Raw genomic sequence first — 72,089 nt, 5'->3', positions numbered from 1 at the left:
TTAATAGCCCTTAAAGTCGCAATAATACTCAGTTCTTTCCATCACAAAATTATTGTTCATTTTGTCAGAGAAGACCATTTTTTAAGCTCTTTCACATTATCTTCTCATATTTCTTGAAATCTATTGGCCCATTTTCTGATCGCAGTTAATTCCGGGCAAATATACAACTTTGATTCACAGCCGGGATAGATTCAAATGTGCATCTGCAGTGGTGAAAATGCCAAGTGATGGACATAAATATGAATTCTTTGTGACCTTAGAGATTGTTCTTATTGCTATTTGCTATCACTGTTGCCTCTAAGGTGTGTGCATGTGTGTGTGTTCACAAGTTTTTTGATGTCCGCTCAGTTAGTTTTAGATCCTGCTCAGGTCGAATCAGGAACGCCCCATTGTGAATGGACACGTGCACATGCTGCCTTGATACTGCCGCTCAGAATAAAACTCATTCCGCACAAAGATGAGAAACAATAGAGGGGACACTGCTACCTACCTGCCTACCTACCTACCTACCAACCAACCCTAGAGGGGGTGCAGTGCATGTCTGGATACTTTGGCCATAGACACACAGTGCACCCCCAGGGAATCCATGACAATAGTGGCTAGGCCACCCATTGACAAGATGGAAGCCAAGATGTCCTAAGTGGGCTCTGTCTCCCACTAGTGATGCCTCTGTTTGTGAGTGTCTTACTTTCCCCGATAAGAATGAATAACAATCCGGAGAACTGATTGAGACATGGGAGAAAGTAAGAGGGTGCACTTGAGGGTCAACACTGGTTGGGTTCTCAGCTCCTTCCCTGTCCCAGTAACCTTCGTCCTGAGAGATCAAGTTGACTCCAACCTGCCTCATCCCATAATTTCATCTGCACAGCCCTATGTGAGTTATTTGGAGCTACAATCCCATGCACATTTATTCGGTAGGAAGCCCCACTGAGCGCAGTGGAACTGATTTCGGACTAAGTATTCACAGGGGCATGTCATACTAGAGGAGCTGGCTGACATCCTGCCCAGCATTATGGACATGTAACATTGCACTGCAAAGCTGCTGCTCCCGTCAGGGGCAAAGTCAGGGCTGTGCCAAACGAGGGGTGTTTTTCACACAACCAGCACTTCTGCACGTTTCCTCACTGGGGACAAAGAGGAAACCTGCAAATGTGCTAGTTGCCCGGCTGAATCTTTTGCACAGCCCTGACGGGGGCAACAGACCCACAGTGCAGTGTTACGTGTCTGTAGTGCTGTGCTAGATGTCAGCCACTATCTTTTTATAGATGAAGAAAGTTTTATTATTAATATTATGCTGTTTACACACAGTCTACCCAATGTTATTGACTGGATTGGATACTTTAATTATCGGGCCCTTTCCCAGGGTCTAGGATAACGAAAGAAAGATTAAAGATAGTGTCATAGTATCCGTGCTATCCTGAGTAGTGTGGCCTTCTGTAGTTGATGTGTTGTAATTTTATTGATGCCTTATTATTATTATTATTATTATTATTATTATTATTATTATTATTATTAACAACCAACATTCTGCCTAAAGCTGTGCTTGCATAATATTGTATCAGAGCAAGTTTGTTCCAGACTAGTGTTGCCTCATATATTTTGTGGGGAACTTTTGAGCAACTGAGCCATTCTGAAAATCCAAGTGATTTGGCTGAGCTAGCCATTCTTCTTGCACTAACACAACCTTGTTCGCTCCACAAGCACTGTCAGCAAATTCTGCTACTGCTGCTGCTGTTGACAGAGTGTTCCATAGTATGCCGCACTCTTCGTCTAAAGTGAGGTAGGTTGTGTATACCACTTTCGAGAATACCATTCCCAGTGAAGTTCACCTGGCACCAGATCTAATGGTTTCTTTGGTGCCTCATGAAGACCTTTTAATTTGCCATTTAAGATACATTAGAGTTTTTAGTCAGTTCTTTGTTTAGGTGGGCTTTGCTGCTGCTGCTACGTTACTTATTGTAGTGATTTTGAGGTCTGTTTACGATAGTTTTTTTTTTTTTTTTTTGCTGTTTAAATTGTTGTAAGCCTCTCTAGGAACATCCAAGATGAACAGTGGCCTAATGTATTTGTGTAATCGTAGTGAGATTAACAACATACACAAGGAATTGGAAGAGAGGGAAGATTGTTCCTCACCGGGTGCTGAATTTCCTTTGAAGTGTGGGGTGAACTAAGTGGAGGTAAGCTATTTATTACAAGGGAAGTTTCCCAAGCTTTCTATATTGGAATGGGGAGACATTTCAAACATTGATAGAGAATTTCAAGGTTCCTCTAAAGAGAAGCATCTGAAGACATAGAGGCGGTTCTCACGATCGCCAAAAAGTGGGCTAAGGGAGCCTAACCCGCTTTTGGGCGATCGTGTGCTGCCACTGGAGATGCATGGCTCCTGGCAGCAAAACGCCAAAACTACCCCTCCCCTTAACTGAGGCTGACGGAGCAAGCATGGTGACATACAAGTAGTCACCCGACTGGGAGGCAGCAAACAGCCTTCCAGGCTCAGGTGTCTCTCCAGCATGCCCCACACACTTGTGCAGGGCATCCTGGAACTTCTGGGGGCCGCACAGCCCCTGATCCCCACAGCCCCTGCCGGCTCCGTGATGGAGCCGGCAGTTGTGTGGGCGGCCAATCTGGCAGTCATGTGGGTGGGTGGTCCGGCCGCCCAGGGCTGCAGGCTTGCTCGTCTGCAGGGAGACTGGGTTAAGCCCGCTCTCTCTGCCTAACCCCATCTGTTGAGTCTCACTGATCGTGAGACTCACCTCATGTTCTCAGGTGGTTTCAGCAGTTTCCCCACATCCCGACTTACATGTAGAATGTCCCAGCTTCAATCCCTGGCATCTTCAGTTAAAAGGATGAGGTAGAAGGTGGTGAGAAAATCCCCTCCCTGCCTGGGACCTTGTTGAGACACTCAGAGTAAATAACACTAGACGTGCGACAGGAAGGAGAGCTGGACCTGTTCTTGTGGTAGCAAGCATGAATTGTACCCTTTGCTAAGCAGGGCCTGCCCTGGTTTGCATTTGAATGGGAGACTATTTGCATGAGCACCCTTAGGGGATGGGACCACTCTGGGAAGGGCAATTGCATGCTTGCATGCAGAAGGTTCTAAGTTCCCTCCCTGGCAGCTCCAGATAGGGCTGAGAGAGACTCCTGACTGTAACCATGGAGATGCCACTGCCAGTCTGGGAAGACAATATTGAGCTAGATGGACCCATGTTCTAACTCGGTAGAAGGCAGTTGCCTAAGTTCCTACAGAGCAGTTTTGTATGCACTCCTGCGATAATTGCTGTTTCCCAGCACCATCCATGTACATGGCACTCATCATCTTTGTTTTTCGCAGCTACTGAAATGATCATTGCTTCCCTCCCAAGTTGTTTCATTTGCTCCATTTTAAAAAGGAGGATCCCTGCCCCCGCCCGCTGCCAGTTGCTTTTGATGGGCAGCGGCAGCTTCTGAAATGCTTTATGAAGACTTCTCTCGTGATAATAATGGTGCGGTTTCATATTAATAGAAACCTCTCAACAGCTATGCTGGGATGCATCTTGAACAAACAAAGATTGTTTTGCAGTGTTTATTTTTCAATGTACATGAGCACATCAATAAGGCAGGATGAGGGAAACACAAATCTGTTCAAGGAAATAGAAGCTGCAGCAGCAAACTCTAGCCCTGATTATACACTCTACCAAGTTAAACAGGAAGCCAAGAGGTGTGGAACACAGGGCAGAATTAATCCACTGAAGAACAAAGGAAATGAAGGGGGGGAAATCCATTCCTCCCTAGTTTTACTTCAAGAGAAACCTCCCAATTGGTGTTGACTTTCACTACATTTTCTCTACATGCCTACTGTACATCAAGATCTTTTTTTAAAAGACCTTCATGAACGTCAGTCGGTCAGAGGAACAAGAGTCACTGGATTGCTACACTTTTCTCTCCAAGCAAGAGCACCAGAAAGAGGAGATCAGCTTTGCCAGACTGTTTAACTGTCACAGCTTGGTTCTGGCATCATTGGACAGATCCTCTACTCTTTCCTTCCACTCTGTGTCCTTGTGTGTCATGTGTTTAAAATTTCTAAGCCTGGGAGTAACTCCTCCCCCCTGCTCTATTTCTTTCTCTCTCTTTAAGGATATCAGACTCTTTAGGAGACAGTGGCAACCCAATGTGGACGTGCCAGAGAGACAGGTGTGCACTTTTGGACACTTTCCTAGCTGCACAGCCCTGAGTGTGCAGCAGGGGGTGCAAAATCCAATGCTTTGCACTGCCTCTTGAAGTGCTCTGTGTCACCCTCTGGGACATATTTTTGGCTGACACAGGGCCCTTCTGGAGGCAGCGCAAAGTAAGAGCATAAGGGCATAGGTAGCCGCCTTATGCTGAGTCAGACCATTGGTCCATCTATTTCAATACTGTCCACGCCAACCGGCAGCACCTCTCCAAGGTGCCGCCACTCCTGCCACTCTCTGGCAGGAGTCTTTCCTAGCCCTACTTGGAGATGGGGATGGGCACGGAACCGGTTTGGAGGCCCTTTATGGGCCTCTGAACAGGTGCAAAAGGTGGCCATCGCACACATGTGCCTGCCGTGTGCATGCACCAGTAAATACTTCCAGTTTTTATCTGGGCAATGGGGCATCAGGGAGGTATGCTGCCACACTGATTGAAAAAACAGAGTGCTGGCAGGGGAAGAATGGGAGGAGGGGTAAGTGCACCCTCCCCGCTCTTAAAGCAGCAGTACCCCCACCATTGTACGGCCTCTGCCTGGTTCCGTGCACATCCCGATCTGGAGATACTAGAGACTGAACCCAGGACCTTCTGCACATATAGCAGATGCTCTACCACTGAGCTATGGCGCCACCCCCAAAGTGCACAATCAATTGCCACTGAACAATTCCCACGGAGATAAACAGGACTGACACCAAAGTGACATCAGAAGCTGCCTTGTAATGAGTCAGACCATTGGTCCATCTAGCTCAGCGTTGTCTACCCTGGATGGCAGCTGCTCAGATGGGTCTTTCCCAGCCCTACCTGGAGATGCCAGGGATGGAACCTGGGACCTTCTGCATGTGGGAAAGCTTCCTGCAGCACTGACACATCTTCCTGGCACACCTGCACCGGCTTGCTCCAGATGTCAGCTACGGTTCTTCTGAAAAACAGGATAAAAATATAATAAATACCAATCGGCCCTTCGAAGTTGGACTGGGGTATGCAAGAGAAAGAAAGCGGCATGCTGAAGGCCACCCGGTCTGCATTGTGTCCCTGCCGAAAGCATAACTGATGCATCTTCTCTCCACTCTGCCACCGTAGGTTATGCCCAAGAATGGACTACAGTCCCTTCAGTGGCTTTTCCTTCCCGTCTCCTTGGCTCCCTTTCCCATCTTCGCAGCAGCGGTAAGTGCATTAAAGAAGTATATTTAGGTCACTTCAGAGCAGAACATTAAAACAAATGCTGATAGTTCAAGGTTAATAGATGCATAAAACAAAAGTAATTCCGTGTCAAAGCTGGGCTGACAGGCGATTTGACTTGAGGCTGGCGCGCCATCACTCTTTTACATGTGCTCTCTGCAGAGCCCGGTGGAAGGTGTTATGTTTCTGACATTTACTTGTCAGAAAGCTATGACAATAGAAATTGTTTCTATCTCTGCCAGTCCCAGATGTTAACCTTCGAGCTTTATTTTGTAATTGGGGTTCCGCCGAGCTTTAACATTTCCTATTGATTCAATAGAGGCGATAACATTTCCAATCATAAGAAGGCATTATAGAAATATCAGGCAATTCACATATCAAAATGTTTGATAGCTGGGCTCACCGCATTAATTTCTGTCACCTTTGCAGGGAACCCTTTATCCGCTTTTTTAATACTGAAGGACACCAGGGAGTACTTCCTGTCACTTTTATTGTTCAATAAAGTAGACAAAAGTTTCAATTAACAGGCAGGGATCCTCTAGGGAATTAGGAATGAGAGTATATTTTATTGTGATTGTGATTTAGCCCAATTTCAGCTGTTTTTCCCCCCTTCATCCTCCTACCCTCTTTCCCCAAAGTGGATACAGAATTGGGGCTAAAGATCAGACACTAGGCCTCACCAACCTCAGGGGAGGATTCGACTCTTTGTGTCCAGAGCTTGTTTTCAGCAGCTGCACTTGTAATTTCCATCTTTTTAAACCCACAATACAATGCTTAAAACCCAACACTACATGCCTGGTATGGTGCATTGGAGCTGGTACATTGCATTATGGGTTTAAAAAGATGGCAGTTCCCACCTCAGTGCTTTCTCATGTGCCCATAACCACATAGGAGATTAGGAGATGGCCCATCAGGCACTTTGCTGAAGGCCCAATGAAGCTGAAACTGGCCCTGGAAGGACATGGTCCCTCCATCATGCCTGTACAAACCTGTACAACATGCCTTCCCCAAGCTGAATGTAGCCTACGAACCACAGATGGTTCCCTTTCAAGAAGCTCATTAAACCTCTTGCTACTGACATGTGTCTAGGAATGCAAACCGTTGGGGCTGTCAGGCACCTTGCAGACTCCAGTCTATGACTGGAGGGCTGGGTTCAGGTTAGTGGGTTATAACATATCTAGGACTGGAGTAGGGCCTTCTCCATGGTAGCACTTCTTCTATGGAATGCCCTGTCCTGGGAAAATCTGCCAAGAGATCCTGTGGTTTCCTTGTACTACCAAGTGAAACCCCTTTTTTTCTAAAATGACTGCCACTAGCTACCTAATTTGTTTCTTGCTGTAACACAGTGTGAAATGCTATTGTTTTAATTGCTCTAATTACTTTATTGTGTTGGATTTGTTAGTATCATGGTCAATTAACTTTGCACTTGGTGATACATTTTTTCTTATGAGTTGCACTTTATATAGAAAAAATGATTAATAATGTTTAATAAATAATATTGATATAGTTAAAATATCTGTTGCAAATATTCAATCAAAATCCAACTGTGTACCATTTAATTCTCCTATAATGACTTCAAGTCCCTCCAGTGGATCCCTTAAAACTTTGTGAACCCATCCCAGTTCAGACATTATGTTGTACGAGTGCACAGATGTCTGTACACTTGTACATGTGTTTGTGTGAATGACTGCACCTGTGTATTTTTAAAAAGTGAACTTGAATACAGGCCCTTCAAATGCATGGTACAGATAGGAAGTGTGTTTCTGTGCCTGCATCCAATATAGCATGTGAATGACTGTACCAGTGTACAGATCTGTACTTGTGTACACTGTACACTTGTTGTACAAGTTTTGAACATAATGTGTGAATGGGTCTCCCATTTTTAATTGATCTAATAGGAATTCATCCATTTCTTGTCCCCATTTTCATTTTGACACACCTGCTCTTATGTTATCTCTTCATGAAAATAAATGCCACTGAATTTCACCTAACTTGAGAAATATTACATATTCTGGTTTTTGCTCAGGTGAAATACCTGAGGAATTTCAAGGGAAGATAAAAGAGTTTAGATACGACTAGCAAACTTGGGATTGGCTTCCATAAGAACATAGGAAGCTGCCTTATACCGAGTCAGACCATGGGCCATCTAATTCCATGCCCGCATCCATGCATAACATGAAACCGGAGGTCCCTTCACCTCCAGTTTCTCAAACTGCACGTCCAAATGCAGGCAAACACATTTAAAGCAAAAAATGGACCCATGGTTTCCTTCCCTAAAAAGAGAATTGCACCTTTGCTTTTCACAAGGTTCCGCTGCCTCTACCTCCGGCTTAGCAGCTAGCCTTTTCCCAAACCAGAGCTGAGGGAAGAAGCTCCTCCCTCGCTCCACCTGCTATTGACTGTACGGGCTGTCCGTCATGAAAGAAGGAAGCCTGCACAGCCAGCTCCACCGCCTCTCTGCAGTCCTAATGCAGACGGGGGAGTGGGGAGAGGGGGGCACGGAACTGTGGGTCCATTAGACCCACGGTTTCGTGTTACATCCGAGGCAGCAAGTATTGTCTGCATTGATTGGCAGCAGCTTCTCCAAGATTTCAGGAAGGAATCTTTCCCAGCCCTATCTGGAGTTGCTGCCAGGGATCGAACCTTGCTCCTTCTGCATGCAAATCAGATGCTCTACCACTGAGCTATACCACTGAGCCCCATATGCCCCTAGGTTGCCGCTGAGTTGCACCTTGAGAGTGAAATTCAAGAGAAATCCAGCCCTCTTTCAAACAGCTGATTTCAAGGGAAGGCATAGTGTTTCAATAAGACTCATGAAATTTCCCTAGGGTTTTTATACATCCCTACTTTAATTTAAAATCACCCAATTCTTTTCTGCCTTTTCACCCAAGATTTACCATCTGTGCATGACACATTTCTCTACCAAATTCCTCCAAGCTGACCCTGTTAAAAATCAGTTCTAAGCAATTGTGTCAGATTGGTATGTTTAGAAATCAAGATCTTTTTTAGAAGGAAGGGTTATAGACCGCAAAATGGACCCAATTTCTTCTCAGGGTTCTGATCCTTCACGCACTTGTTTGACATTAAATTGATGGGATTGTACATAAACGTAGAAAGAATCAGGACCCATATATATTAGCTTGGTTACACATCTGTTCTTAATTGCATATACAGTACAGCATCATTTATCTGAATGGTTTTGGAAGACGGCCAACACTTTGGGATAATCAGGCATTTGGGAAACATAAGGGTAATTTTCATAGGGCTACATTTACATAGGGCTAACACAGGCAACATGCTGTGGATTTAGATTACTGGGATGTTCAGATTTGTAGAGTATTGAGAATGGAGGTTTTAAAAGAACATCCAGAATGGGGGTCACTCATTGGTGTATGTAGGGTTTTCACTTCCTGGGCTGCTTTAGTAATGTCAGAAGGTCTGATCTGCATGGATATCATGGCCTTTTTTCATGCCACTATCACAGTAGAAAGAAAGATGCAGTTATGGAAAAGAGTCATCTTGTGGGCTCCTCCCACATGATTTAGATCTTCTGAGGTTCTTTGAGTGGCATGGGAGAAATACACAATACAGCAGAAATGGAACAGACATAACTGGACCTCTGGTTCTTGTATTCATTCATTCATTCAGTTTTACTTTCCCAGCACATTTTTTAAGCCATCAAGTGAGATTGTGGAAGAGGTAAGGTTTAGATTTTATGACTAAATATGGCAAACAAACAAACAAACAAACAAACAAACAAACAAACGTTCAGTCCTTAGTGCTAGTTTGGATTCTGTGTCCAAGTTTACCCCTCCCATGCGCAATTAGGGGTGTGCACAATAATGCCCCCCTCCCACTCCCAGCATACCATTCCCATTTCCCCCAATTGCATGGGGAGTTGTCAAACTGAATTGACTCCTTAAAATGATCTAAATAGACTTTAATGTCCATGTAATGGGGAATGGAGCACCAGAAGGGGGACTGGTGCAGATTGTGCACAGCCCTGTTCGTGTGTGGTTTGGGCTGGCCCAGAGATATTATCTGAAGATAATTTTGGAAGAGAATGTCATTGTTGAGAGACTGACGAGTGAACTGCAAGGCTCCCACTCTACTGAACCCACCCCCACCAATTGCCATTTCTGGCCTAGTGGCCAGTGATGGGCATGTCCCAACTGAGTAACTAGATTTTGTGTTCTTCCCAATATTTTGATACGATTTTTGTTTGTTACTTGAGAGAACATCCTCTGTACCTTTGTAAAGATATCCATGATCAGCTGAGAATAATTTGACTGTTATACTGGCCACATTGGGATGTAACATGAAACCAGAGTTGAAAAGGCTTCCCGTTTCAATTTGTGTACATCCGAATGTGTGCAACTGCAGTTTCACCTGGAAATGGACCCATGGTTTCCCTCCCCAGACTCTGATTTGTTCATTCAGTTTGCAGTGACTTTCACCACCTGTACCTCTGGTTCTGAGGTGCCAGTGGTATGTCTGAACGCAGCACCACAGTATCGCTGTCTGGCAACCAGAGGTGAGAGAGGAAACCCCTCCCTTGCTCCTGCTGCTATTGACTGCCAGGGCTGTCATTTAATCAAAAAGGAAGACAGTTCCCCCTCCTCTCTGCAGTTTTTCTGACTGCAATGAAGGAGCTCATCATTATATCCAATTTTGGACGGGGGAATGGTGGAGTGGGACTGTGGGTCCATTGGACCCACAGTTCCACATTATGTGTGGATGTAGCCACTGAATTATTACCGCATTGAACCTTGAATGGGATTCATATCTCTAGACTGAGGATCAAATATCTAGTGGCACACACCACACAGTAGTGAGTGATTTTATCCATTCTGAAGCTTTCTTTGTGTGTATAATGATGTGTGAGATACACGGTTTGTTAAAATACAACTTGATGAAGAGACTCGAAATGTGGAAAATAGCACTACACATCTTGTCCTTTGAAGTTTGGTCATTGTCATGATAATGCAATGTGTACACTTTGAATTTTTCATTAGCTCTCTGTTAAATAAAGCATCTACATTGTTTCATACTCTTGTTTCTGTTTCAGGTTATTTTGTTTGGTTTTTCATTCTGGTTTAGAGTACTCTCCTCAAGTGCATTTTTATGTTCCAGTATGTGTCAACATCCTAACTTGCCACATATTAGAACATCATTTAGCTATAGGTTTGTGAAGATGTCGGATTAGATTGTAGACAGGAAGGAATCTTTGTACTTTTAATGTATGTACAACTCCTGGCTAATATATTTTAGGTGTAACAAGCCAAGTGGCTAAAAGGAGAAAAGGAGAGAAATCTTGTCTGGCTTTTACCACTCAAATGAAACTGCAAGCATAAGGGAATGTTTATGAGTCCCCTTGTGGACAAGGCTCCTGCCACAGACAGCAGCTGGTTAGGGGTCAAACCTTGGTGGGATCAGGTCCCTGAAATTATGTATTAATATCTGTTGGCCCACCAAGAATCAATCAATCAATCATTCAATCATTCAATCAATCGTGGACTTACATACTTTATTACAGTCACTTTGTCACTTTATCACAGTCACCCATCAAGAAAAGAAATGGAATAATACCAATCTGCAGTGGCTGACATAATGTGCAATGGTTCGTCAGCCTAGTAATGGTGCATGTAAGTTGTGCAAATGATGCTACATAAGAGTAAGCCGATCGGAAATAATCCCAAAATAATAGTAGGGCCATTGTAACATCATTTGCACAAATGTTGTCTTTGCGCAACTTGCATGCATGAGTGCTACTAGGCTGATGTACTGTTGTGCAGTAAGTAAGTCCACAATTACAGTAAACAGTGTATACTGCTTTTCAACAAAAGTTCTCAAAGTGGTTTACAAAAATAACTAAATAAATTTATTTAAATAAATAAATAAGTAAAACAAATAACTATTTAGTACACATTACACAGAAACATACATTTACTGTGCATAAAATTCAATTTCATGCACTGAACTGAAGTATCATCAATTTCATGTACTGTATTGAAGTAACACCCCCCGCTCCCCCTGCTGCTCTTAAATACTACTAGTGGTGCCCACACCGGCAAATCTTGATAGAGTAGTTTGATGCATATCCATATTACCTTCCAACATATTAGCATTTCTTATGGTACCAAGGTCAATGTCTCTTTCTCAAATAACATTTCAGACCTATAATTGTTCATCTACAAGCCAGCAATTATGGGGGAATTGATCAGCCAGTAATTAATGCTACGCTATTACACTTTTTAATTTGGAGATTATGCAGCAGCGAGCGTTCACACATTTTTAATTTGTATATTATACAGCCACAAATGTTTACAATGCCCTTTTTAATCTCCTTACACTACCCGAGCTATTATTCACTATAGATTAATGATACGCTGGATGCTGTGGTTTATTTCATTTACCACTCTTACCAAGAGAGCTGTTAACATTAGTGTGTTCTATTACTTAATGTCTTACTGCAGCTGCTAGTGAGCATTGGTTACCTTTTAAAATATTACCAGTCAATTATTTCCTTCCCCTCTCCCTCACTCTTTCTATCCCTTCCTCTCTACGATGATAAGCAAGGCCTTGGCACTCTGTGTTACACACACATTCAAATTGGGTGACAAGCTTCTCTAAATTCTTTGCCAAGATAAGCTGAATCCTGTAACCCTTCTATATTATGCAGATTAAGAGAAGTTATGCAAATCTTCTTGTTTGCGGAATTTATTCTGCCATGTCTCCTACTTCTCATAAGAGATTTGGCTTTGGGAGGTATGGGGGCACTGCAGAATCCCCCGCGGCTTGTGGCCACCCGCAGCTCCCTGAACAACATTGAATCCTGCTCCCAAGCCCCCTTCCCATACTGACTGGATGTCGAGGAGAGGGGCAGGAAAATCCTTTTCTGTGAGATTCTTTCTCTGAATATTCTGAAGGATTAAAATAAACAAAGTCCACAGCCATGACAATAAGATCCAGTTGCAATGAAGGAGGACTCAGGAGGATTGTGGGTCTTCAAGAAACCTCCATCATCCTTGCACTGGAGTCTTCTTTGTTCAGCAGACCGGGCATAGAGAGGAAGCTGGGAGCAATTTTCCTGTCTCTCATCTCCCTCCAAAAGCCCTTTCCCTTTGTATAAATCTGCTCCTGAGGGCTGCATGATCACCCGGATAATAGTTGTACAACTGGACAGGGCTTTTTGACAGAGATGGAAATCATTCCTCCCTCTGCATCCAACCCACTGAACAAAGAAGTTTTCAGTGCAGAGATGCTGAAGGTTTCTTGTGAATCCCAAATCCTCCACAACTCACCTTCCATCACAGTGGCTGACATGATCTGTAGCCCTCTCCAGAGGGCTGCAGATCATGTCAGCCACTGTTAATATTAGGCTCCCCTTTCATTACAGACAGGTAAGAGAGAAGGTTGATTGACCACTCTACTGCTGGGTCATACATAATGCACTTTGGGTCATACATAATGCACCAGTTCACAATGAGACAGTGCTTTTAAAGTGAAAGCACATGCAGTCATTCACACAAAAACATATACGTGTGTATAAACATCTGTGTCCACATACAACATAATGGGGCCATTCACATGACTGGGCAGGCAGGCGGGCAGGTGGGGTGATCAGACAAGTGAACGAGTGTTGCTGGGAGCATGGACCATGCTCCCAGATGATCTGCTCTGCACCACACACTGTGGAGCTCTGCAGGCTGGGACGATGCATCCTGGCCTCTGGATATCCCACATTGCACCACATGGTGTGTGATACATTGGGGAATTCCCCCAGGAGACGGGCACTCTAGGCACCCATCTCTGTGTCTGCAGTGGCTGAATGCAGCCCCAGTGAACACATGATCCCAGAGCTTGCTCCCTTAACCTTGGCTAAGAGCCGGGCTCAGGAGTGGGTTTAGGTGCAGATGCTGGCATGCCACATGAATAAGGACTAGGCTGCTTGTGAGAATAGCCCCAATGTCCAGATAGGGCTATTGTCACAGTTGCCTTCCCCCAGTTTGGTAGTCCCTTTACACACACACACACACACACACACACACACACACACACACACACACACACACCACAGCTGTGCCATCCTGTGGGCAGGAATGATCATACGGATCTTTCAGATGGGTTAACCCTTTCCTTGAATGCTATTCACACATTTCACGGAGTGTACATACAAAGGTCTGTACATGTCTATGTGTTTTCATATGAATAACTGTACACCCATTCATTTGAAACACCCTCCGTGACCTGCCTTCCTCATCTCTCCATGCTCATATGTTGACACTTCCTTGCCTGTCACCTTTGCCCATCCAGCTCCATTCATTGTCACCCATCTGAGGTGCCCTGCTCCCTCAAGTGAGTCCACCCCATCTGCCTAGAACCACCAAGGCTTCTGTGATGCCATCTCACATCTCTTTAAATCCCTGCTAAAATGCCACCTCTCCATGAAGCTTTTGCTCCAACTCCATAATTCCTATACTAAAATGTAACAAAGCCTAAATAAAATAATGACACAAGCTTCCCCAGTTTATCCCTCCCAACATTTGTCACACTTTCTCAGTTACCTCCCCAGCCTCTCTTTTTAGATTGTGGACCCCTTGGGCAGGGACCTGTATTCTCATTCTTTGTCAAGCCGCATGCACACAAAGGGCACAACAATGACAGTAACTAAGACTGCGTCTACAGATATTTATGTATTTCATTTACAGCAATAATGATGCCGTCATATAATAGGCACTCAGCTGACAATATCTGAATAGTCTATTGATTTGTGTGCCAATCCTAGATATAGAATGCTCCCTCGCAAAATAAAAATCATAATCTGCACATAGGAAATTAGCTTGTCAAGGAAATCTTAGGTTGCAATCCTGATGCCTGAGTAATTGTGTTCTATACATTTCTTATGAACAGGTTCAAGCGTCACAGCCAGGAATGACGCCCATCAGTAAAAAGAGTAGTGGGTGCATCCTTCAAAATATTTCCTATTTCCCCTTTAGCTCCCCCACCCACCAGACTGGAAGTTTACAGCATAGTGTCAGACAATATAACCGTACTATATTATGGTCCTATAGCTTGAATTAATTATTTTAAAAGGCCCCTGTTATTTAACCCTCATCCCGAGTCATGATTTTTTACAAAGAAGTAGGACTTCATACTCCTGAGTAGTTCCGCTGGATCTACTCAGGTCAAAGAACCCATAGAAATTGCACTCCAGGGGAGTGCAGTGGTGACCCCCACATCACAAGCATGGTGCCACTGGAGGCATCTGGTGGGTAGAGTTGTGTGTGTGTGTGTGTGTGTTTTCTGGGTTTTTTTTTTTTTTTGGCCTGAATCCAAAACACCCCCATTTTGTTCTTTGTTCAAAATTGCAAAATCTGAATCTGAAACATTTTGGATTTTAAAAAATGGCCCTGGGGCAAAACTCATGGGTGGGGGTGGTAGTGCCCAATGGATGGAAGCTACCACCCAAGTTTCAGAGGAATTGGGCAAAGGGCTGATTTTTGGTGAATTTTTGAAGTTTAAGATTTTTCCCATAGAGAATAATGGAGGTTTCAGCAAAAGTATAGCTTCACATCAGGGGGAAAGGGGTGGCCCAGAGCAGAATAGTGTGTGTGTTAGTGCCCAGTGGGGGCAAGGAAGCTGCCAGAATTATTTCAAAGGAATTGGGCAGAGGGCTGATTTTTTAAAGACTTAATGGAGTTTATGCTTCTTTAAAATTCTTCCCCATTGGGAATGATGGGGGTTTCAGCAGCCCCATAACTGCACTTGGGGGGCACTGGGGTGGCCCAGAGCTAGTGGTAGTGTAGAGCACATAGGTTGCCAACCACCCACATGGGTTGCTAACCCATGGGATACAGGGTTCTGTTGTTTCTGAGATGTTTTGCATGTAGATTCTCTGGTAGCATATGAGAGTGGATTCATGGTTTGTCATTGAAAATATCATATGCTGCCAGGGAATCAGAACACTTCAGAAACAACAGAACCCAGCACCCCATGGGTCAGCAATTGTTGGGATAGTAATCACCCCACCATAGAAAGCAAATTCATTTTGGGGAACTTTTCTACCCTGTGCCATATTTTTATTAATAACATAAACCTCATAAGTGATGAGGAGCCATACTTGTTGACTTACTGTCTGCATTCATACATAATGTAGAACTGTGGGTCCAATTGACCCATGGTTCCACACTCCCCCTTCCCCTCTCTCCTATCCAAATTTGGACATACTGGAGAGCTCCCTGTCTGCAGTCAGTGAGATGGCAGAGAGGAGGGGGAACTGGCTATGCAGGCTTCCTTCTTGACTGGCCTGCACAGCCAGTCATAACCTTCTTGATTGGTTTGCACAGCCAATCATGCCAGAGTCCAGGGAGAAGCTTCGTCCCTCAACTCCAGTCACAGGGGATGCAGCCTGCAGTTCCACATTTGGACGTACCTCAGGCTGCATGGAACTTCAGGTTCTAGCGACAAAACTCACTACAACCGGAGGATTCTGATTGGAGTTCCAAATCTGAACCCTTCGTTACATTGCCATGCCAAACCCCATTTCCCTTATTCAGGATGTAACATCCACGGAACCGCTGGCCCATTCAACTATGGTTCCATGTTATGTGCAAATGCAGCCACTGTGTGCCAGAATCCAGATAAGAGTTTGACAGGAGCATAGCTGGGTTTGCTTGTTTATTCACCTTTATGCAGCTGGGGTGGAAATCCACCCCCTGGATGAGGGTTAAAGAAGTCTTATTCACTCATTCCTCTACTTCAGAACAAGCAGCAGAAGCCAGTGCAACCAGGTAGTTAGGAGACTCCTCTGGCCTCCCATGAGCCAGACCAACCCCTGAGCTTTCTTCCTGGACTGAAAATGGGCTGGGTAAGACCATGAAGCGATTATCACGAACAGCAGGAACTGGACGAAGGGAGCCCAGCCTGGTTCCTGCTGCTCATGTGCAACAACGGGAGCGCGGCGGCAAGCTCGCTAATGGAGCCCGCTGCTTAAACCGGATTTCAGGCACAAGATTGCCCCAAAAGCAGGTTAAATGATTGTGTGTCATCATGGTGCAGCTCCATGCTTCATTGACTCATGAGTAGCCTCCTCATCAGAAGGCTATGACAAACCTCCTGGCATTGGGAGGTTCCCCAAAAGGCACTACACACTCATGTGGTGGCTTCTGGGATTCCCAGGGGGCTCCTTCCACCTCTGTCCACTGTCTGCTCAGCTGACCCATGTGGTGGTGACCAGCAGAGCTGCAGGAGGAGGAGGTTCTCTGATATCCCACAATGCACTGCATGAAAAGCGTAGAGCACAAAGGGAATTGCTGGGTGCTCTTTCCACCCAGCTCTGTGGAAGCTCAGGCTTAGACAAGAGCTGGGAGTGAGGGAGGAGGCATGCACATGCCCCCCTTTCTCACTTTAGCCTAAGTTTAGAACTCGGTCAAGGAGCTCCAGGATCAGGAGCCTGAGGGCTGTGCTAGCTGGGTAGAACTGGTCATGAGAATGACCTCAGTATTTTCTAAGGGGAATCTGGCTAGTTTTTGAATAAGCTTGGATATGCCAGGCAAGCTTTATTAATACGTTAATAAATTAGCAACATTAAGTAACTTACCTCTATAAGTATTTAAGGCACAGCAAAATCCTCACTCCCCTAAGTAGGTTCTTTGCCACCCCTTTGTGGAAATAAACATAACCCTGTAAACTGCTCTGGTCTCCTTGGAGGAAGAGCACAATATAAATGCAAATAAGTAAGTAAATATATAAATAAAAAATAAACTATTTGGTCTAGAGAAGGCCTGCATAACATAAGGCCCAGGGACCAGATCTGGCCCATGGGGACTTTTTTGCTGGGCCACAGGTAGGAATATCCTGCAGCAACAGCACCCTAGAAAGGCAGACAGTGACCCTTTGGGTCAGTTATAGTGACCACATTTACATGTAATGGGGGACTGGAGTAGGAGGGACCCACAAATTCCTTACGTAACAACTGAACCCAGCCAACTCCAATCTCATCAGCAATGTGACCTGAGGTTGTGCTGACGAGACTCCAGTTTGAACTCTCAGTTTGTAGTGAGGTTTAGCGGCTCCAAACCAATGGTCCGGTGGCCTCCATTCCATCCGAATGCAGCAGTGGAGGCTGCATTTGGCCAGACTAGAGGAAGCTCCTCCCTCCGTCCTTCCCTGCCTGATAGGCTATGTGGGCTGTCTCTCTGTAAAGAAGGAAGCCCCCACAGCCACTCCTCTGCCTCTCTGCCATCTCACTGACTGCAGAGAGGATGCTCTCCTGATGGTCCAAATGCAGACGGAAGAGTGGCGAGACGGGTGCAGAACTGCAGGTGCATTGGACCTGCAGTTCCTCATTATATGTCAATGTGGTCAGTGACTGAACAGGAACAGGGCTTTTTTTTTTTTTTTTTTGAAACTATCTTTAGTTAAATTTGTAGGTCCCTTGAGAAAGGGAAAAGATCCTTAAGGAACTAATAACTGCTTTGTTCATATATGTAATAATTAATTTCAATGTGTTAATATGCATAAAACTGACCTTGATCCTTGAGTACAATGTCGTGGTTGGTTCCAGCCCACCAGGGCATTTGAGTTGTGCAGAATTACCCCTGGACACTTCAACAAGTAAAGTGGTGCAAGCCACCAGTTCCTGGTAAACGCAGGCTCCTGGCATGAGCCGGGAAGCTCAGGCTTAGACAAGAGCTGGGAGTGAGGGAGGAGGCATGCACATGTTCTCCGCCTTCCATGTTGTCCAATCCGGCCAATCTCAGGTTGCTGAGCAGTGCTTTCATCTGCTACTTGAGGTCCACCACCCAACTTCAAATCTTGGCTATAGATGCTGGATGGTGGAGTGAACTGCTGTTAAGCAAGCTGACTTGGGTTAGTTCAGATGACACAGAAGGTAGGATACTTCCAGCTCGTACTGGGAGTGCATGCTAACCAAGAATCAGTGATTTGTGCCACATTTATTTATTTACTGCCATGACATCCGAGTGTCATGGTTTATATGGTGTAGTGTATCTATGGTGTAGCATTCACCACTTTCATCCTGCAGTGTTAAAGAACAGGCACAAGTTTACCTTCTCAGCTACTGCTTGCAAGAACTTGGTCCGTGTCTGTCCTGAATCTTTTATTGCATTTTTTAAAATCCAAGTTTCAAGATCGAAAGCTTTAGAAGTTCTCAGAGCTTTGCAAATGAGTTTCTCCTCTTCTCCAATATTCCACACCTCTTTCGCCATGGAGATTAAGGAGTTTATAAAATACAACTTGTTACAGCCATGAGGGATTACTACTATATATTATCACTCACAGCTCATTAACCCTGAAGCCCTGCTAACTAAGAAAATCCTCTCTAATGAGGTTTCCTTCACTGCACTGAAGAACAAAAAGGTCTCCAAGTTTTGCCTATTACCAATCTTCCTCAAATTATTTCCCCGTAATTAAAACAAAACTCTAAGGCCATTAAATTACAAATCTAAATTTTCTCAACTCATGAAAAATCCAGGGTCAGTAATTCCTCCCTTCTAGCAAAGAGGCCACTAGAAGTTGCAGCCATGGGACTACATTTTTTGCTAGTTAGCTGAGAGTAGAGGCAGACCTGTGCATTTGGTACTATAGAACACTTCACTCAACTCTTTTCCACATCATATCAAAGGAGAAAATAAAGAAATACTTGTATGCCAAAAATGGATTTTGCCTCCTAAAGACCTGCAAGGAAGAGCTCAGGGAGATTTGGCTAGCCCTCAATATATGTCATGAAATGAAAACTATTGTTGCTATCATGGGTTGTTTATGCATCCCTTGCCATTCACATTGGCCAAATTCAGATGTAATATGAAACCAGATGTCCCTTCACCTCCAGTTTCTGTAGCTGCACATCTGAATGAATGAATAATAAACCTTATTTGTTAACAAGTTGTTCTCTGGGCAGCTTATAACACAAATGCTGGAAATGGGAATTAAGGGCAAAAAGGGACCCGCAGTTTCCCTCCCTGAACTCCACTCTGAACTAGGGATGTGCGGTTCGGTTCGGATCCGGACCGGTTCGTCCGAACCGGTCCGGATCCGGCGGCTCGATCCCGGACCGAATCGGGCCCTTCCGGGGACCGAGCCGGACCGAATTCGAGCCGGTTCGGGAACGAAATTGAGTCTCTGGAGTGTCTCTTTAAAGTTCCAAGTGTGTCCTCCATTTTGTGTCTCCTTCCCGAAACTTTTGCTCCTCCTTGCATCCATTTTGTGATGCTATTTCCAGGCATTGTATTGGCTGCGCTATTGATCCTTGATTGGCCAGAATGAGTCCTTTGGTCTGGTAGGCTGCTTGGCTGTTGCACTGTTGAGAGCTGGCACCCTGTTGGCCGTGGGGGGAGTGCAAAGGTGGGGGCTCCCAAAGGAGGGAATTTCAAACCTATATAAACCCAAGCCTCTTCTCTGGAAACTTCTCTTGGCTGCAGTTGTGGGATCATCTCTGAGACCTGCTTGCCCTTTGCTGGCTGCTCTGGTGTCTCTGTGAGTCCTGACTGTGTCCTGTGTCTCTCTGTGTGTGCTCTGTCTAATCCTTTGTCCACCTGCCCTTTGTGACTCTCTGTGTGTCTCCTCTCTCTGTCTGTCTCTTGTCTGTATACTGTGTGTTACTTCACTTTACTTTCTTCTTAATTTCCCCCAATTTTCCCTGTTCCTTGTCTGTCTGCTTTTCTCCCCCCCCTCCCCCCCTTTCCCTTCTCATCCTTTGGGCCTACCCTCCCCCTCCCCCACTCCCACCCACTGCATCCTCATTGCTTTAAATCTTCTTCCATTAATTATTGCTCTTTGTCCTGCCTTGTTTTTGTCCAACTTTTTGATTTTCACATTGCATTCCATTGGTTTCATTTATATATTGCTTGCTGGTTTTGCTTAAATTGTACCATTTTGTTTGTTTCTGCTGACTGCTGCTGCCCTGCGAGTTGGTTCCCTGAATCCCTCCCCCCCACCCCCAGAGGATTCTGTTGTTGTTTCTTGTTGTCCCATATAATCAGTTTTGGTTCCCTGCTCCAAACTTGCCCCTCCAAGTCCAACCACACCCCACCCCAACCCCACCCCATCCAGCCTTCTCCCAAGTTTGCTGCTGCCAAACAGAGTCCAGTTTTCTTTGCTTGCAGTTCCACTTATTCATTTGCTATTATTAATTTGCAGCAATTGTGGTTTCATTGTCTCTGTTCACTTAGTGGCCCCCCTCAGAGTCTGTGTTTGGTTCCCCCTCCCCACACCCCCACACCCAAGTTTTTTCTGCTGGTTATAGTCTTTCTTTTCATTTTTTTTTTTAAACTTCTGGCTTGTGTTCTCTTGATATATATTGCTTTATATATTTTGCTACCTTCCTCCTCCTCCTCCCCCCCCTGCCTGCCCCCCCACCCTCCCTCCTCCCAGACCCTAGCCCAGGCCCAGCTCCTCCCCCAACCACCCCATCCAGCCTAATCGCTGCTGCTGCCCGAGTTGTTCCAGTTTCTCCTTTGCTGTTTGTTGTTGCCCCCTCCCCATCCCCCCAACACCCCTCTGCCACACACTAGCCCCCAACCACACACACCCTCTCTGCTCCCCCCACCCCACCTCTTTTCCTCCTTGCCCCTGACTCTCTCCACTTACCCCAGGCCCCCTGCCACACACTAGCCCCAACCACACACACCCTCTCTGCTCCCCCCACCCCACCTCTTTTTCTCCTTGCCCCCGACTCTCTCCACTTACCCCAGGCCCCCTGCCACACACTAGCCCCAACCACACACACCCTCTCTGCTCCCCCCACCCCACCTCTTTTCCTCCTTGCCCCTGACTCTCTCCACTTACCCCAGGCCCCCTACCACACACTAGCCCCAACCACACACACCCTCTCTGCTCCCCCCACCCCACCTCTTTTCCTCCTTGCCCCCGACTCTCTCCACTTACCCCAGGCCCCCTGCCACACACTAGCCCCCAACCACACACACCCTCTCTGCTCCCCCCACCTCTTTGGACCGCTGCTACTGCTGTGTCCTCCCCCCACACCTGAATCCCCCCTCCCTGCTGCGCTGCGCTTCTCCTCTCTCCTCTTTCTCTCTATCATCTCTCTTTCTCCTCTCTCTCTCTTTCTTTTCTCTCTCTCTCCTCTCTTTCTCTTTGTCCCTGCCCCCCCCTCTTTTCTCTCTCTCTTAGTCTTTTCTCTCTCTGCTCCCCTTCACTTTCCACCTCCTCTCCCACAGCTGCAGCCGCACACAGTAGCCTACCCACCTGGCGGCTGCCATCGGTTTTTTTTTCTTTTTATAGTTTTTGGTTGATTTTGTCTCTGCTTGGGGGTGAGTTGAGCGACACAAATAGTGTTGTCTCCTCACTTCTGCCCCTCCATCGTTGTTGAACTACCCCGGTTGCCTGTGTGCCTCGTGCGGCCGCCCTGCTGTGTCTCAGCCCAGGGTGGCTGGCTGGCGGCGGCGAATCCGTGACCAGCAGTGAGCGGCAGGAGAAGGACCGGAAGAAGAGGGGTTAGTGCGTGTGCGATTGTGCACCTTTTGTTGCCCCTTTCTCTCCCTAGCTGGCGGTTTTAAATAGGGACACCCCTATTCTGAAATGCATTTGGGTGTGGGGAGGAGGGAGGGAACCTTGGAGAGGAGATGTACTGTTGTAAAACTTGTGTCTTCATGCCCATGCCCAGTAAAGAAATTGCTGCTGTGTGTTGCGTTGCATTGCATGCGTCTTGCAGGTGGTTTTTGAACAGGTGCCTTCCAGAGTGCTTCCTTGCCTCTGGGGCAGTCTGAGTGGGGTCCAGGGTTCTGATGCGATGCTGCCACTACATGCTGGGCCCATGCCATGCCAGAGTGCTTCCTTGCCTCTGGGGCAGTCTGAGTGGGGTCCTGGCTGGGCTCTGATGCTGCCACTACATGCTGGGCCCATGCCATGCCAGAGTGCTTCCTTGCCTCTGGGGCAGTCTGGTTGGGGTCCTGGCTGGGCTCTGATGCTGCCACTACATGCTGGGCCCATGCCATGCCAGAGTGCTTCCTTGCCTCTGGGGCAGTCTGAGTGGGGTCCTGGCTGGGCTCTGATGCTGCCACTACATGCTGGGCCAATACACACGTATGATGATGATCATGATGTTCAATCCATGAGGCTGCCATCAAGTGTTTGCTGCTGCTTGCTTGCCATGGCATTGGGCGGGCAGAGTCACAGAGTGGGTGGGTTCAACCTCTGTGTTGGTGTGACTGGGTTCTGGTTTTGGTTGTGTGCAATTCAGAGTCACTAAATAGGCTGCATTGAGTTTGATGCTCCCCCCACAGGAGCATTACTTGAGAACCACCCCCCAGAACCCACACTTTGTGTTCCAGTTCACTAAATAAGGGTTTCCTCCTTTGATCTGCAGGTTCCCAAGCGTTGACTGCATCCCTCCCCCACCCCTGGTAGGTGCTGTGCCCTCCCCCCATCCACTCTCCCCCCCCAAAAAGCTAAAAACTTGCCACCCACACCACAACTACTCCACCCAACTGCCCGTGCCACCCTCCCACACCGGGGTTCCACCCTTTAACCCCCTATTTTTCTAAAAAAAAACCCTCCCAGACCCATCTCCCCAATTGGCTTGGTGGTTGACTCCCAAATTCAAAAAGGACACCCTCCCCCTCACTTTGATTGGCTTCCCCCCCATATCAAAAAGTCTTCCTTTCCCCCCAATTGGCTTCCTTTTTTGAAAACAAACTTCCCCCCCGCCGCCTCCAAATCAGCTGCCTTTTTTTTGGCCCCTAAGCCCCTCCAAATTATTTTTCTGACCCTGTCTGGCCTTCCTCCTAAAGTCTCCCTCCTTCTGACCTAGCAGCATGTCTGAGCGCCATGTGGCGGGCAGGGCTCGCTCAAGGCTGGCAGGCAGAGGTGGGAGAGGCCAGGTGCGGGGTGCGCCTGCGGCACGGGGAGGGAGAGGACGCGGGGAGCCTGAGGACACCCCAGTTCTCCCCATTGGAGAATTCTTTGCTCCGGCCCCATCTTTGGTGCGCAGGATTCAGTTCCCCACGCCTGCTGCCGCCAATCGCGGCAGAGGCAGAGGCACCGTTAGGGCTGTGGCGGGTCCCTCCTCGCCGGCGGCACCAGGTGCTGCTGAGCTACTGCCAGTTGTTGAGGTGGAGGAGACTGTGGAGTTGGAAGAGCAGGTAGAGGGCGGTGAGGACCGTGCGGCTGGCAGCGATGCAGCCAGGTTCTCCCTCCCTCTGGGGCCCCTTCCCCCTATCCTTTCGCTGCTCAGTGGGGCCCCCCCTCGTGAAGCCCGACACTCTGGTGGGGAGCGGTCTGGTGAGGTGGTGGAGGAGAGGCCTGCCTCTCCGATGCCAGTTGAGCCGGGCCCTTCCTCCGCTGTGGAGGGCGGAAGGGGCGGGTTGGGTGGCAGCAGTGGGCAGGCAGCGGCGGCCGCCCCCCCTAGGACTGCAGCCACCCTGCAAGAAACGGCCTAGGACGGCGCCCAGGGCGCAGGAGGCCAAGGGCAGTGGTGTATGGGTGCATTTTGAGGTCCCTCAAGATGACCCATTCCACGCCCGCTGTGTCCACTGCAGGATGCTTGTCAGCCGTGGAAGGGACCCTGCGCACCTGGGTACGACGCCTATGTGGAGACACCTAGAGCGTCACCACCCAGGTCTCAGGGGACAGGCTGGCAGCGCTAGTGCGCCTTGTGCATCTGCCACTAGGGCGGGCAGCGGCAGTGTGCCAGCCAGCAGGCAGGCTACACTGCCCGTCCAGCGGTGGACGCAGTCCTCGGGCAGCCAGCGTATTGTTCGCGTGGACCATCATCACCTCACCCGCCTCATAGGGGAGATGATTTCCACCGATGACCAGCCGTTTCAGGTGGTCGAGAACAACGGCTTCCGCCGTATTCTCCAATACCTGGCTCCCGAATACGTCATCCCCTCAAGGACGACGTTCAGCCGGAACGTGGTCCCCTCCCTGTACCGCCGGTGCAGGGAGCTCGTGTCGGCCGAGCTGCGTGCAGCTCAGGCCGGGACAAGCGTGCATTTCACGACTGACCTCTGGACCAGTGTCAGTGGGATGCACGCTTCTTTCCTGGCCCTCACTGCCCACTGGTGGGGACCGGAGAGTGAGGGGACCTCCGCGGGCGATGCTTCCGGGTCCGGCGCGGCTCCCGCTGCACTACGGCACAGGTGGGCCGTCCTGCACGTGGAGACGATGGACACGAGGCACACCGCGGAGGAGGTGGCGGCCGTACTCGACCGCCAGATAGAGGAGTGGATTGGCGGGTGTCCACACCTCTCCCGCAGCTTCATTGTCACCGACAATGGAGCCAACGTTACCGCCGCTGTCGAGACAGTCATGGACTGTGTGAACATACGGTGTATGGCACACACGCTCCATCTGACCGTCAGGGATGCCCTTGGCCTTAAGGAGCTGAAGGCGTCCCAGGAGAAGGGGGCCCGCCCCATCGCAGCTGCTGTTGCTGCCACGGCCACGCTTGTGGATAAGTCCCGCAAGCTGGCCGCCCACACCGCAGCGAGAAGTCCAGGAGACTGCTTCGCCAGAAGCAGGATGACCTTGGCCTTCCTCGCCATCTCATCCCTACGGATGTGGAGACGCGGTGGAACTCCACCTTCCTCCTGTTCCAGTGCCTGTTGGAGCAGGAGAGAGCCCTTGTCGCCCTGGCGAGGGACGAGTCCTTGGATGTCTGCGACTTCTCGAACGCAGAGTGGAAGCAGATGTCCGAGGCGGTGTCGGCACTCGAGCCCTTCCAGCTTGCCACGAAGGGCTTGTGTGGCGACACCACTCCCTTGAGCCAGGCGCTGCCCACAGCTGTTGGTCTCGAGAAGCTGATGGGTGGACTCCATATCTCTCTGACCACGCCAGAGGGTCGTGCTCTGGCTGGGAGGCTGAGGTCTGGGGTTGACAAGCGGCTCGTTGATGTGCTGGGAGACAGGGAGGAGTATGTCCTCGCTTGTCTCTGTCACCCAGCCCTCAAGGGCAATGCCGTGAGTGCCGACGACTTGCCCAGGTGGAAGGGCATCCTGGTCGAGAAGGTTAGGGAGGAGGAGGCCGCTAGGGCCCGCAGAGACCAGGGTGTTGGTAGTGGTGCGGGGGCAGCCCTCGCGGCCCAACCCGCACCCAGCAGCAGCATGGGCGGCCAGCCGGCGTCAGCTTCCCCTTCCCCTCCCTCTTCCCAGTCCAGCAGCGCGGCATCCCAGGCGGTGCCATCGCAGCAGCCATTTGCTACCGACTCGAGATCCGCCCAGTGGTTTCAGCGGTTCTGCTATGGCGCCATGCCTGGTATGCGGGAGGCTCGACCTGCCAGGCCCCCCTCCAGTGCTGAGCAATGCGTTGCGCAGTACTTGGAGGAGCCTGTGGAGGGAGACGGCGTGGACTGCGCACAGTTCTGGGCGAGCCGCCGCCAAGTCTGGCCGGACCTGGCGGTGGTGGCTGTGCGCCTCCTCTCCTGCCCCCCAACCAGTGTCCAGAGCGAGCGGGTGTTTTCACGTGCCGGGGACGTGGTGACACCCTCTCGCTCCCGCTTGGACCCTGGTCTGGTGGAGCAGCTGGTCTTCCTTAAGGTGAACCTCCCCCTGTTGGGCTACCCCAAGCTGCAGTTTGAGACGGGCGAGTGATTACCGTGGGTTGCCCCATGGTTGGTCACCTGCCTGGCTCGACCTCTGCTTATCCCTACCCTCCCCCCTTCCACCTCTAGCTGAGCTGACGTGACAGATGCTGAGCCGTGCCAGCCAGTCGCAGCGTGTAGTGTGCCCACACAGAGATGCAGTTGTAGTAGTAGTTGTAGTGCTGCGACTGGCCAGATGTTTACAATGCCCACGCCCACCTAAAAAGAAACCCAATGCTGACCAGCACAGGCCCTTTATCTATCCACCTGTCAGCATTTGGGGACCTGGCGTGGGCACGGCACACCCCCCCCAAAGTAGCACAGCCCACGGAGTACTAGACTTAGCGGCAGCGGCGGGTATACGTTCAAAAATGCAGTGTAGATATGTAAATACTAGTAAATAAACATGTAAATAATTTTTTCTTTAAAAACCCCATGTCAAAATCAAGCCTCAAAATTATGCAAAAGAAAGAAAAAAAGGTGACAAAGGGAGAACAAAATGATGAATGCCAAATGAATTGATTTTATTGAAAATGTCACCAGAAATCATGTGTGGGGGGCTTGGTTTACATGGAGAAAATGATTGGGTGATTTTTTGAAATGAAACGAATGAATTATTATCATCTTATGTTCATCTTGATTGTGGTCACTGTTGATGTTGGCTGATGGCAAAAAACCCAAAACCATCAGAATAGCAATGAACTGGCTGCCAACACAACATATTGATTGATAACTGTGCAGGGGGGGAATCGGGTCTGTGTGTGTGTGTGTGGTGCAGGCTCAGTCTGTCTCTTCCTGTTGTGTGTCTGTCTGTCTGTCTGTCTGTCTGTGTGAATGGATGCCTAGCACTGTCTCTGTGTGTGGATGCTTTCTGGTGTGTGTCTGTCTACATGTTTTTTTTCCTCCCCCCCCATGCCTCCCTCCATCCTTCCCCTCTCATCCTCTCCCCTTCCTCTTCACCACCTTCCATCCTCCCTCCCTTCCAGCCCACCACCGCCTCACCTGCCCCCAACCCCGGTCTGGCAGATGATGAGAGTCTGGTCTCTCCCACCGAAGCACACACGTGAGCACGTGTGTGCACAAATATGTGGCTGACCAACTCTGAGCCGGACCCTCCCCCCTTCAATCCCCTCTACATCCCTCTCCCCCTCCCCTTTCCTCCCCCCTGCCTCCCTGCCTCCCTCCCTGCCTCCCTCCCCCCTCCTAGCTAGCAGCGCACACATACACACACAAAACACCTGTGGTGGCAAACACCACCAGCACACATGCACTCACACTGGTGCCACCACCACCTCTGCCTTGGGCCTCTGTGTCCTTGAGCAGATATGTGGTGGTGGACCAGAGAAGCATTTCTTTCCAGCAAGGCAAAAGGCATGCACTCACTGCACACACACACACACACACACGAAGAGGTGAAGACGAGAAGAGGCAACTTCTAGGACCAGCAGCAGCAGGTGAGTGTCGTGTAATTGTGTTGCTTCCCAAGGCCACTGCCCATGCTCAATGCTCAGTCTGCTGAAACTGAAGAACTAGCTACAATCACCCTTCTTCACACGCAGCTCAGCTCAGCTCAGCTCAGCTGCACAGCACACTGACTAACTAGACACTACAGCTGGTGGTAGAAAAAACAGAAGTCTAGATTCTAGAAGATGTCCTGGTGGATTTTAAACTTTCAAATCTGTGCTAGGATTGCCTTGCCTCCTGCCTGTAATTGTGCCCTCTCCCCTTGCAGTTGCGCCGTCGTGATGGGTTGGTGATGTGCGTGCGCCGTCTACTTGTTAGCTCTCTCCTCCTCATGTTGGCTGGGCTTGCCAGGCACTGGCTGGCAGCAGCTGTTGGCTGTGTGCTAGGCTCAGGCTGTGGCGCGTGTGACTGGACTGGGAATGTTATTGTAGCGGCAACACTGGTTGTGGTGGTAGCAGTAGTAGCTGTTGTTGTTTCTGGGCTGGTGGCTGCTGGCCTGTGCTGACTCTGCGCACTTGGTCTGGTCTGGTCTGGTCATTGGGATGCAGATGTAGGGTGTGTGTGCATCATCCATGGGGAGCATCAGAGCAGAGCAGAGCAGGTTGGCTGGCTTCTGTCTGTCGGGCCTAGTCAGTGGCAGGCACTGAGTGAGGTGGTGGTTTCTTTGGGCATCACGTCACCCATCATGCAGAGCGGCAGGTCTGCTGCTCTGCTGCTCCGCCTCCTGCTTCTTCTCTGTGTGTGCTGCTCTTGTGCTTAGTGTGCTGCTCCGCTGCTGCTGCTGTGCTGGCAGGCAGCACAGCAGTGGCCTTTTTGTTAGATCAGAGAGTGGGTGTTGTCTCTCTGAGTGTCCTCCTCTTACTTGCTTGGATAGGAGTGGTGGTAGTAGGTAGGCATTAAGATGGACTGACTAGGTGTTACGTGTTAGGGCGCCCAGAGAGAGGGGCCAAAAAGATGGGGTGGCAATTGTTGGGTTGCTCCTAGTATTATTGGTGAATTTTTGAAGAAATTTTTTTTTCCATTGGCTAGAATGGGGGTTTGGGGCTGCCCCAGACCCGCCTCTGTGGGGTGGCAGCACCGCCAAAGTGGGTCCGGGGCCATGGCAAAAATGCCCTCAGTCCCTCCCAGCAATCCCCGTAGAGATAGGAGTGATGGTTCTGTTGTTTTTCTGAGGTGTTCTGAGTGAGTGTGGATTCTGTGATAGCAAATGAGAGTGGATTCATGGTGTCTCATTGGAAATCTCATAAGCTATCATAGAATCTACACTCAGAACACCTCAGAAAAACAACAGAACCATCACTCCTATCTCTACGGGGATTGCAGGGAGGGACTGAGGGCATTTTTGCCATGGCCCCGGACCCACTTTGGGGGTGCTGCCACCCCACAGAGGTGGGTCTGGGGCAGCCCCAAACCCCCATTCTAGCCAATGGAAAAAAATTTCTTCAAAAATTCACCAATAATACTAGGAGCAACCAATTGCCTTGGGATTTTTGGGGTGGAGGACACCCATGGGTGGCTACCACCCACCCCAGCTTTTTTGCCCCTAAGGGCTCCACATTGCGAGTTATGGGCAAGAATTAATTTTTTAAAAAAAAAATTGTAAAAAATCAGAGGAAGGTCCAATCGACTTGAAATTTGGGTGGCAGGTAGAACACAATGTCCCCTTCAAAACCAGCCACTTTTTGTGATCCGGACCGGGGGGTGGTCCGGCAAAACCAGAACCGAACCGAACCGGGAGAACCGGTTTTATGCACATCCCTACTCTGAACCTGCGGTCAGAGTGGAGTTTCACAACCTTTAATTCTCATCTTGCAGCACCAGCATTACATCCGAACTATAGCACCACAATTTCTGTCCCATGGAATCAGAGTTGAGGGAGGAAGATCCTCCCTCACTCCAGCCCAATTGGCTAAGAGGATTGGCCTTCTGTACATTATTTTCATCCCCACAAGAGCCCTTTGAGGTAGGTTAGTCTGGAAGCTGCAGTACATGACCCAGTGAGTTTCAAACTGCCCCATCATCACAGATAGGGGGCTGTGTTCATGTCAATTGGCTCAAAGTGATTTACATACCAAAAGGAATTAGAATATGGGTTCCCTGTCCCAAAAGGACTTACAGTCTAGAAAGAAACACAAGGCAAACAGTGGTTAAGACATTTTGCCAGGGAAGCAACAGGAGGAGAGAGGGCATGCACATACCTCTTGCCTATGGGCTCCCCAGAGGCATCTGGTGGGTCACTGTGTGAACCAGGATGCTGGACTAGATGTGCCTTGGGTCTGACCCAGCAGGTCTGTTCTTATGTTCTTGTGTTGGATAGGGACCGTTGCTACAGTATCTCCTGCTTAATGCAAGAGAGCCGTTATTATTATTATTTATTTATTTATTTACACAGTCAGACAGGTGTTATTGACTGGTTTGTTTTATCCAGATGTCGAGTCCTTCCCAAGGAGCTGGGACAGCTGAATTTTATGATCAATGTTGTTGCTTTTGTTATTGCAGAATACAGGCTGGTCCGGGTAAAGTTGCTTTTTGTAATTGGCTGATGGTGATTTCTGTGGCCCCTATGGTGTTGAGGTGCTCTTCAAGGTCTTTTGGAATTGCACCTAGGGCGCCAATTACCACTGGGATTATTTTGGTCTTTTTCTGCCACAACCTTTCAATTTCAATTTGTAGATCTTTGTATTTCGTTATTTTTTTCTATTTCTTTTTCTTCTATTCTGCTATCCCCTGGTATTGCTACTATCCCCTGGTATTGTTATGTCAATTATTTTAACTTGTTTTTCTTTCTTCTCGACTACAGTTATATCTGGTGTATTGTGTGGCAGATGTTTGTAGTCAGAAGTCCCATAATATTTTTGCATCTTCGTTTTCTACAACTTTTTCAATTGTATGGCCCCACCAATTTTTGGCTACAGGTAGCTTGTATTTTTTGCAGATGTTCCAGTGTATCATCCCTGCTACCTTATCATGCCTTTGTTTGTAGTCAGTCTGTGCAATCTTCTTACAACAGCTGATTAGGTGGTCCACTGTTTCATCTGCTTCTTTACAAAGGCAGCACTTGCTGTTTGTTGTTGATTTGTCTACTTTTGCTCTTATTGCATTTGTTTTTAGTGCCTGGTCTTGTGCAGCCAGTAATAAACCCTCTGTTTCTTTCTTCAAGTTGCCATTCTTAAGCCATTGCCAGGTCTTTGTGATGTTTGATTTTCCAGTTATATTGTTGAAATACTGACCATGCAGGGGTTTATTTTTTCATTTTTCTGCTCAGTTCTTGACTTGTTCTTTCTTGTAGGCCTGCTTTGTTTCATTTGTGTTTAATAGTTTCTCTTTATTCACCATTTTAAGTGCATCTTCTTCACTGTCCATTAGATATTCTTCAAGGCCTCTTTTCTCTTCCTTGAAGATTATTTATTTGTTTATTTATTTATTTATTTATTTATTTATGTGATTTGTATACCGCCCTTCCAAAATGGCTCAGGGTGGTTTACAATTAAAACAAACCACTAAAACAGTAAAAAGCTAAAACAAATTAAAAAACGATATAACAATTAACAATTTTAAATCATTTTAAAACAACAATTAAACAATTACAGTGATTAAAATCCTGAAGTCAGGTTTTTAATTTTCAAATAAGCCAGATATTAAAACCCACAAAATTTATGAAGCTGAGAAAGCTTGGGCGAAAAGATGGGTTTTCAGGTGTTTTTTGAAAATTGCCAGAGATGGGGAGGATTGTATCCCAGCAGGGAGCGCATTCCAAAATCTCGGGGCAGCGACTGAGAAAGCCCGTCTCTGTGTAGCCACAAAATGAGTTGGTGGTAACTGGAGACAGACCTCCTCAGATGACCTCAGTGGGTGGTGGGGCTCGTAGTGAAGAAAATGCTCTCTTAGATACCCAGGGCCTAAGCCATTTAGGGCTTATAACTAGCACTTTGTTTTGTGTCTGGGAACCTATTGGCAGCCAGTGTATCTCCATCAGTAAAGGAGTAACATGGTCTCTCCTAGATGACCCAGAGACCAACCTGGCTGCCGCGTTCTGAACCAACTGAAGTTTCCGGACTACGTACAAAAGCAGCCCCACGTAGATCGCATTACAAAAGTCAAGTCTGGAGGTCACCAACAGATGTACCACTGTTTTGAGGTCATTGATCTCGAGAAAAGGGCGCAGATGGAGTATCAGCCGAAGCTGATAGAAAGCACCCCTGGCCACCACCTCAACCTGAGAAACCAGGGAGAGGTGTGAATCCAGAAATACTCCCAGACTGTGAACCTGTTCCTTTTGGAACAGGCAGATCAAAATCGTCTCTAGATTTCTGACCCCACACAATAAGTATCTCCATCTTATCTGGATTCAGCTTCAGTTTATTCTCCCTCATCCAGCCCATTACTGCTTCCAGGCATGCATTTAGGGAGGATATTCCAGTTCCTGAAGAAGCTGACATGGAGAAGTAGATCTGGGTGTCATCAGCGTACTGGTAACACCCACCTCCAAATCCCCTGATGATCTCTCCTAGTGGTTTCATGTAGATGTTAGAAAGCATTGGAGAAAGTACAGAGCCTTGAGGGACACCATACTTAAGCTCAGATTTTGAAGAGCAACAGTCTCCAATTGACACCATCTGGAATCCATCCGAGAGGTAGGAGCAGAACCACTGTAAAACAGTGCCTCCCACCCCCTCAGACATTCCAGACATTCCAGAAGGATACTATGGTCGATAGTATCGAAAGCCACCGAGAGATCCAAAAGGACCAACCGAGTCACACTTCCTCTGTCAATTGCCAATTGGAGATCATCCATCAGGCCGATCAAAGCAGTCTCCACCCCATAGCCTGCCCAAAAACCAGTTTGAAATGGGTCTAGATAACCAGTTTCCTCCAAGACCGCCCGGAGCTGAGAGGCCACCACCCTCTCAGTTACCTTGCCCAACCATGGGAGGTTGGAAACAGGCCTATAATTGCTCAACTCTGAGGGATCTAATGCAGGCTTCTTTAGACGAGGTCTAATAATTGCCTCCTTAAGACAAGGAGGCATCCTGGCCTCCCTCAGAGAAGCATTTATGATTTCCACCAGGCTGTTTACAATAACCTACCTGCTAGATCGAACAAGCCATGTTGGACAAGGGTCAAGTGAACAAGTGGTAGGACTCACTGTTCCAAGCAGCTTGTCCACATCCTCAGGAGTAACAAAATGAAACCAATCCCGGCAAATCACATAACAGGAGTTGTTGGGCACCTCCAGCTCAGACATCAAATTAATTGTGGAGTCTCCATCTAGTAACCGCCTCTTTGCTGCATGTATTGCCTGAGCATAGATCTTTAAATGTGCTCTATATCGCAAGCTATCAGATTTGAGTTGAGTCTTCCTCCATTTGCACTCCAGTCACCTACCTTGCCATTTTATCCCCCGTAGGTCTTCCGTATATCAAGGGGCCAAATGGGTCGGAGGGGATGCTTGGGAGCAATCATGTCTACTGCCCTGGTGAGCAAGTTGTTCCAATTCTCTACCGGGGCATCAACAGGATCACCAGCAAAGCCAAAATTAAATCCCTCCAAGGCTTCTTGGAATCTTAGTGGATCCAATAACCTCTGTGGGCGGACCATTCTAATGGGCTCCTCGCCCCTGCTGAGGTGGGAAGTGGTTGTAAGTCCAACCTTAACCAGATGATGGTCCACCCATGACAATGGGAAATCACAGGAGTCCCCACCCACGGAACACCACCCTGATCAGAGTAAAATACCAAATCAAGTGTGTGACCTGCAATACGCGTCAGTCCAGAGACCACTTGGGATAGGCCCATAGTTGTCATGGCCGCTATGAACTTCTGAGCTACCCCAGACAGATTGGTCCCGAAATGTACATTGAAGTCCCCCAGCACCAAGAGTCTGGGAGACTCCCACGTGAGTTCCGCGACCAATTCTGTGAGCTCAGTAAGGGATTCCGCTGGGCAGCGGGGTGATTGGTACACCAACAGAAGTCCCAATCTATCCCTGGTCCCCAAACTCAATTACACACATTCAATATGGTCCTATACCCTGATAGGGACCCTGGTAAGGGAGATGTTATCCTTATAGACCTCAGCCACCCCACCTCCCCGCCCACATCCCCTCACATGCTCCTCTACATAATATCCTGGAGGGAGAAGCTGGGACCAAACTGGACCACTAGCCTCCCCCAACCAAATCTTGGTAATACATACCAGGTCGACCCCTTCATCCATGATCAAATCATGGATGAGTTCAGATTTATTTTGGACTGACCTGGCATTACAGAGGAGCAGGGAAAAGCTATGTGGGTTGTTGGCAGTGCTCCCCAAGGTCAAAGAGCTGGCAGGACAGCTGGAAGCGGAGACTGCTATTAAATTTCTGACTACCCTTCCCCCGGAATGGCCCACTGACCTGCCAATGTTACTTCTTCTGTTCCCCACCACCACCACCGGGATAGCTGCCCCATAGTCAAAGAAGGCACCGCCTGTCTCCCCATCTCCAGACAAACCCATACACATTACAGCAACTTCAACCCAAGTCTAAAACAGCTTAAAACTAATTAAACAGAAGCCCTCTAGCCCTCGCCCTCCCCCAAAGTGGCAACCCCCTTTGGTGTCACCCCTGCGGTGGCGACCTCGCCACCTTTCTATAAAGCCCAAAACTGAGCAGGTGACCCAAGGAACAGCTGAATCACTCAGGGGCTGGTCCCAATCCTGCCCACACTTCCTGCATATGTTAACCTGAGGCTGCAGCCCCGCAGGGGAAGCAAAGGCAGGCAACAGCAGAATGAACCCCAGCACCTACCTGGTCTCTCACTCCAGGCAGCACTGAGTGGGAGGTAGATGGACTCTCCCTTCTCTGCTGGGCTTCTATCATGTTAAAAGGTATCTCTTTGCAGAAGGTAGTGGCTGACATTCAGAGCAAGGAAGTGCTGGTGCAACAAGAGAGCAGCATAAGAGATCTTCCAGACTATGTACTGAGGGCTGCACAACCCTCAGGGACATATGTTAGGTCGCACAGAGGACTTCATGGGGTAGGGGAAGGCAGGCACCATTCTCAGTGCACCAGCCAGTTTGTTTGGATGTTCTGTTAGGCGACTTTCTTGCTGCCTCAGTTCTTGACGTCCTTGCTTGCAATGTCAGCCAGTCATACTTGTTTTTAGCTAGCCCAAAAAAGGGAGCTGAGCATAGAGAAGGGCCACAGCTCAATCTCAGAGTGCACACATTGTATGTGTGGGCCCCCAATTCAGCCCTGTATGTCTCCAATTCAAAGGCAACAGGTGCTAGAAAAAACATCACAGAGACTCCAGAGCAGGGGCGGTCATTCCATGTGGCAAGGTGAAGCAGTTGCCTCCAGCAGCTGATTATTGGGTCCCCAGCAAGACTGCAGGATGCCCTCATTCATCCCTCTGTTTAAAACATGGGGGAGAGGAGGAACAGGGTGCACCTGAGGCAGAGCCTTAGGTGCTCTGCCTCAGATGCACAGAGGTCTTGAGCCACGCCTCCAGAGAGTAATAGTCAGTCAGAGTAGACAATGCTGGATTCAATGGACAAAGTATCTGTCTTGGTATAGGGCAGCTTCATAGGTTAGGATTCACATGCCAAATGACTGGGCTGCCTCATGGCATTAACAGCTATGAAAACGTACCAGCAGTAACGTTGTTCCCGAGGTATGAATGGGCCTTTTCCTATTTGGATTCAAAGGTACCCCTGTCCAATTGTCAAGAATTGAGTACTGCCCACTTAAGTAAAGTGTGCCGTCAAGTTGGTGCCAACTCCTGGTGACCACAGAGCCCTGTGGTTGTCTTTGGTAGAATACAAGAGAGATTTACTATTGCCTTCTCCCACTTTACTGTTCTTTTTGGATCAGAGTTTTTTAGACCAGAGTTTGATCAGAGTTGACCAGAGTTTGTTGGACCAGATATTTTGTAAGCTACACTTTTGGTGACCTTTCTACTTCCAGAATGCCATGCCATCCCTCACTGACCTCACCTTTTTCCTTTGGGAATCCTCATGTGGAGGATTCCACATGACACACTCTGCCCTTTGCATATAGATAAGAGCTTCCGTGGCTCCTTTGGTACAAGAAGGAACACATAAGAAACTCAAAACAGAGAAGGATCATCAGTAAAGCAGATGAGAGGACTACAAAATGGCCAAATTCACATGTAACATGTAACGGTGGGTACAATGGACCTGTGGTTCCATGCCCCACTCCCCCCATTCTTCTGTCTGAATTCAGATGTTCAGGATAGAATCCAGATGTTCTCTCTGCAGTCAGCAAGAGACTGAGAGACCTATCTGCAGTCTAGGCTTCTGGGAGGAAGAATGAGATATAAATGTAAAAACAAACAAACAAATAAAGCCTAATGTGCCAACTAATCCTTGACATGTCCTTTAATCGCATGTGAGGGGTGATAATCTGAATCATCCCTCCACATGTGCGACAAAAATCCTGTTAATGTAGTATTCAGAATGGAACCTGTGAATGCTCTCTCACTAGAGTTATTCCTAAAAAATAAAAGCCTAATTGACTTTTAAAACAATCAATGTGTGTGTGTGTGTGTGTGTGTGTGTGTGTGTGTGTGTGTGTGCACGCACACGTGTGTGTACATAACCTCACGTTCTACTCTGACATCCAGACATTCATTGAGTGGCCATGTGCAAGTTGTAGCTGTTTAAGCTCTATACATATCAGCACCTGGGGGGGGGGGGGGAGGGCACAGGTCATGTGGAGAAAGCTCACACAGGTACTCCTTGCATGCACACAGATTTTGTGGTCTGGTCATCTGTTTTTGACAATTACATTCCATCATTCCTTACATGCTAGGCACAGTTGTATTCTAAATCAGCGAATTGTAAGTTCTAGCAACATCACTCTACCTCCAGCCTCAGAGGCAGGATGCCGTATACCAGTTGCAGGAGAGCAACAGCAGGAGAGAGGTCATGCCCTCAGCTCCTGCCTGTGGGCTTCCAAGCAGCACCTGGTAGGCCATTCTGTGCAACAGGATGCAGGACTAGATAGGGCTTGTGCCTGATCCAGCAGGGCTGTTCTTATGAGATCCCTTTTGAAATTGGCACTTCATGGCAAGGAGCAGCAGGATTGGGACTGATCCCAGTGATACTCATGACCAGCTCTAACTAGACTGGCACTGCCCTACCTGGGTAGGGCTGGTAATGAGAATAACATCTTTATTGGCTTCATCCCAGTTCAACTGGTTTGGCTCTCCACCTAAGAATCCTGAGAATTGTAGTTTCTTCAGGATATTGAGAATTCTAATAGGAATTTTGTTCACCCTTCCACAAACGAGTTCTCCCAACGTTCCCTGTGAGGAGCGAACAACTACAAGCTAGTTCCAGTCTGTAATGTGCATTCTCCCCCTACCATTCAGATGAAGGAATCTGTCAGAATTTGAATCCATACACTTTCAGTTCACAGGGGCCAGTGTGAATTCACCGATTGCCAGTAGGAGCCCAGCAGAACATGTGGACTGTCCAAGAGTTCAGCCAACTGAGGGCTGATTGGTGCAGTCCTTTTGTCTCAGGGTTGTAGTGGTTACATGAGCTACAATGCCTCTGTTTTGTAGTTAAAATTAAAGGGGTGTGTGTGGGGAACATCTTTGCTCTCTTATTAGAATATCCATCTGGACATTTATGGTAAGTAAGGCTTGAATGGTCCTTTTTTGTTAACTCTCCCGTGCTCCGGCTCTAGGAAGAAAAGCTGCTCCTCTCTCAGGCAACTGCACTGCTGCCAGTTCAACCTGCCTTTCCAGGAAGCGAAGCAGTTAATGACGTTAATGTGCCACCTGAATTTATGGCTACGCACACAGCACATACCGATGAGTACCTGTCTCTGGGGTTCTGTATGAACACAGCCAGGTTACTTGCAAGGGGACATGTTGGCAAGATTTCTCTTCATTATTGTTCTAAATGATGTCATTTGCAAGTCTGAAAGTGACTTTGGCTTTCATGCTCCAAACCAGGAAGTTGCCACAGTCACCTCTGCTGAGGAGAACTGGCGAACGATTCAGGGGGAGGAGGATTCTTATAGGGAAGGGAGGCAGAGGGAGGTGAAGGCGACAAAGGAGAAATGCATGCAAATACAGTTGCACATCAACTTGAGGATTTGTTGTAGTTCTGTGTCGATAGAGGCATAGTTCTCAGTGTGAAGAGCAGCTGCTTGCTTGCATGCAGAAAGGCCCGCGTTCAAGCCCTGGCAGCATCTCCTCTAGGTAGGGCTGGCTTGCATCTTCCCTAGCCGCTGCCGTCAGACTACCTCACGTCATTCTCAACCTTGGGTCCCCAGATGTTAATGGACTTCAACTCCCCTAATCCCCAACTAAAGGCCACTAGGGCTGGGGATTATGGGAGCTGAAGTCCAATAACAGCTGGAGACCCAACGTTGAGAATCTCTGGTGGAGATAATCCTGAGCTAGATGGAACAGTGCAGGGCAGATTCCTATGTTCCTCAGGGACTAAGGGCTTCTCAGGTCCAAACTAAGGGTGACGTTGAGAGCGGTTAGGCTTGTTTTTAACTGAGTAAATTAGTCTCCACCCCCCGCCCCACAGATCAAAACCATGGCTGAGGTAGAAGGTTTTAATCTTACGCTCTGCCACAGTTTGGATCTGGACCCCACCCTCTGCACGCAATATTTAGCGGAGAAAAAGACAATCCCATCTGCACTCATGGGAACATTTCCCCTTCATAAATAGCAGCTGTGGGGGGCCCAGTCCAGATGAAGTTTACAGTGGGGGGTATGATTAAGTGCCCTTGATACTTGCAAATGTCCTGATCTTGCCAGGCATGGTCCTTATCCAGTGGCTATATTTGCTCACTTAAAAACAAGCCCAACCAGCCCTATTAATGTTGTGTTTCACACCACGTGCAGCTTGTCCCTAAAAAAAAAAAGGGGTGAATTTTGAAGAGGATTTTGGAGTTATAGAGGGAGTTGGCACTGTGCAGAAGTCCTGAAAGGAAGTTTACATATGTTTGGCATTTTCAGGAACCAAAAGGCATTTCAGCAAGACTAGCAAATTGTTCCAGAGAGGGATCCCAAATCAGAACAATCAGACTAGCAAGATGCAACTGTTAAACACAGGATCCTTTCAGTTCCCACTCAACGCCTCGCTTTCCCCATCTGGATGCTCTGTGGGTGACGACGGGCCATTGATCTTCAACCCATGTACTGATGTAGAGCTCTAGTGCTCTGAAGCTGCAGAAATAGCCTAGGTAAGTTAGTCTGCAGAATCTTTCCAAGTCAGTAAGTGTAGGGCCATCCTTGGGATGAGGGTTGTTGTAGGACTCAGAGCAATGGGAAGAGGTGTGGGGTCCAAGAGAGCAATGGTGGTGGTGCAGAGATGCATAAGAGCCCTTGTGGATGTGCCCACAGAGGGTCTCCCTCTCTCTTCCCCCTGGAGTGGCTGGGTATCTCTGCTTTTGTCTTTCTTTCCACCCTGCTGCAGCTGTGTTACAAAATGATAGGGGGAGAGGGGGAGAGATATGAAGCCACAGCTGGGTGGAAAGGAAAGGGAGAGGAGACACCGCTGCACCTGTTTGCCTCCCACCCACCACACTCTCCACCCCACTGACACCAGCTGCCCCTCTTTCTCCATCTCTTTAGCTGTTTGCACCTGCCAGTCCTGCCTTCCACACCCACTACCCCTGCTGGCACAAGCCACAACCTCCCTCTCTCATAATGAAAAGGGGAAGGCTACTACTACAACTACTACTACTACTACCACTACTGCTACTAGAACAAATGTTATATACTGCTTTTCAACAAAAGCATCTGCAATGCTGTACTACCCTCTGCCTTCATTTCATTTTCTTCTGCCTTCCCCTATTTATTACTAGCCCAGCAGCAGCTACTGGAGGTTGTGGAGGAGCCAAAGTTGTGAAGCACATGGGGGCGGAGGGGACATCTGACACCCTGCCCCAGGCACACCAATATCTGGGGCCGCCACTAGATTTAAAGCAGGGGCCTCTCTACTCTGATTCCTAGCCAATATATGCCACCCGCTCTCATGCATAGAAAGTGTTTGGCAAAAGATTATTAAGTAAATGAGGAGCAACAGAATGGAATATTAAAACACTAGCGAATATGATTTGAGAGAGAGTGAGAGAGAGAGAGGCATAAATGTCCCAGTGAGAGACAAAAAAAGAGAGCATCTTTTGCTTGCAGAGAGAAAGAGCTCATGCAGCTTGCCTGCCTCAGCAGAAGCTAATATGAGGTGAAAGAAAGCATAAAAATGAAATGATCATAGCAAATTAATATGGATCTTCTGAGAAGCCGGATTGGGAAGTGCTTCGAGAGATAATAGGGACTTGCATTAATAAAATAAAATAAAATAAAACTAGGCCAGAATATTGATGGCAAGTGCTTTTTTAAACAAAGCAAACAAGCAAGCAAGCACCCCAGAGCTCAAGGAGATAGAAAACACACAGCGTTATTTATCTAAACAGGCCCTGTGTCCTTTGTCGGTAATAAGACCAATTCATCCACTGTGGACGACGTGCAAAAAGATCAAAGAGTGCCCAGGGTCTGGCTCACACCAAAAATCCCCCAAAGAGATCAATGTAATGGGGTTATAATATATATAATATACAGGATCGCTACTACAAAAAATCCATTTTGTCCCCTTCCAATCTGTTCAGTATTAGACAGGCAGCGATTAAAAGGGAAATCATTATCTTCTCTGTAATGCCAGCTCAGAATTAGATATGGAAGCTAGGAAGTAAGCAATTTTGTATAGTTACCACAGAAGGGGAGGAGAGACTTGCTTGAAATCAGAGGTGAGATTTTGACGCACAGAAGATGTGCCATTATCAAAAAGCTACGGAGATAGGGTTGGCAGACCCAGAATGGAATGAAAATTGAGATAAACAGTGTAGGCCTCAATCAGCCAGATACCGGAGCGAATCTCCAAACTTTCGAATGCCAGCTGTGGAAATGTGAAACCTAGAGTCTTGTTAATCACTTCAAATTCATGGCGATAGGAATATAGACTAAGCAGATCAAATTTCCAGAGGGATGTACTGGAGCTGAGGGCATCTGAAAGACAGCACATCCTTTATGCTGTTAACGGTAGTAGTTTTCTTTGCTAGCTACAGAGAACCTTCTCTGAATTGACTAATCTGCCAAGGAACTTCTGCACCTCTGTCATGGAACCCCTGCATGTTGCAGGGGATTCTGGAAAGGGTTCTACAGCATGCCGTCAGTTTGCACAGAATGCTTGCTGATCAGACCTAGGGACATAGGAAGCTGCCTTATACTGAGTCAGACCATAGATCCATCTAGCTCAGTACTGTCTACACAGACTGGCAGCAGCTCTCCAAGGATACAGACAGGAGTTTCTCTCAGCCCTATTTTGAAGATGCCAGGGAGGGAACTTGAGACTGTCTGCATGCAAACATGCAGGTACTCTTCCCAGAGTGGCCCCATCCCCTAAGGAGAATATCTTACAATGCTCACACATGTAGGCTCCCATTTAAATGCAAACCAGGGCAGACCCTACTTTGCAAAGGAGACAACTCATGCTTGCTGCCACAAGACCAGCTCTCTCCTGTTGGTCCTGATGCATTACTCCAGACTACAACTAAGGGCAGGGGTTCCCAACCTTGAGTCCTCCACAATGGCCAAAGAACATTGTGACTGGGGCTGATGGGAGTAGTAGTCCAGCAACATCTGGGGACTCAAGGTGGAGAATCTGTGCCTTAGAGCACAATGTTCCTTGGAAGCTCCATCTTTTAGGGAGTGATGGAGTGGTGGGCAAGCTGTCTTTCTGAGAAGCTTGACCACCATTTCTGATCTCCTCACTGAGGAATCCCTGTTAAGCTTACAGAGAACCTCATGGTTTCCCAGAACACAGTCAATTTGGGATGTTGCTAAAAGAATGTTTTGATTGTAATGGTCCTCTAACCCCAAATAAAAGAGAGATTGAGTATGATTATTTACCCTCCATACATGGAAGAGCACCCATACCTCCAGCCAAACCCTTCCTACTCCTACCAGGTTGCCTCTGTGGTGTCCTGATGGTGTGCTGAGCAATGCAGGTTGCAATGCTTCAGGCCATTTATAGCACATCAGAACCCTGCCATGCATGAGCTTGCAAAATCCAGTAGCCTCCTTCTCTCTAATATGCACTAAAGCATGAACGATGCATCACAATGCAGCCATGCAAAAAAAAAAAAAAAAAAAAAACCGACAAAGTGAGGATTAGTCATCCTTGAAGCTCCATGAATAGTCCGGGTGAGTAGCAACACTGGTGTCACCTGGTGAAAAGATTGTAATGGAAAACCTAGGGAGATAGCATATGTTACAGAAGAGTGGGGGAGGAGAGGGGAGGGGAAGTATTCATACCCCACATGCAAATGGCTTATCCCTGTTGCTGTACCACTGCGGTAACTTGAAGGAAAGGCACTTTTTACATAGAGTGCTTTTTTGTTATTGACATCAATTGTTGTATATTACAAGCATTAATATATATGTATAAAAAATATATGTATAAAAGTATATATGTATAAAAACCAGTTCCCCTGTTCCCTGGGAGTTAGATGTTATTCCTTACAGGACAAGAGAGCCCAATGCATTATGGTTAATTCCATGCTTTGTAGCAGAACAGGAGTTCAAACATGCCTTTCTGCATGTTCTCCCTAGGTGTGAAGTGTGGACAGTGACTGACAATATCTTCATCTTGTGAAAAGCTTGATTGGCTGCCTTCTGCACATCATGTTGCTGTTCAGCAGCAGTAGGAAGGAGAAATACTTTGCCTATGCACTTTCCAAAAACAAAACCTCGTTAAGCACTCAAGACAGGGCAGATGCAAGTTCCACTACAGCATGGTGAGCCTCCTCCTCCTCTTGGGCTTCCACCCCACAAGTTGTCCAATCTTCTTCCCCATTTCCTTGACTCTTTTGTCCCCGGCTTCTTCAGCAGCCTCCACAGCCCAGACTACGATGACTACGATGCATATTTATCGCCTGCTTTTCAACAAAAGCTCCCAAAGCGGTTTACAGAGATATAAATAAGGAAAATGGCTCCCTGTCCCCCAAAGGGCTCACAATCTTTAAAAAGGAACAGACATAAGTTAGGCACCAGCAACAGCCATTGGAGGGATGCTGTGCTGGGGATGGAGAGGGTCACTTGCTGTCTTCCTGCTCAATAAAGAGAATCACCACTTTAGAAAGGTGTCTCCTTGCTCAGTTAGCAGGGAACTTGCTCTTTGCCTGAATCTTTCTCCTCTCCCAGCTTATCTTCCTGGATCTTACAATTCCATACACTTCCCCCACTTCAGTTCTTTCCCCCAACCCAGGATTTTCCTGTGCTCTTTCCCAAACCCAGTGGGGCCACTTTTCTTCTTCACTCCAACCTCAGTGGGGCCATTATTCTCCCCCACCCCAGCAGAGCTCCTTTCTCTCCCCACCCTTACCAGTAGGACTCCTTCTTTCCCCCCTAACCTTACTGGCACCTCTGTTACTGCTTTCCTCCTCCTCCTCTGCTCCAAGTCCCACCTAGCACTCTGCTTTTCTCCTTCCATACGTTCTTCTGCTCCTTTCCCCTCCATTTTTTGAAAGTGTTGGAGGCAACAGCAGAGAAGAAGGAAAGCAGTGGCAGCAGCTAATACATCAACACTGGCTAAGTTGTCCAGAAGGTGTCAGGCTTGCAGAAATGGAGGGTCAGCAATTTGCCACCTCTACCAACCTGCCACCTGAAGTGGCTGCCTCACCCAGCTTCATCAGTGGGCTGGCCTTGAGCCAAGATTATTTTTGGTTTCCAAAGTAACTATACATACATGGTCTCGATCCAGCTTTAAGACTATCAAATGGATCTCACTGGATCTGGAGTCATGATGTACATTTTTCCTCACTGGCTGTATTAGCTGGCTACATTGCACTACAGTTAACAGCATTTATCAGACTTCTCTGTTCTGTCAGATAGTATTTATTTCTGTTCTGCTATAATCCTTCCCTGGTGCTTTGGATCAAACAGAGGTATAATTTAAGTAAATAAGATACAATGTAATGCAATTAAACAATCCCCCTAAGCTAGACACATCAAGGCGACTTGCAATTACCTTGTGTGATAATTTTGAAGCCAAAAAATACAGTCATATATGTACATCCCTGTACTGGATACAGGCTTCACAAGGCTTTAACTCTAGAAACTATTTTTCAATTACATCTTGGCCTTTTGGCTAAGACCAAAAGTAGGACTTCTTTTCAATAATTGGACAACTCAGCCCTGAAATCAATGGAGGAATGATAAAGAACAGGGTAGGTATTGCCCTCCCTGTGATTTGGATTTGTGTTCCTGTTACATAGCCAAATCTTATTGGCTTTCTGGCATTAGCAGGGAGCAGAATGAGGCTAAATGAATCAAATGAGGACAGTGGCTGATATCCTGACTAACAAGCAAAGTTGTACTAGTGCAAGAAGATTATATAGTTGCGCTAAACACACAGATTTGCACAATTGTGAAACTGCACAGCATTTTCATTTAAAAGCAAATGAAATGTGCTACAATTGCATGCTGTTGCAGAGGTGAACATGTGCTTGCTAGAGTGCAATGCTTGTCTCAGACGCAAGCTCCAGACTTAGCACTTTCCCCCCCACAAGTACTTCATTAGTCAAGATGTCAGCCAAAAGATTTGTTCACATGATTGAAATCTCTGGGGCTAGGGAGGGCTGGGGGGAAGACAGGCATATACCTACCTTACCCCACATGAATAAAGATCCTCCAGTGCTCCGCCGTGCACCCACATGATAGTTGCAGTGGAGATCTTTGCAGAAGGGATCTGGAGAAGGAAGTCCTCCGGTATCCCACAATGCATTGCTCGGGCAGCAGAGAGGCTCCCTACATCAATGCAGCAGCTCCCAGCTTCCTGGCCACTCTACGGGCAGCACTGTATGGTGGAGAGCCAGCCAGGCTGCTGGGAGCTTCCACAAACAGCCCCGATTGCATACGCGATCAGGACTGTTGAGGAAGGAAGGGGCTCTTCACCTTTTACCTTTTACCTTAAAACCAAGGTAAAAGGATGAGGTAGCCCTGCTTTAAAGAAGTTGGGTAAGAGCAGGTCCCAAGGCTCTCTGGATTCCCTACTGAGTTTCCTGCTCCTTCCCAGCTTTGCACAGTCATGTGAACAATTTTTATGTTTCCTTGCCTCAGTCTGAAGTTTTGCAGCTCAAGAAAAACAAATGGTATTAAGGGATGACATGGAGCACAGTCACTGCACAACTGAACATACAAAGTTGGACTATCAGCCATATGGTCTACCTCCACTGACCGTGGTTTTCTAGGATCTCAAGCAGAGCTTTCCCCAGCAATGACTACCTGACCCTTTTAACTAACGATATTGGGGACTGAACCTTCGACATGCAAAGCTTGTGCTCCATCACTGAATTCTGACCCCTCTCCTCCAAAGCTATGGCCTGTAAGATGATCAAACACATCACACCTGTTCTCAAGGTAACGTCAAAGAAGATTAAGCAGGGACACCTTTCTCTGCATTTTGCAGAGAAAAAGGGGGGTGCATTTTGGCTCAGCCACACTCTGTTGTCCCACAAAAAAGTGCCAAAGGAATTATGGGTAGTATCATACTTTAGAGAATAACAGAACCTGTGTTTCCCAGCAAACAAACAAATTCCTTCCAAGGGAAGGCATAAAAGAAAACTTCCTTCACTAGAGACGGTGAAGAGGAGGAAGCAGGGGGTTATACGCCTCAGGACTCTCCGGTTCTGTTGTCTCTGGGAAGCAGCATTGAGGTTCCGCACTGGTTGACTACCAGATGTTCAATCCTGCATCGCTATTGGAAGGTTGCGACAAAGCCCTGGAGAGTTGAATGACAACAATCTGTCAACTAGTCATCATTGTCTCCTGTTTTACCCCCTCTCTCATATTCCATTATTCTCCACCTTATGTCACTGTTTTTAGTCTGTAAATTGTTCATTGTTAATTTCTGCTCCTTCCTTCCATCAGTATTTTTAATTTTAATGACATTCTGCCACAGTGCCTGTTCTTTGGAGAGCTGACGTCCCTTTCCTCCAAAGGGAAGGGGTGGGGGAGAAAAAGCAAAAGCAAGGACAGAGCAATTACTCACCAGAATCCAAAGGTTCAAGATGTGATGACATCAAGGGTAGGAAGTATGATAAATGTCACTCTTTATGTCCTACTCCCATCAGATACTTTCAGAAAATGATGATAAAGTAATTATTTACAAGTGAAACCTTTACAGGATTGTAAGAGTCTATTCCCATGAGCCAAACAAAGCAGTATTTAGGCTTTTGGGTAGGGCGTTTTGGTGGCATTAAACTGCAGGTCCTCCTGTTTTTATGTTTAGCTCAAAAGCAGGGCATGGAAGGAGCAAATATGTCCCAATCCCCACTAAGGTGTGAGAAGGAAGGTTGTGGATCTTTGATTCTTTGATTCTGATCACTGACATTGTTTCTTCTATCTGCTGTTGCTTTTAGGCAATAGGTTAAATTTGTTTTGTATCGTTCTGCTTCCATTACTGTGTCTTCTTGGATTAATCGTTTTGCGGAAAGAGTGATTCCAAAATGGTGAAAGGTTCATCACACTCATATTAGAGAGCCAATCAGATATGCCTACATGTCAATGCCACTGAAGGCAAATAAAAACAAATGGATCTATCTTGTTTGTGAACCAAGCCAACTGGGAATCGCATACTGAGGAGATTCTCACGATGAGCAGAAAGCTGGCTAAGCGAACCAACCCACTTCTTGCTGATTGTCTGCTGCCACAAGAGTGCAGCTCCCAACAGCAAACCCTCCTAATTCCTCCTCCCCTTAGCCGAGATTAGCAGAGCGAGTGCTCTGCTAACCCTGTCTTTTTGATTGTGTATTGCCGTGGTGCAGCTCCGTGCTGCAGCAACACATGAGGAGACCCCAGCAGGAGGCTTTCGTGGGGCATCCTGGAACTTCCGAGGGCCACACAGCCCCCAATCCCCACAGTCCCTGCTGGCTCCATGACATGTGGGCAGCCGATCCAGCTGCCCTGGGCTGTCTGGGGATCATCTGCAGGAAGAACAGGTCTCACTGATCGTGAGACTCGCCTCACTGAATAGAATGGCAGGAGCTCCCGGCAGCAAACTCTCCTAATTCCCCTTCCCTTAGCTGAGGTTAGCAGAGCGAGCACTCCACTAACCCCATCTTTTTGATTGAGTACTGCCGCGGCAAGAAGCTGAAACAAGCCTCCTGACCCTGGGGGTCCCTCCAGGATGCCCTGCGGACCTCTGAAAAGTATAAGCATGCATATGTATTCAGTACTTGGTTTGGGCCCCTTTTGCAGCAATTACTGCCTCAATGCGGCGTGGCATGGATGCTATCAGCCTGTGGCACTGATGAGGTGTTATGGAAGACCAGGATGCTTCATTAGCGGCCTTCAGCTCTTCTGCATTGTTTGGTCTCATGTCTCTCATCCTTCTCTTGGCAATGCCCCATAGATTCTCTATGGGGTCAGGTCAGGCGAGTTTGCTGACCAATCAAGCACAGTACACTGTATACTTTTCAGAGGTCCGATATTGTTCTATTCTACAATCCTTGTCTTCTTGGTTCCATGTAATATTCTAATTTTCTGAGATTGTGTATTTGGGGTTTTCATGAGCTGTACGCCATGATCATCACAATTATAACAAATTAAGGCTTGACTTATCTCGCTTTGCATGTAATGCGTCTGTCTCATATATCAGTTTCACCTTTTAATTTACATTACTGAAATTAATGGACTTTTGCACGATATTCTAATTTTCCGAGTTTCACCTGTATTAGGAATCTCCCCTCTCCATGGTGGCAATGCTGTTCCTGCCGACCGGCCCTTCTCATGAGTAAGCCTAGGGACAGCTCAGGTTTCCACAAGGGAAAAGGGCTGGCCCCCCCTTCCCCAACTTGTGTGTGTGGGGGGGGGGATTAGAAATTGGCTGTTCAAGAATACCTGGATGGGGCTGCCTTTCAAACCCAAACATGGGTATCCCCACCCTAACATATATTCCCGCCACGGCACTATAATGGGATTCCCTGCTTTTCTTGCCACCTGGAGTATTTCTGCCTGTGAACATTCATCACTTTTGCTTCATTTTCATCTGGGTTATTTTGGAGTCCAGACCTGAAGGTCTTCAAAGTGCCCCCCCCCACTTGAGGGCTGTGGGGGGAGGTTGGGGGCAAGCTCAATCTTTCTTTTTTACTTTGTTCAACCACTCCTGTGCAGCAGCGACAGGGGCAGCTGGTGGGTGTGCAGGCAATTGCTCAAAGGGAGACTAAGGCAAAATGGGTCAAAAATGATCCAACCTCTCATTTGGAAAGCAGGCGGACTCTTGATACCTCTGCCACCACCTCCCCGCCTCACCCCCCTTGAGTGAGTGCCCACACACCCTGCCGCCTGCCTCCATACCAACCACAAAGCATCAGTTGAATTTTTTTTTTAAATTAACTTGCATGGTGGACATGGGGCAGTGATAGGGCTCTAGGGAGGCCCCCCAGAACATCTGGAAGGACACCCCAGAGACAGGAGGCCACAGACCAAATCCCCAAGATCCATGGCTAAGTCCGCCTCTGATTCTCGGGGAGCAAAGCACTTAGTGCCTGTCCTGTCATCCTGTCCCCTTGCCCTTCTGTTTACCAGGAGAGGGGAGCAAGGGACATAGTGGGAAGAGGGCATGAACCTGTGTGATTTTGCCACTTGACAAGCTTGGGATGGGATGGGGCAGGATCCCTGTTTCCAGGCAACTGCTTTGTCGGATTGGCGATAGGAGGGCTGGGTGAGTGCTCAGAGAGGTGGCCAATGAGAAGCACCACAGGCATGGAGTGGGCACAATTCCAGGTGGGTCTGCCCTGCCTTCTCTATGATTGCCATTCCAAAAACTGCACAGAACTGTGGTTATGGCACTGTCTGTGTTTGGACGTAATGCTTCATTGGCCAAACCTCTGGTTTCAGTGGCAAACCATAGTGCAAACCAAAGGTTCAAACTAGGGTTTGGCGAACCAAACCACAGGTTGCTTTAGCTGCGAAACCACAGTTGTATGCAACGGAGTTCCAACCTCTGGCCCGTTTAAATCCATTTTCGCATTACATCCAAATTCAGCCAGTGTGTGCTTTGATCTTGAAAAGCCTCCACATGAGAAAGCCATAGCAATATAGTAAACAAAATTGGTGTGGGTATATTTCCCTCATATTTTCACCAAAATTAGCACAGGTGATAGGTCTTAAATGCCAAAAGAGAGGTTACACGAATTACCTTCCAGGATCAGCCACAGAAAGGACACAACACATTACTCCACAATACCACTCTTGTCTGTTGTATTCCTCCGCATGCATTAACCTTCAATTTATTTGATGAGCGAATCTGATTTGTGTGTTTCTGTGTATATCATGAATAATTTCATTAAGACTCTTCCCCCACTGTATCTTTTGGTGCTGCTCTCCCCCCACCCCACCCTTAAAATATTTACAATTTGTAATGCATAATAAATATGGACGGGGAAGGGTGTGATTTCTCTGAGTTTACTATTATCAGAGCCTGTCACGTCCTATAACCTTTCCCGGCATATACAATATTCAGTTCTTAAATTCAGCAATGGCACTGTGTTATCTCAGTGTGATGATGAGACAACAGCCACGTTGGAGCGCTCCAGTCACTAATCATGTCTCTTTTGATTCGATTAGCATAGAAATGTTCTTGGATTTATGCAACATCAGGGGAAATGCGTTAAAAATACTTGTCAGTGTCCTTACAATTTATCTTAGAGCCTTGGAGGGGAAGAAATGGATGGGGGGGGGAGTGTTCGTGTAGAGAGGAATGAATGTTATGTTGCCTTTAAAGATCAATTGCAGTCAGATGCAGCATGTAGTTTCTGACCCCAAACTTAACAGAGGGGGTGCCTAGATTCTTCTTCTTTGGGGGCTTGGCAGTGTGCCAGCACCCCTAATATCCTTCATCTAGACTAAAGAAGATTGCCAATACAAGCACTACAAATGAGGCCTTCTTACTCCCTTGAACTTCTTTTCAGGGAAAGCTCCTCTTTAAGTGCTAAGTCTGGGTCCCCCAAAAAACTAGAATAAATTGTCCCTATTTGAAGTCTATCTGCATCTGCTCATGAAATCCATCCACTGCTCCAGCCTGAGCACTTCTGGTAGGGATGTGCAGAAAATCAGTTTTGCCTATTTGGTTTGAATCCAAATCGGATTCAAACCGACCTGGCTTAGCTCAGTTTTGGTTCCAGTCAAACTGATGAGAACCAGTTTGGAGGTCTACTGGTAAAGGAGAATCTGGTGAGGATTTCACTTTACCACTAAAGGGGAGGTGGGGGCCTCATAAGCTTCCAACTTATCAGAACCAGCATTTGAAACATACGTGTGCAACATGTTTACGCTAGCATAGGCTGTGTTCACATTTAATGTGACAAGAAGACCCCCCCCCCTTTTTGAGGCCGATTCTGTTTGAGTTCGAATTGGTTGAACTGGGTGGTTTTGAATCAAACACAGTTTGATTTGAACCGGTGCAGCACATCCCTACAAACAAAGCAGTTTGGATCATTCCAGATTCATGTTAAATTGTCATTTGTGACTGTGAGGTAATTTAAACTGGAGTCTCCCCAGCTGACGAAAAGTTGAGATAACAAATTTATCTGTTGAGCCATTAAAAGGCAACCCAACTGCCTTGTGTCTCTTTTTGTCCCGACTTCCCTTTAATTTCCCTCTAATCTCTCTGACTCTATCTCTCTTCTATCTGATGCTTTATAGCTCACGTATGCCGCTTTCTTGCCCTTGATTGCTTTTTCTACCGGCCTGTATTCATCCAAATTACCTTTAAGGGAGAAAAACTCCAGCATATTTATTGCTAGTTGGCACGAATAACCCTTGGGTATAAATTAATTTATGTTTGAATACTTTCAATTTCCACTTTAATTCATATGTTTCGGCAGAGCCCCTGATGTTAAGAAAAATCTCTCAAAGGAGGAATGGGTGGCTCTGGGGACAGGTAATCAGCTTTGGAGAGTTCTCCTCAGAGAACTTTGGTTCAATAAAAACAGTCGGTCATGCCTGGGAGGAAAGATCTTACAAAACCATCTTTTGAGTCCTTTGGGATAATTCACACTTGGGCGCACATGGCCCCCGCATCAGGCAAGAGGTGGGAGTTGTTTAAAGATGAATATAATTATTTGTCTTCTGTTGGATCTTAAGACTTAATTAGTATACAAGTAAATAAAGTCTCAGAAGAATGATCCATCTAGCCCAGTACTATTTACTACAACTGGCAATTCCTTGCTACTTGAGATCTTCCTACAAGGTGACAGGGATTCAACCTGGAGCCTAAGATTCACAGAGCACATTTTTAACTGCATCTCTTTGGAAGCAACTTTCATTGAAATCAATAAACCGCCCTGAGCCATTTTTGGAAGGGCTGTATATAAATCAAGTAAGTAAGTAAGTAAGTAAGTAAGTAAAGATGGAATGGATTTACCTGGACACTTGTAGACACCACCCTTCTTCCCAGGAGCTCAGGGTGGTATACGTAAATGGGACTTCCTCCTTTATCTTCACAATAACCACACAGGACAGGTTAGGCTGAGAGAAAATGACTGGCCTATAGCCACTAATTGACCATGGATCTGGCCAATCCCTGCTCATGCAAAGATCTGAAATTAGATCTCCCCAAATCAGTTCCAGCACTAGTCCACACTCTAGGTCTCACTAGTTAAGAACATAAGAACAGCCCTCCTGGATCAGGCCCAAGGCCCATCCAGTCCAGCATCCTGTTTCAAACAGTGGCCCACCAGATGCCACTGGAAGCCACTGGCAGGAGTTGAGGGCATGCCCTCTCTCCTGCTGTTACTCCCCTGCAACTGGCACTCAGAGGCATCCTGCCTTTGAGGCTGGAGGTGGCCTACAGCCCTCTAACTAGTAGCCGTTGATAGACCTCTCCTCCATGAAGTTACCCAAACCCTCCTTAAAGCCATCCAGGTGGTTGGCTGTCACCACATCTTGTGGCAGAGATTTTCACAAGTGGATTATGTGTTGTATGAAAAAGTACTTCCATTTGTTGGTCCTAGATTTCCTGGCACTCAATTTCATGGGATGACCCCTGGTTCTAGTGTTATGGAAGAGGAAGAAGAATTTCTCTCTATACACTTTCTCCACACCATGCTTGATTTTATAGACCTCTATCATGTCTTCCCGCAGTCATCTTTTTTCTAAACTAAATAGCCCCAGGTGTTGTAGTCTTGCCTCATAAGAAAGGTGCTCTAGGCCCCTGACCATCTTGGTTACCCTCTTCTGCACCTTTTCCAGTTCACCAATGTCCTTTTTTAAGATATGGTGACCAGAATTGTACGCAGTACTCCAACTGTGGTTGCACCATAGTTTTGTATAAGGGCATTATAATACTAACCGTTTTATTTTCAATCCCCTTCCTAATGATCCCTGGCATAGAATTGGCCTTTTTCACAGCTGTTGCACATTGAGTCAATACTTTCAACGAGCTGTCCACCACAACCCCAAGATCCCTCTCCTGGTCAGTCACCAACAGCTCAGATCCCATCAGCGTATACTTGAAATTGGGCTTTTTCGTCCAATGTGCATCACTTTACACTTGCCAACACTGAACCGCATTTGCCACTTTGTCACCCACTCACCCAGTTTGGAGAGATCCTTTTGGAGCTCCTCACATCTAGTAGTGCAACCAGGTTACAAAAATGTTATTTCATTGATTTATATACTAAGAGACTTTTATGCTTCCATTTCACCATTAGAATGCCCAAGGTAGATAACATCCATAAAAACAAAACCATATAACAGCACCCTCATGTTGAGTTCTCCTCTCCTTTGCAACTTATGATCCCTTATCTCATATCATCATGTCATCATCATCTAATGCATTTCTCAGCCTTACTTTTCATCATTAGCCACTTGTGGTGGGTGTGGGCAGGTGAATAACATTATGTTATCAAAACAGAGGCGATATAACACTACATATTATGGTGGGGGGACTCAACAAGAGAATGCCTCTTTTGGTGGCAGTAGCAGCGGCGGTGGCAGTGTGTAACACCCTTGGCTGCTGTGCTAGTGGCTTCCAGTGTAGTTTTGCTACTTTGCTCTTCAAGTGGATGGTTTTGTGAGATCTTTCCTCCCAGGCAAGACCAACTCTTTTTATTGAACCCAAATTCATCCCAATTTCTATACTGAACCCAAAGCACACAGAACTGCTGCCACTGCAAAAAGGTAAACCACCACAAGGGTCTGGTCTTGAGAGAGCATTCCTTGTTAGGAGTGGCAACAGTTTGGAGTGCTTCTCAGTAGCTGTACTGGGAGCCACCATCTTTTTTCACCAAGGCCATAGGGATCAGTTAACAGCCCTTGATGACCCTGGACTCTTGGCTGCATTTTATTTTCCACATGTACTGCCATCATGGAGGTTCACTTGACCATTCTATCAGTCTTTTCAGAGTAATTTTTTTACACAGAAATTAATTCAAAGACTTTTATTACACTGATTATTAGCATCTGATCTGATTATTATTCAGAGTCAAGCCTCATTAAAACATGCCTTTGAGAGGTTGTTATGGCTGCTTGCTTAAATGTTTATTTAAAACAAAACCAACAGACCAAACCATTCAAGTCCAAGATGTTCCACCCATTTTTTTCAGATTCAAAGGACCATTAAAGAGTGCAAAACGTTGTTTCTGAATGATGAAATATCCCAGTCCGATTATTTCACTCTCTAGGCATCTCTCCCTTCACTGGAGAGGGAAAAAACGTTCCTGCTATCTCTCTTTCTGTAAAAGGGTGCAAAAAGGAAGCAAAAGCTCAGCAAGGTGTGGTTGGAATGAAAGATCTTCTGGATTCCTCCTGGACTAATGCCTGTGGATATTCCTATCTGTTAGACTCTGGGTGAATGGCAGCCATTTTGAAATTCAAATACAAACCATATTAAATCAATTTCTAAGGATAGAAGATTGATGCTGTATTGCACCAAGGGTCAAATTAGTACAGCATGTTGTTTCAAACAAAACATAGGAACATAGGATCATAGGAAGGTTCCTTATACTGGGTTAGATGATTTGTTCATCTATCTTACAGTACCTCTCCAAGGTTTCCGGCAGGAGTCTTTTCCTAGCCCTACCTTGGAGATGTTTCCTAGCCCTACTTGGAGATGCTCAGTCCTTACCTGCAAAGCAAATGCTCTACCACTGAGCTATTGCCCCATCTCCACATATGGCATACATGGGTCCCCTATCTGGGTACTGACCACACCAAGACCTGCTTAGCTTCAGCAAGGTTTCAGTATCATGTGCCCTTAGACCATGTTCTGGGATCCAGAGCCAGACAAGTGCTCCCAGGAAGTCTATAAACAGCTGTCCCCCTCTGCTTATATCTATCAACAAGTATTTGGAGTCATCCTATCTTTGAATATGGAAGCTCCACTTTACCTCTCATGGCTTATAGCTGATGAGGTGAGCACACTGGTGGTATTCCTATTTCTTTTATTACTACTCCTGCTCTTCCACTACAACTGCTACCACCACTAGCAGAATACATCCAGACACTATGGCCACATTTGCACGCCACCCAGAACTAGAGTTGAAGGGGCCAAAAGTTGTCATACCATTATGTCTGAATGCATGCAACTTGGTTCCATGTGGCAACCAAACCAAAGATCTGTTTTTTTAAACTCCAGTCTGAACCCTCAGGTTGTAGTGAGTTCCGTCACTGCGACCCAAGGTTTGACTCAGCCTGTATTGCATCCAAATTCAGGAATGCAGGCTATGTCCCCTTCAACTCCAGCCATGACTGGCTGTGCAGGCGGTCCTTCATGCAAGAATGAAGCCTGCACAGCCAGTTCTCCCTCCGTTCTGCAGTCTCGCTGACTGCAGAGAAAGTGCTCGCTGTGATGTCCGAAGGCGAAATCAGAAAAGAGAGCAGGGTGGAGTGATTGGGCTATACTGCAAGCAGCAGTGCTCTACTGTAAAGCTCCATGAATGCATGTGTGCCCTGCAATGCCCATTAGCTCTAATGGGCATCACACAACAGTGATCACAGAGCTTTATGATGGTGTGCTGTTGCCCTGCAGCACAGGCCCATAAGTGCTGCTTACACAGGGAACAGAGCATGAGTGTGAGTGGTGCCCTAGACACCCATGCTCCCTTGAATGGTATTTTGGCCAATATGTGGTGGGATTGACTCCTTCTGCTGATGAGAGGTGAGCCGTTTAGGTATTATGGCAGCTCACAAGATCCATACGTTGGACTAGGGATGTGTGAATCGATTCGGGTACAAATCTATTTGTACCTTAATCTAGCTAATTTGGGCAATTTGGAGACAGAACAAATCGCCCTTGTGGTCCATTGGCTAGATTCAGGTTCAAATCGAATCGCGCCAGATTTGATTTGAATCGCTTTGACATTCAGATTCTGCTTATTGTTTCCCACAGATAGCCAGCTTTCATTTTTTTAAAAAAGCTAAGCTCTAGCCCTTGTAGAAGTGGAGTTATGGAGCAAAATGTGTGGTCACTATTTTTCAAGTGTTTTAATTCTTTGATGTATAACAAATTTTCCTCAATGAATCCCTATGAGGATTCATTACACACTTTCATTTCTTCTATTTATTTTAACTGTCTTTGGGCAAAACTGCCATATGCCAACTACACCCTCCTCCCATCCGCAAGACGGTGGGGTACTTACTCAGTTTATGTTCTAGGAATTTTTTCAAGTGTTTAGATGCTTTGGTGTCTAATAACCGTTCCTCATAATGAATCCCTATGAGGATTCATTGCACACCAAAGAATATAAACACCTAAAAAGATCCTAAAAAATATAAACTGAGTACCCAGCAGCTTGCTGGTTGGGGGGTAGTTGGCACAGGGGATGCCACTAATTCCCCACCCCCATCCACAAAGCAGTGGGGTCAAAATAGACAGAAGAAATGAAGGTTTGTAATTAAGACACCAAAGAATCTAAACACTTCAAACAGTCCTTAAAAATGAACTGAGTACCCTAGTGTGTGTGAGGGATGTGCACCGAAACGCTTCGGTGCCATCCCAAGGGCAGCGAGGAGTTCCCTTATGAGGAGGCGGGCAGGTTCTGCCTGCCAATCCTCCAAACCTCCACCACCCCACACCACCATGGAGTTGTTTGAGTGGAAATACCTCAGCACAAGTGGTAGCTTGTGCCACTTTCTCTTATAAAACACCACTTCGCGGTGATGGGAAGCTTCCCTGGCATCACTTTCATGGTGTTGGCATGTAAATGGTGCCAGTGCATGTGCTGATGCCATTTACATGCCTATGCCTCACAAGGGATGCCGGGGAAGCATACCATTGCTGCGGCACAGTGTTTAATAGGAGTTTCCCTTAAGAGGAGGACCTGCCCACCTCCTCTCAAGGGACCCCTCGCCCTGCGCCAAAGCGTTTTGGTGCCAGAGAGCTGAAGTGTTTCAGCACCTCTCTGAAGAGCTGCTGAAACGCTTCAGGCTCATCCCTAGTATGTGTGTGTGCGTGGGGGGTGTAGTTGACACATGGTGGTTGATAGCTGGCACTGTCCAATGACAGTCAAAATGAACAGAAGAAATGAGGGTGTGTAATGATTCCTCATAGGGATTCTTTATGAGGAAAGGTTATTAGACACCAACGAAGCTAAACACTACAATATTTCTAAAAAATTAACTGAGCACCCCACTGCCTTGCAAATTGGGGGCAGGGTGTTGTTGGCACATGGCAGTTGCCAGCTGGCACAGTTTCACGCTTGGCAGAGCTATCCCGGGTTGTGAGGAGTTTGGTTTCTGCTCCTTCTACTTCCAATCAGTCCCCGGAGTTCCTCTGCTGTGATACGTTTAATGGGTTCTTTGCAAACAAGATCTCCTGTATTCAGGCCAACAGACTCCACTATTTCTGCAAGGTCTATGGAGGAGGTGTCCAGCAATCCCTCTTGTATTATTAGATTGGATCAGTTTCAATCTGTGACTCCTGAGGATGTGGACAAGCTGCTGGGGGTGGTGCGACCTACCACCTGTTCTCTGGATCCTTGCCCGACTTGGCTGCTTCTTTCTAGCAGGGAGACTGTTGGAAGTGGCCTAGTTACAGAGGTGTATCTAGGGAAAATAGCACCTAGGGCAAGCACTGAAATTGCGCCCCCTGTCCAAACATCTGACACCCATCTTTCAGATTACTTTACCATAATATCAGCTGAAAAATACAAGTCGAGCTTGTTAATCTTTTAATATTTCAAAAACTATTTAGTGGACGTAGCCAGACAAAAAATGCTGGAAAACTACAAATCTCAGTATGCTGGGGCTCATGAAATACCCAAAGACTATGTGGAGGTGTACTTGGAAAACTAAACAGAAGTGCCTGTCTAATTCTCTACTATGCATTGTAGCATCACTATTACATAAGTTTTAAAAATAAATGGAGAATTAGACTTTTCCCAGATACTCTGAAAATAATTAAAGGATATGCAGAGTAAACTGTCACTACTTGGAATATATTCTAGACTTTCAGAAAGACAGATAAAATGAGAGAAAGAGAGCAAGAAACTCCCAGTGGGCCTTAATACTAAGGATTTCTCACTGATTCAAAGACAAACTCACCATTAATAGTCATATTATTAAGACATCACATTTAACTCATTTATCACAAGAAGCAAAATAAGAGCAAATTAATACAATCCTAGCTCATAAGCTTCAGCTCAGGATTCACAAGCCCTGATTCTCTGTACATAGTGCCAATCTGAATATGTGTACAGTGTCTTATATTCTAATTTAAAAAAATATTTTTTTTAACCTGTAGCCCCTTTGGGGGGCTTCCTAAAGGCCATGAGGGGGTTTGCAAAGGTTCCCCCACCCCCCACTGGCCTCTAGGGCCTCACAGGGACCATTTGAGCATGTGCAGTGGCCATTTTTAAAAATAACTTTTTTTAAAAAAAAATGGCCACTGAAAACAAGATGGCCGCCACACATGCTCAAATGGCCTCTGTGAGTCCTGGCATGGCCTAGGGCTCAAAAAAGGCCATTTGAGCATGCATGGTGACCATTTTGTTTGGTGGCCATTAAAAAAAAAAATTAATTTTCAAAAATGGCGCCCCCTTCAAGTGGCGCCCAGGGCACGTGCCCTGCCTGCCCTACCCTAGATACACCCCTGCCTAGTTAATATCATAAATGCATCGCTGAGGAAGGGTAGGGTGCCCCGCTGTCTGAAGGAGGCAATGGTTAGACCACTCTTAAAGAAACCTTCCCTGGACCCCTTAGCGATGGACAATTACAGACCAATCTCCAATCTCCCTTGGTTGGGTAAGGTGATTGAGAGGGTGGTGGCCGACCAGCTCCAGGCAGTCTTGGAGGAAACTGATTATCTAGACGTATTTCAAACTTGCTTTAGAGCTGGCTATGGGGTTGAGACAGCTTTGGTCGGCCTGATGGATGACCTTTACAGGGGAATTGACAGAGGGAGTGTGACTCTGCTGGTTCTTCTGGATCTCTCAGCGGTGTTCAATACCATTGACCATGGTATCCTTCTGGATCACCTGGGGGAGTTGGGGATTGGGGGCACTGCTTTGCAGTGGTTACGTTCCTATCTCTCGGGTAGATTCCAGATGGTGGAGCTTGATGACAGTTGCTCCTCAAAACAGAAGCTGTTATATGCAGAGGCGTAACTATAGGGGGGGCAGGGGGGGCACGTGCCCCGGGCGCCATCTTTTCTGGTCACGTGGGGGGCGCCGCCATGACCAATTTTTAAAAAAAAATTTAAAATTTTTTGTTAATACAAATGTTTCCTGCTCAGTGCAGCAGCGCTGCAGCAGTCAAGGGAGCGCATCGGCGCCCCCTTCCCCACGAGCGGTCCCTTCCGCGCCGCCTGCGCCCCCCCCCCCCCCCATTGCTTTGCTGGCGCCTGGCGGCCAGTCAGTGGCCTGGCTTGGCGGCGGCAGCGGGCGCTTGTGAGGAAAAACCTAAGTATAATGTAGTATGTTGGGGGGGTGGGGGGGCGCGGTGGGGGGCGCCATTTCAGTGCTTGCCCCGGGCGCCCTTTTCCCTAGTTACGCCTCTGGTTATATGGAGTCCCTCAGGGCTCCATTCTGTCACCAATGCTTTTTAACATCTACATGAAACCGCTGGGTGAGGTCATCAGGAGGTTTGGTGCTGGGTGTTATCAGTATGCTGATGACACCCAAATCTACTTCTCCTTTTCATCTTCAGGAAATGGCACTCATTCTCTAAATGCCTGCCTACAGGCTGTAATGGGCTGGATGAGGGATAACAGATTGAAGCTGAATCCAAGCAAGACAGAGGTGCTCATTGTGGGGGCTCAGAATCTGAGGGGTGAGTTAGATTTCCCTGTGCTGGATGGGGTTACACTCCACCAGAAGGAGCAGGTGCGCAGCTTGGGAGTACTCCTGGACCCAGGCCTCACCCTGGTATCTCAGGTGGAGGCCATTGCCAGGAGAGCTTTCTATCAGCTTCGGCTGATTCAGCAGCTGCGTCCATTCTTCGAAGAGGATGACCTCAAAACAGTGGTGCATCAGCTGGTAACCTCCCAGCTTGACTATGGCAATGTGCTCTATGTGGGGCTGCCTTTGTACGTAGTCCGGAAACTTCAGTTAGTTCAGAATGCGGTAGCCAGATTGGTCTCTGGGGCAACCTGGAGAGACCATATGATGCCTGTTTTGAAACAGATGCAGTGGCTGCTGATACTTTTCTGGGCAAAATACAAAGTGCTGGTTGTTACCTTTAAAGCCCTGAATGGCTTGGGTCCGAGATATCTTAGAGAGCGCCTTCTTTTACATGATCCCCACCGCACATTAAAGTCATCTGAGGAGGTCCATCTCCAGTTACCACCAGTTCGTTTGGTGGCAACTCAGAGGCGGACCTTCTCTGTAGCTGCTCCTGGGCTGTGGAATGCACTCCCGGCAGAAATTCGTAATTTGAGATCATTACTGTCCTTCAAGAGAGCCCTTAAATCCCATCTGTTTGGCCTGGCCTTTCAGTGTTTTTAATTTTTTTAAATTGTTTTAATGTTAACCTGGTTTTCCGGGTTTAAATTGTTTTGATCATTTAATTGTTTTTTAAGATGTTTTTAATTGGCGTTTATATTTATATTTCTGTTTTAATTGTTATTGATTTTAATGGTTTCTGGTTTTTAATCGTAAACTGCCCTGAGCCATTTCGGAAGGGCAGTATAAAAATCAATCAAACAACCAAACAAACAAACAAACAAACAAACAAATAAAATGAACAGAAGAAATGAAGGTAAGCAATGACTCTTAATAGGGATTCATTATGAGGAAAAGTTGTTATACACCAAAGAATCCAAATACTTGGAAAATAGTGACCACACGTTTTGCTCCATAATTCCACTTCTACAAGGGCTAGAGCTTAGCTTTTTTAAAAAAAAAAAAAAAAAGGAAGAAAGCTGGGGACTCATGTTAGGGTTAGGATAGGGCAACTTCAAATCCCCATAATTTCCTATGGCAGAAATATATAAAATCAGTAAAAACTAAAAGAAATCATTAAATATCAGCCAAGTGCCCCACTGCCTTGAAATTTGGGTGATAGGTAGCAACCATGGGGACCTACCCACGACCCAGATTTGGTGCCCCAGGATCTTTATAAGTGGTCCTAATCAATCCAAATCCAAATCAAATCGGGGTTATTCAGGGGGACAGATTTGGACAGAAAACAAATCAGGAGTGATTCAATCTGGGCTCAAATAAAACTGAAAAAACTGATTCATGCACATCCCTACTTTTGACATGATGTCATCTATCCCCAGATTAGTAGAAGAGCAGAAAACGTGAAGGTAGATCAAGAATTGTTAATTCAGTCTTCTGCCTTTCACCAGATGGAGCTATGAAAGGGCAAGGCCATCATCAGGTATGATCTAGAATTTTGTTATGGTTAGCTTTCTCGGAAAATGTTTGTGTATGTTTTCCAGTATTTTGACCGGGAAGTAACCAATTTGGAATGGTCCGTAATTTTCCTTCCTTTTTTATTAAGATTTTTATTTATTTATTTATTTATTTATTTATTTATTATTATTTATTTATTATTATTTATTTATTATTTATTATTTATTATTTATTTTTTATTTATTTATTATTTTATTTCCTTCCTTTTATTTATTAATAAACTAAGTTATAGAATACTTTGGATATAAAGGCATGGAAGGAGTAAATCACCTCTTCAAGAACAAGATTAAAGATCGGGAGTTTCTACTGAAGAAAATTATTGTCTCCAGTGAAGATACTGACACAAAGCAAAGCCAGCTGTTGTGTTCTTCTGAATATACGAATTGGAAAATAAATTTTAATTCATATCAGGATTCCTTTTTTTAAAAAAGGCAAGGAAAAGCACACAAGCTAAATTTTGGGTCTCAACTACTTGTCCGTGTCTGATTAATTAAGCTCAAAGCTTTTCCAATACTCCCCACAGATTTTGTCCCTGTCTTTGATTAATTTAATTAAGGATTTTCCAGCCTTGGCTCCCCCAAGGGGCAACGTGTGTGGAAGATGCTAAACACAACTTTTTGAGAAAGTTGGCGGGAGAAGGAGGGGGAGGCTGATGAACACAAGGAATGATAATTTTGCACTAATTTAGAAAGATGTTTTGAAGAACCTCCTGCAGTTACATTCTGCTAGTGGTCCTTAAAAGAGGCTGATCCTCCCCCTTGCTTAAAACATACCTTGCGACTTCCTAAATCACGTTATCCTTTCTTCATAAATAAGTGGAACTTCAAAATAGTGATTAATGATGGGTCACATCCTGCTGAAAGGTACAGAGGCACTGCATGCATAATGCCTCCACAGTGTTTGGTAATGCAAGATTGCACTGTTCATGTGGGGGACAGGCAATTTTCACCAATCCCCCCTGCCACGGAAATTCACCCTGTGACCCAAAATTAGCTCCCTGAGGGTTGCATAATCCTTGGGAACCTACTTCCAGATCACAGGGAGCACTTCAATGGGAAGGAACATCGGTGAAAACTGTTCGAGAGGGAGGGACAGGGGGAGGGAGGGCAGCAACTACACTAACACTGCCCTTATGTTGGAATATTGCCCTATTTCTCTCATTCCCTCTGCTGCCACTGACATATGTTCCTGAGGGTCCCCCAGCCTTCAAGGACATATTTGGGAGAGTATTGGGGGCACCGAGGGAAGGGGGCTCAGGAAAGCTTTTTGTGAGTGGTCAGTGTTCTATAGTGAGGGCAGCATTTTGTTTTTACATTAATAATCAGCTCTTCCTCCAAGGAGCCCAGAGTGATGTAAATGATTATGTTTATCCTCACAACAATCCCTAGGCTGAGAGAAAAGTGGCTGGCCCAGAGTCACCCAGTGAGTTACATAGCTGAACGGGGATTTGAACTCCGGTCTCCCTAGTCCCAGTCCAGCACTCTAATGATTATTACACCATGCTGGCTCTCTCATATTAATATTTGTTTGTTTGTTTGTTTGTTTGTTTGTTTTATATACTGCCTAGTATAAAAATCTCTAGGCAGTTTACACAATTCAAACATACAATATAACACATTTAAAATTCATAAAAATATAAGAATTATAGATAAAAACACATTAAAACACATTAAAATTTTAAAATATAATCTTCAGTCTCAGTTGAAGGCCTGGGAAAACAGTTGTGTCTTCAGGATCCTCCTAAAAGCAAACAGAGAAGGAGATGCTCTTATTTCAGCAGGGAGTGCGTTCCAAAGCCCTGGGGCAGCCACAGAAAATGCCCTGTCCCAAGTTGCCACGAAACGGGTTGGGGGCAACCATAACCGGACCTCTCCAGATGATCTTAATAGGTGACAGGGTTCATGACAGAGAAGGTGCTCTCTTAAATACTCTGCTCCTAAGCTGTTAAGGGCCTTATAGGTAATAACTAGCACTTTGTATTTCATTTGGAAACCTATTGGCAGCCAGTGCAGTTCTTTTAGAATTGGTGTTATATGGTCCCTTCATGTAAACCCACAGACCAGTCTGGCTGCCACATTCTGTAATTGTAGTTTCCGAAATACGTACAAAGGCAGCCCCATGTAGAGTGCATTACAGTAGTCAAGCCTAGAGGTTACCAGCATATGTACCACCGTTTAAGGTCACTACTCTCCAAGAACGGACGTATCTGGCGTATCAGCTGAAGCTGATAAAAAGCACACCTGGCCACAGCCTCAACCTGAGAGACCAGGGAGAGTATGGGATCCAGGAGACTCCCAGACAATGAAGCTAGAACAGGCAGATCTAAGCCATCTCTCGGATCCCGACCCCCTACATACAGTACCTTCATTTTGCTTGGATTGAACTTCAGTCTGTTATCCCTCATCCAGCCCAATATCACCTCCAGGCAGGCACTTAGGGGGGTCATGCCATTTCCTGATGAAATTGATATGGAAAAATAGATCTGGGTGTCATCAGCATATTGATAGCATCCCAGACCAAACTCCCTGACGATCTCTCCCAACGGTTTCATGTAGATATTAAAAAGCATTGGAGACAGTATGGAGCCTTGTGGAACCCCACACTTCAGCTCTTGCTTTTCAGAGCAATAGTCTCCAAGTGACACCATCTGGAATCTGCCAGAGAGGTAGGAGCAAAACCACTGTAAAACAGTGCCACCCAAGCCCACCTCCCTCAAGCGACCCAGCAGGATACCATGGTCAATGATATCAAAAGCTGTGGAGAAATCCAAAAGGAGAGATTGACTCCCTCTGTCGATTGCTAACTGGAGATCATCCATCAGGCCAACCAAGGCAGTCTCAATCCCCTAGCCCACCTGGAAGCCATTCTGGAAAGGATCTAAATAATCTATGTCATCCAAAACTGCCTGGAGCTGAGAAGTGACCATTCGCTCAATCACTTTACTCAACCAAGGAAGATTAGAGATGGGTCTGTAATTAGCTAACTCCAAGGGATCAAATACAGGTTTCTTCAACTAAAGTCTAATAATAGCCTCCTTGAGACAAGGAGGCATCCTGCCCTCCCTCAGAGAAGCATTTATGATATTTACTAGACTCTCTCTGAAAATATGACTGCCAGATGAAATAAGCCTAGCTGGGCAAGGGTCAAGAGAGCAGGTGCTAGGGCGTATAGTCCAAAGTAGTTTGTCCACATCATCAGAAGTAACAAACTGCAAATGATCCAGTTCAATCCTACAAGAGGAGTTGCTGGGCACCTCTATGATAGACTCTGCAGTAACCATGGAGTCTAGTTCAGCACAAATACAAGGTATTTTATCTGCAAAAAAGTTGTTAAACATATCACAGTGAGTGACAGATGGTTCCAGATACAAATTCAAGGCAGAGGGGGCATGAACTAGCCCCCTCACAACCCTAGACAACTCAGCTGGATGTGAATTTGCAGAAGCAATGCGGGCAGAGAAGAACCATTTCTTTGCTGTCTGCACTGTCTACCAGAGCATAGATCCTCAAATGAGCTCTGTATTGCAATCTATCAGATTCATGCCGAGACTTCCTCTATTTGCGCTCTGGCCGTCTGCCCCACTGCTTCAGCTCCCACAGTTTGTCTGAATACCATGCGGAAGACTGTAAAGCAGGTCGGAGAGGACGCTTAGGTGCAATTGTGTCTACCGCTCTAGTAAGTTCATTATTCCATGTTTGCACCAGAACATCGACAGAATCACTCACAGAGCCAACTGGAAACCCTTCCAAGACTTCTTGGAATTCTATTGGATCCAATAACCTTCTCGGGCAGACCAACCTAATGGGTCCTTCACTCCTACAGAGGTGGGTTGTCGCTGCAAATCTCACCTTAACCAAATGGTGATCTGTGCATGACAGTGGGGAGATAACAGGGTCCCCCACCCATGGAACACCACCCTGATCAGAGCAAAAGACCAAGTTAAGCGTGTGACCTGCATAATATGTCAGTCCAGAAACCACGTAGGATAGGCCCATAGGCCCATGGCTGCTACGAACTCCTGAGCTGCCCCTGACAACCCGGTCCCAAAATGGACATTGAAGTCCCCCACCACCAAGAACCTGGTCCACTCCAGTGCCAACTGAGCAACCAGGTCTGTCAGCTCAGTTAGGGACTCTGTTGGACAACGGGGTTGATTGGTACACCAACAGAAGTCCCAATCTATCCTTGGTCCCTAGACTTAGGAACACACATTCAGTATAGGCCAACTCCCTGACAGGGATCCTGGCAAGGGAGATAGTATCTTTATAGACCACAGCCACCCCACCTCCTCGCCCACATCCTCTCACCTGCTCCACGACGGAGTAACCCATTGGGAGGAGCTGGGACCAAACTGGACCATTAGCCTCTCCCAACCAGGTCTCCGTAATGCACACCAGATCAGCACTTTCATCCAAGATCAAATCATGGATGATCTCAGGCTTGATTTGGACTGACCTGGCATTACAAAGCAGTAAATCGAGGTTCTGTGGGTTGAAGGGATTGCTCTCCAAGACCAAAGAGGTAGTAGGCCTGATTGAGGGGGAGACCACAATTAAGTTACTAAATTCCCTCCCCCTTTGAACTACCAGCACCAAATATCGGTCAATTCCCCATCACCACTGGGATGGCTGCCCCAGAGATGCCCCCCACCTCCCCATCTCCCAACAACCCAAGACACATACTTACACCAGGCTCAACTCATCGCATGGCAACAACAAAACAGGACTGTCCTAACCAGGACTCTAAAGCAATGCAAGACCTGGCCCCTCAGTCCGAGCCCCGAAGGATGCCACCAAGGTCCAGCCATCTTCAGGCAGCCCACCTGCTGGTGACCTGCACCGGAGGCTGCGCCTCCAGCAGAGGCCTTCTTCTTTTATAGGCCACAGAGATGGAGCAGCCCAATCAGCTGTCTCTCATGCAGGATTGGGCTGAGGTGGCCAGCTGCTCGGTGTCAGAGCAATCAAGAAGGACAAGCACCCAGCCAGTGGGGTGGCCTGACCACCCCAAACAGGGAAAAGGGGAGAGAAGCAGGTGGAAAGCTCACAAACCTCCTCCTGGAGTCTCCTGCCAGTGCCCAGAGCACTTGCATATGAAGCTGCTTTCCCCAGAATTAATGAATTGGTCCTTTATTTATTTATTTATTCATTTGATTTCTATACCGACCTTCCAAAAATGGCTCAGGGCGGTTTACATAGAGAAAAAATATCAAATAAATAAGATGGATCCCTGTCTCCAAAGGGCTCACAGTCTAAAATTTAGCCCCTTACTCTCTCTACTCTGGCTGGCTATAGCTCTCCAGAGTCTTAGGCAGAGGTTTTTCCTATCTCTGTTACATGAGATCCTTTATCCGAAAATGCTAAAGATGGAACCTGAGACTGTCAGACCTTTCACAAGACCTGGAGGCTGTTGCTGGGTGTGTACCCTCCTCTCTGTCATGCCACACACCCACAGGAGCGGCAGCACGGTGACCACTGCAGCTGGGAGTGGGAGGACGTCCCCTTGCACATCCCAAGGTGCCTCTCCTTCCCCTGCCTCGCTGCCAGAAGCCTCTTAACCCAGCAGTGATGGCCCAGTTGATTTCTGGCCGAGGTTAAGTGACCCATAGGTTCACCTAACCTCGACTAGACCTCAGGTTAAATATTCGTGCTTGGCATGGGGCCAGGGCCAAGATCGGGCTCGATCCCGGTGCTTCACATGCACAGCCTAGCCTGGGCATGTGAGGATAGCCGCTTTCTGTGCATAACTCATTTCTTCTGTTACTGAGCTCAGTTCCCTCAGCAAAATGGGCCCGGGGACACTTTGCCCTGCTGTTGCACTTGAACCAGGAGCCCCGATGATCAAGTGATAGCTGAGACAATGCAGGGCTGGCCCAAGGGTGAGCTTCCAATTGCTGCCTTTGCCCCATGACTCTGATGGGGCCAGCCCCCTTTCCAAAGCAGCCCCTGCGAGCTTTGGAAGTGCCTGGGGAGCAGGGAGGAAGGCAGTTTGCCAGCCACCTCTTCTTTCCTTGTGCTTCTCACAAGCTTTGCAAGGAGTGCAAGGAAGGGTGTGGTCAAGGCTGAAATCGATCCTGAAGAGCAGCTCTGAAGGTGGGGGCTGGGGGCATCTTCCTATCCTCCTGGTGTCCCAATAATGTGTTACCTGAGTTGACTGCCTCCCTTTCACCCTATGAAAGACACACCCCTGACTGCAGGTAGCTGTGTCACTCATAAAAGATCCCGAAATCTCCAGCTAACCCAGAGAATCAAGTGATCCATAGGGCCAATTGTGCACCATTGCTTGGTATGAAGCTTCTGGATCTGCTGCCTTCTTTCAGACTGAACATCTTGTTGCTGAGAGACGCTACCATGGGAAACCAGACTACAAATCTGTTGATTATGTGATTGCCTCCAAGATACTTGCCTGCACCATAGGGTGACCCTAGATCAGGGCTTCTCAACTTTAGCCCTCCTGATGTTGGCCTACAACTCCCATAATCCCTGGCTATTGGCCCCTGTGGCTGGGGATTATGGGAGGTGTAGTCCAAAAGCAGCTGGGGGGGCAAAGTTGAGAAGGCCTGCCCTAGATAAAGTGGCACTCCCATGATTTTTAACATGGAGCTGTCCCAACTGTGTAGAAAAAAGGGTCTAATTTCAACAGGGCTTTGAGAGTGAGGAGTGCAGAACTCTACCCCCATTGTAGCTTACTTACTTCCCCATAACTTCTCCCCAAGTGCTTTTCTCCTTGGCTGACCTCTGGAACCAGAATGTGTTCAGCTAAGAATTCAGTGCTTGGAGATAGGACTTGTGGGGTGGTCAGCTGTGGATGGGGGAGAAAGGGTTCTGCCCTCCTCACCCATGCACCTCTCTCCCCTTTCTCTCTCTTTGGGGAAGTTCTCTATTTGAAAGTCGAGACACACGGAACTGCTGCCTTCACTTCTAGTTTGGCATTAAGGCACCAGAGAAACGGTCTGTGTGTAAACAGTCCTGCTGTTAGGTAATTATCAATTGTGCTTGGAGGAGTCTAACGTTAAATAACTGGCCGTTACCCTCTGGTGAGAGCCAGTTGGTTTGTGGAGAGGAGAACCATGTTGACGCAGTAGCTGTGGTGTACAACGAATCCCAAAGAAACAGACAAACTGTCATTGCATTTCTCATAATGAAATTTAAGTGATCAGCCCCATAATTCCTCTTATTAGCTTTAGCCAGGATAGAAAAGGTCATTGCCCTGGCAAGCAATGATTCGCAAATAACAGGTGCAGCCATTTTCTATTATACCGCCATGGGATAAGGCTCTGTCACTTTTATTTACTGAATTAATCCACCAAAGTCCAGCAGGAGAACAACAGTCAAATGGCCATTAATTGTAGTCTGATGTGCAGATGAAACACATCTCCAAAGGGACCATAAACCTTTGTTCTTTTAGCCTCCTCTGGCTCCCCATGCTGGGATTACCAGTAAATCACTCAGCGTTTTATCTGCTTATTAAAAATTTACCCTGCCGATCATCCCAGGTGACTTCCAGCCAATCCATTCCTTTGCCGTTTACTCCTCAGCATTCCCCTTTAAGATGATCCATCATTTAATATGGTGGCATCCATTAAGAAATTGACAAAGACCAAATTGAAGGGAGGGGGATGGCTCCCCGTACTGCAGCAGTCATAAAAAACGTGTTGCTGATGAAAACAAAAGTTTAATTTCAAGCCTAATGGGAAGGCAGAAAATAGATTCATATTTCAAATGTAAATCTGCACCACTTTCAGCGGGGTGGTATGAGGGTTGCAGCCACGATCATGGCAGTAGGATTAATTCCCAGAATGTAGATGACGGGGAGAGATTCCCATGATGGAGTTTAAGCAAGTCTCTCTACTCAAGTGTTTCCAAAGTAAGTCCAATAGTTTTCGCAGAATGGAATCCCAGGAAGTCCAGATAACTGAAACTAGATAGGTACCTAGATAGGTAACAGCAGGTGGAGCTAAGACACTAGAACGTTAGAGAGTACAGCTGGTCTTGTGGTAGCAAGCAAGCATGCCTTGTCCCCTTAGCTAAGCAGGGTCCACCCTAGCTGCAAATAAAGAGAAGACTAGAAGTGTGAGTACTGTAAGATATTCCCCTCAGGGGATGGAACTGCTCTGGGAAGAGGAGAAGGTTTCAAGTTCCCTCCCTGGCTTCTCCAAGATAGGGCTGAGAGGGATTCCTGCCTGCAACCTTGGAGAAGCCACTGCCAGTCTGTGCAGACAATACTGAGCTAGATAGACCAATGGTCTGATTCAGTATATGGCAGCTTCCTATGTTCCTAACCAGAGGTGTAACTAGGGAAAACGGCACCCGGGGCAAGCACTGAAATTGCGCCCCCCCGCCGCGTCCCCCCCCGCCGCCCCCCAACATACATCTGACTGACACACATGTTTCAGAAAACTTTTATTTTAAAAATTTTAAAAATTACAAAAATTACAAAAAATTTCAAAATGCACTACATACTTAGGTTTTTCCTCACAACAACCCTGTGAAGTTGGCTTGTATCTCAAACATCAGAATTATGATGCAATGATGATGATTATGATTATGATGCCCCTCCCTCATGCCCTGGTTCTGTTCCTGACTTTCCCTTGTGAGTGACTGTATTTTAACAAAACGAAAACCAAGGACTCCAAAGTAATTCGAGGGACTAGGGTGATAGTGCTAAAGACTCCTTATTCTCCCGCTGTTAAAGAAAGACTCCCCTTTTCCAAAACCGTGTGCTATTTACACCAGAAAAGGTTTCAAATGGAGGGGGAAGCATTTATGCATTTACGCTTTGTTTTATGTTACAATTTCAAAGTTAGAAAAACTATAAAAGGGCCATTTTAGAGAAGATATGCACTGCCTTAGTTGCAAATCCTGCTTTTTTGAGATTCCCTGCAATTGAATAAAGCGATAATATACACCTTTGCTATTTAAATTGGTTGGAGAGTATTTATGAGAATAAAAAATGAAATGGCATTTCAGATGCAACATTGGTTGCCTAAGACCACTCAGATTTAATTAATCTTCATCACATTGACAAAAAGAGCAATTAAAATTAAAATCCATGACTAAAACCAAACCACTTTGGGGTTGTTTTTAATGAAAGGTGGTATATAAATTTAACAATAAATGTTTAGAAGTATATACTTTCACCCCCTGCGCAACCTACAATTAATTCCAGCTTATTTTCAAAGGGCTTCAAGTTTTATTTACAAATTGCTTGGCAGCACCAATGTTTAAGTAATCGCTAATTGCTCCTAATGATAGTTTTACTTATTGTTAAATTTATATACCACCTTTCATTAAAACATTCTCTGTTCATCTGATTTTCAGTCTGGTTAATTAAATGGGTGGAGGTTTAGACTTTCCTGATGGGCTGAAACAGCTAATCCATTTTGATGATGACATATAATTAAATTAGCTTGCATTACATAGTGAAAAAGTCCAGGAAGGGAGAGATGGGGGGATGTGGAACCCAAGGTTCCACATCCCCCCATCTCCCCCTCCCTGAACCTTTTCAGTTAAAACGTGGTTAGATTATAGGGGAGGAAGGACTTGAATGAGCAAAAAGGGGAACTGGTTCGGGCGTTCAGGAAGTTGTTCAGAAGAGGGAGTTGTTCAGGAAGTTTGCTCTGGTGCGTGTCCTCCTCTCGACGCATGCGCGACTGGTGGCAGGGCGGCGGGGCGCGCTGGGAAGTGAGAGTCAGAGACTTGGACTACGAAGACACCGCAGCGCCCAGTGCTGGATGAGCAATGCCAATGGGGGGGGCGCACCGGGACCGAGGGAGGGGGACTGCGCTGCAAAATAATAATAATAATAATAATAATAATAATAATAATAATAAATAATTTTCCAGCAAATCGGTGGGGGCACTTTTTGGCGCCCCCTGCCAAGTGGCGCCCGGGGCACGTGCCCCCCGCCCCCTATAGTTACGCCTGTGTTCCTAACAACTCAGCCAGGTAAGGCCAACCTAAGGGCAAGATCTTGACCAGGGGTGGTCCAAAGCTTTGTGGCCCATTACACATGTGTAACAGTCCCATCAGGTCCCTCAGGCTGGTGTTGCACCATGCTTAACGTCAGCTGGTATCTGCAAGCAGCATTTCCCCTATTCTTTGGTCATGGACACCCCAAAGCTGCTGTTAAGAATGACTGTGATTTCTCATCACTGCTTTGGTCACTTTCCCTTTATGCTTGCTCATACATGTGCACCCCTGTCAGTTCCATTGGCAGCAACAGGGGGAGAACCACTGCCCTAGTTTTTTCTCCCAAATAACAATTTTCTCTGGGGTTCAACAAACAAAGGGAAACAACTTCTTATTTATTATTTATTACATTTATAAACTGCCCCATCGAGAGGCTTTGGGTGGTGTACAACTTTTAAAAAAGACATAAAACCCACAATTCAAACATAATGCTAAAAACAATATAAAATAATTCAAAAACGATTAAAACCATTTAAAACAAATTAAAATACTTTTAAAAATGACACTCTACAACCCTTGGAAGGCCAGGCCAAACAAATAGGTTTTTAGGGTTTCTAAACCCCTAAAAACTTCCTCTCCCCCCCCCATTTTGCTCTGTCCGGATATACCACCATGTGGAGCTGTAGGCCACCAGGGTATTGAGTTTTTCTGCCTTGAGTTTCCCTGCCATGTTGTTTACGTCTGCCTATGGCCTACTGATGTATTTGTGAATAAAGCACAGATCACAACGAACAGCAAACAACAACAAGAAGAAGATCAACAACGGTGTTCAGTGCTCTCTCATGCCAAGGAAACCAAATCTCATCATACTGCCCCTGGAATTACTTGTTACTTGGAAAAGTGGGGAGTGTGCGTGTGTGTGTGTGTGTGTGTGTGTGTGTGTGTGTGTGTGTGTGTGATTACAATGTTCTTATATACCACCTCCTCCAAAGACTCTAGGTGGTGAACAACAGCAATACCAATACCAATACCAATAAAAATAATATTAAAGGGCAAACACCTGGAGAAACAGGTGGGTCTTAAGACGGGCCTTAAAAACAGCTAGGGATGGGGCTGAATGAATCTAGGGGGAAAGAGTGTTCCAAAGAAGAGGGGCGGCCACAGAGAAGGCCCTCCTACGAGCCCAAGCACCACACACTACACCAGGGCCCAGGACACTAAGGAGGGCCAGCTGAGAAGACCTCACAGGGTAGGATACAACCACTAGAGGCAATCCTGGAGATATACAGGTGCTAAGCCCATAAGGGTTTTGTAGGTGAGAACCAGCACTTTGAATTGGACCCAGAAGCGAACAGGCAACCAGTGCAGTGACCAAAGAAGAGGTGTGACACTATCAAATCTATGGCCATCCATAACGACATAACGAGGTGGACAACTGCATTCTGGACTAGTTGAACCTTCTGAACATATGCAAGATTAGCATTGTTGTTTGCCATTTATAAGTGTGTGTGTGTGTGTGTGTGTGTGTGTGTGTGTGTGTGTGTGCATATTTTTGGAAGGTACAGCGCTCTTTCCAAAGGGAAAAAACAACCTAGAATTGCTCTCCCTTCTCCTTTGTGTATGGGTGCAGTGGCAGTGGGGAAGGCTCTGGCTGCAAGGGCATAGCAGGCTCACTCCTTTGCTCTAGATGAGTTGTCAGCCAGCTGCACAAGCATTTAAAACAATCTGCCAAAACTGTTTTCTCTGCTTTCCAAACTAGGGCTGGAATCAGCATTCTTCCAAACTGAAAAGCAAAAGCAAATCTTACATTTCCTCCAAGAAGAAGCTGAGACTTGAACAGAATTTCAGGGTCTCTCATTGGAGGGTTTTCTCAGATGGTTCCCCCA

This window comes from Hemicordylus capensis, chromosome 2 (assembly GCF_027244095.1).
Source record: "Hemicordylus capensis ecotype Gifberg chromosome 2, rHemCap1.1.pri, whole genome shotgun sequence".
Classification (NCBI taxonomy): domain Eukaryota; kingdom Metazoa; phylum Chordata; class Lepidosauria; order Squamata; family Cordylidae; genus Hemicordylus; species Hemicordylus capensis.
The sequence above is the reverse complement of the archived record's forward strand: the minus strand, read 5'-3'. Positions refer to the sequence as shown.